A 72,089-nucleotide genomic window follows, 5' to 3' on the forward strand; every position below is an offset into this window, starting at 1 on the left:
GGTTACTGTCAGTATGGATCCCAGTACACTGTTCTAGTTTTATGCACAAGGAAAACGTGTTAGCCAGTCCAGCAGTCTGCTAACATGTTTTGCTTACACATACTGTACAGTCAGATCATTATATGAAATGGCCTTCAAAAAAATTTGTACCTATTTTAGCATACCTTTTAGATTACACAAATTCACGTATTCAAGTGTAAAATCGGCGCAATCAGGGATATCTAACAAATTAAAATAGTCCTTTTATATACTGTATACAGTATGTGTGCCTATGCCTCTGCTTCCACTTGCACTATTAATGCTGCGTACGCATGAGCAGAATGTCCGACAGAAAAAGTCAGACGGAAGCTTTTCATCGTCTATTCCGATCGTGTGTATGCCTCATCTGACTTTCTTTTTAGAAAATTCTGACGGACCTAGAAATGGAACATGTTTTAAATATTTCTGACGGAACCAATTCCTATCGGGAAAACCGCTCATCTGTATGCTGTTCCGACATACCAAAAACAACACATGCTCTGAAGCAAGTACGAGACGGAAGCTATTGGCTACTGGCTATTGCACTTCCTTTTTCTAGTCCCGTCGTACGTGTTGTATGTCACGGCATTCTGGGCGGTCGGACTTTGGTGTGACCGTGTGTAGGCAAGACCGCTTGAGCGGAGAAACCTTCAGAGTTTATTTTGACGGCAAAACCAGTCGTGTGTACAGGGCATAAGTGTTCCAGACACCCTCAATCTTATTCATAAGATCATACAATGCAGTGCTGCTTAGGATGCCATAGTGTCCACAATATCATTAAATAAATGTAATACATATCTCACGATTAAACACCACGATAATCTGAACATCAAACGGCAAAAATTAACCTGCATGCTGAATTACCTTTCCTGTTATATACACTTTTCATATTGTGAGTGGCATTTTAATCTTTAGTTAAATTGGGATCATTTTAACATTAAAACACTATGATGGTTTTAATTTTTTCTGATGGAGAACGTTGGGGCTATTGGCAGATTCATCTTACCTTTTGCATAAGCTGTGGCGTGTTTCCTATTGGGCTCAACCTAAGCCCCTTGTGGGTAGATTGACATGGGCCCCAACGCTCTCCATCAGTTGGACCTTTGATAGCATACAGCGGCAAAGCTTTTTGTGCTTTTAAATGATGCAGATGTCCAGGATATATGTTTGTGTTGTCACTTTATATGTAGCTTATTGTTAAAATGTCTAACTGTACCCCCCCTCCTCCCTTTTTTTTTCATTATAGGTATATATGTTTTGTATTATAACCACTTACCCCTTTAGAAGAAAAAAACTCTAAGTTCTCGAAGCGCATTGGGTTCAGCTCTGTCTTTATGATCCACATTGACAGAGAACTGTGATTGTCCACATATATTTATTAACAAGATTCATTAAATTGTAACCACATCAGTATTTTTATACTATTTTGAATTTTTTTACTAGGTGTTAATAAAGCTTTTTGTTAGAATCCTTTAATTTATGTTGGAGGTCATGCCCTAAAAAATCCCAATAGAGGGTCAAGTCCATATAGTCTATTCTATTAGGGATGTGGGCACCTTCTCCTATCCCCTGTAAAAGCAAATAGCATACACATATTATATGAAAAGTGTATATAATTGGAAAGATTTTTTGCACGAAGGTAATTTTTTGCTGATTGATGTTTACGGTATCATGGTGCTTAATTGTGAGATATTTATAAGACGTATTCTGATGATTTTGGAACACTATAGCATCCTAAGCAGCGCTGCATTCTATGATCTTATGTACGTTGTACGCAGATTCACTTTTTTTTTTTTTTTTTTGCTGCACCCCTCACCAACTCTCTGCTGGTAATTTTGAACCAGTCGAAAAGACACATCAACAAGGCTTGAAAAAAAAATCTTCTTTATATTTCCAGTGATAAGTGCTCTGCCTCACAATAAACTTCACATTGATTTAAAATTTTTCAGCAGATCTGTCCCGAACCCATTCAAAGTATGTACTTTGGGCTGTTTTTGTCCACAGTGCAGTCATTTATCAGCAATCAATGTTTGTTATTTACTTTAAACATAATTTGCTGTATGTAAACCAGCAGAAAAATGATGAATACGGCACCTATTGATTGCCACTGAAAGCAAATTTGTCAAATGTTGTTTAAGAATGCTGTGTAATTTCCATTTCCTAACTGTCAAACTGTGCAGAAATGATTCATTACACAAGCAGTTTTAGGGTAGAAATTCACTCTGTCCATTCATGATGATATTTTAAGTGACTGTCTGGGTATCATACAACAAGGCTATAGAAATGACAGAATGTAACTAATGTAACTCTGGAATGAAGAACTCCGATGACTAATCTAAAACTGTCACCCACTGCCAATGTTGTTATTACAAAAATATTATTTTCTTAAAAAAGAATTTCAATTTTAAAGGGAGACTTAAATATATCCCAAGTATATTATTGTAAAGTTTATCTTCAAGTTATATATACTGTATATATATATATATATATATATATATATATATATATATATATATATAAAGGCTCATGCATACAGGATGTTAACAAATGCCAGAGCTGCTGCCAGGAAAAAGTAGTGTTAAAAAGGTGCTGTTAGCCACGTTTTTGAATAGCGTTTATGGGAGTTTATAGGCGTTTTTCCACATATTTTGGCGTTAGCGTTTTTTGTTTTTTTTTTCAGTAAAAACACTCCCTATAATGTTGTCAGGGCTGGGCTCTCAGTCCTTCCTTCTCTGTGCTCAGGTCGCTCAGCTGTCGGTTAATTGCCAGAACCCATGGTTCCACAGCTCACCTGTTGATCATCTCCTGCTCGTCAGTAAAGCCCACAGCCAGCCCCTCCTGGCTATTTAAACTGCCTGGTTCATTTAATCAATTGCCTTCGCCTTGGTCAACATATCTAGAGACTCTTTGCTGTGTTCCTGCTGAAGACTTGCCTGGCTGACGTCCCTTCTGGTTCCTTATCCTGTCTGCTGCACCTCTGACTACACTGATTTCTGGCTCCCCGATTTCCTGACTTGTTCTGAGTACCCAATTTGGCTGCCGAACCCTGGCTATGCTTTGACTACGTTTACCAGTTGTACCATTTTTACCATTTTATTAAATGTGATTTTTTACTGCATTTTCTCTTTCCATCTGTTTCATGGTTCCTGACAAATGTAAAAACTCCTAAAAATGCTAAACGCTTGTTACAACGTTTCTTGGCATTTTTAGTTTTTACAGCTTAACAGCCTCTGCTCCTGGACGCACAGGCTGTTGTTTTTTTCTACTGTCCCTAAACGCCTAATGCCTCCAAACGCCTCTGACAGTTTATGTGTGCATGGACACATAGGCTAACATGGAGGGGCATTTAGAGGCAGTTAAAAAAATCATCAGACGCCCCTAACAGCAGCTGTAAAAATGTCCTGTGTCCATGAGCCTATATATATATATATATATATATATATATATATATATATATATATATTTCCCCCCTCACCTTCAAGGACAGCTACTTGAGAGATGATCGTCTCCGCCCTCTACAGGAAACACAAATCAGATAGAATTTAAAAGGCCCCTCCCTTTCCTCTGACCCTCAGTTGTTTTGTGTTTCCAGTCGCTCCAGGAGCACCGACACGTTTTTTGTTTTCCTATGGTCTGGTAACTGTGGTTGGTGCACCCCCCTTCTCTGGTTTCATCCAGTACTGGTTGTGGCTAAGTCCTGGATGATGGTCTGTACCAGAAGGGTTCCCTATTTCTAAGGGTTACTTGCCTTTGAAAATGCTGGCAACTCCCTTCCTTTCCCCAGCGCTGCTGTGTGGAACTGTGTCCTCCCAAATGCTTCATTCTGGTGTACCAAGATGGCATCAGAAGGACTTCCTGTGATGCAACAGGAACCGGAAGTCACATGACGCCGAGTTCTCATAAGGAGCATGGTGTGGAGACACTGAGGACATGCTGTAGGGGAATGGCCTGCTAAAAACGCCATTCTAGGTGCAGTTTTTGCGGTACAGCAGCAGTCTTCTCGGCAACCGTTCTCCGCTTGCTTCATGGAGCTTGAGGACAGGTGTGAGGATGGAACATCCGCTCGTATTGAACCAGCGGCAGCATCCGGATCCCATACTGCCCCCAAGGTAAGCCCTGGTCTGTGGATAGCTGCAGCAAGGGACTTCTTTTGTATGGATCCTTTTTTCATGGCCCTTGTTTCTGCTCTCTTCTAGGCCAAACCGGTGAAGAAGAAATGTGGGAACTGTAGGGCCAGGCTCTCTAATAGTTACAAAAAGCTATTTTGTGAGGATTGTATCCCACCCAGAGCTAGTTCAGAGTCTTCCTCCTTTAGGGAGTTAATGACTTCTATGAAGGAGGTAGTGGATTCTTTTCGGTCACTGAATGACAGGGTTGCTAGTATAGGCCCTTCCTCCTCTAGACCCATAGCTCAAGATCCTTCAACATCTGCCAGGTCCCTTCCCTTATTAGTATCTGAGACTATTAGTTCACGCAATGCCTCTGATCTGGAGGAAGGTGAGAGTTCAGTCTCTTCATCTGATGAAAAGTCTGCATCAGAGGAGGATGCAGGTAGCTCATCCAAGTATCTTTTTCCAGTGGAGGATATTGATGAACTATTAAAAGCAATTTATACCTCAGAGCAAATTGAGATACCTCAGCATGCTCAATCTGTGCAGGATAAAATGTATAGAGGCCTTCAAGGACGGAAATCTAGAACCTTTTCGGTGCATCAGTCTCTTAGAGACATGATTCTATCTGAATGGAAAGAACCTGGAAAAAAGGTTGTTCCAATCCAGAGGACACAAAAGAAGATTTCCTTTTCAGCCTGACTTTGAGGAGGTTTTCTTTAAGTGTCCTAGATTAGATGTCCCTATGTCACAGGTGTGCAAAAGAACAGATCTTTCTTTTGAGGATTCTGGGGTCCTTAAGCATAAGGCCTGGGATGCTTCAGCTTTTTCTTTAGGCCCAGCGGTTGCATCTACCTGTGTGGCCAGAAATTTAGATGTATGGGTACAGCGTCTAGATGAGCTTCTGGCATCTGACACCCCCAAGGATGAGATTAGAGAATCTCTCCCACTCATTGCCAAGTCAGTCGCCTTCCTAGCTGATGCAGCAGCAGATTCAGTGAAATCCGCAGCTAGGGCTTCTACTCTCATTAATTCAGCTAGGCGAGCTATCTGGCTTAAATCTTGGGAGGGTGACCTTACCTCCAAGAATAAGCTCTGTGGCATTCCTTTCAAAGGTAAACTGTTGTTTGGTTCTTCCTTAGAAGAAGTCTTATCTCGTTCCTCTGAGAAAGGTAAACGATTCCCTTCTTCCCAAAGAAATAAGGCCCAGAATAAGAGGCCTTTTCGTGGCTTCCAGAACAAGGCTAATTTTAAAGCCAACAGGCAACAGGCTAAAAAGAAATGGTCCTTTAACAAAGACAAACTCAAAGGGGGAACTCCCTTTGCTCCTTCAGCCCCTTCCAAGAGTACCTAGTGACGCCAGGTTAGGGGTAGGGGAAGATTGTGCCATTTCATCAAGGAATGGGCAGAGATTTCCACCAATTCCTTCATCCTTCAAACTCTGTTAAAGGGTTACAGATTGGAATTCAAAAATCTCCCCCCCAGAGGTTTTTTCTTAACCACCTGCCGAGAGACCAAGAGAGAGGGCAAGCCATGTTGAATTTGATCTCTGTGTGGGAAACAGAGGGAGTTATTTCTCCTGTCCCAGAAGATCAGAAATTCCAGGGATTTTATTCTCATGTCTTTCTGGTCAAGAAAGCTTCTGGCGGCTTTCGTATGGTCATAAATTTAAGCGTCCTGAACCAATACATAGTTTACAGACGTTTTCCGCATGGAGAACATTTATTCAGTAAGAAATCTGTTGTTACCAGAGGTCTTCATGGTGACCCTGGACCTTCAGGAAGCTTATCTTCATGTACCAATCTGCCAGAGCCACCAAAGGTTCCTCAGGTTTGCAGTGCTCGTGGGAAACGAGCCGTCTCATTGACAGTTCAATGCCCTTCCTTTTGGTCTCTCGGCAGCACCAAGGATTTTCACAAAAATCATAGCCGAGGTCATGGCCTTTTTTTGGATTCAAGGTGTACCAATCGTCCCATATCTAGACGATTTTTTGATTTTTTCTCAGGGCAAGGAGTCCCTTATTCAGGACCTACAGTTGGTTTTGCGGACCTTTCAAAAATTAGGGTGGAAGGTCAACCAAAAGAAATCTTGCCTAGTACCCTCACAGAGCATTCTTTTCCTGGGTTATCTAATAGACTCTGTTGCCCTAAAGATTTTTCTCCCCAAAGAGAAAATTGTGAAAATTCTTCTCTCTGTGCAGACCTTCAAACTGCTCCCTCAGACCTCCCTTCGGCGAATCATGCAATTGCTGGGACTTATGACTGCAGCCATTCCAGGGGTGCCTTGGGCTCAATTGCACTCCAGGCCCCTTTAGGCTTTCCTTTTGCTCCATTGGGACCACAGGTAAAATTCTCTGGATCAGCTGGTAAAACTACCAGAAGGGAATTTTCTAGATCTCGCCTGGTGGGAGCAGCGAGAACATCTGCTGAGGGGGAAGGATTGGGCACAGCATTGCCCAGTCAAAATTACCACAGACGCTAGTCTGTGGGGTTGGGGTGCTCACTCACAGGGCTGGCAGGCTCAAGGAGCCTGGTTGCCAGAGGAAGCAGGTCGCTCCTCGAATTTCAGAGAACTTCTGGCTGTGAGGAAAGCACTTATGTCTCTGGGAGAGAGGGTCTATTCAAAGGACCTATTAATATTTTCAGACAATGCCACAACAGTGGCGTACTTGAACAAACAAGGGGGCACTCGCTCTGAATCACTTGTGTCATTAACGCAGCAGATTCTGTCCTGGGCAGAAATCTATGTCTTTTCAGTAAGGGCAGTTCACATCAAGGGGTCAGAAAATGTGCTAGCGGACTTTCTGAGCAGGGTGAGCATCAGTTCCAGCGGTTGGGAGCTACATCAAGGCACGTTCCAGGAGGTGGTGCTAAGATGGGGTCTCCCCACAGTGGATCTTTTTGCCTCCAGTCTCAACAAGAAACTACCGGCGTTCTTCTCTCTGGAGAGAGAAACAGGGTCCTTGGGGACGGATGCACTGTCCTTCCCTTGGGACTTCAGCCTGGCCTATGCCTTCCCTCCTTTTCCCCTTTTGCCCCTAGTGGTTCGGAAGATTATTCAGGACAGAGCAGAAGTCGTTCTGATTGCCCCCTGGTGGCCTAGAAGGAGTTGGTTCTCCTCTCTGAAGGCCCTATCTGTGTATCCTCCCTGGCCCCTTCCAGTTCGGAAGGATCTACTCCATCAGGGACCAGTATTGCATCCAAACCCTCAGACCTTCCATTTGACGGCCTGGAGGCTGAGCGGCGCATCCTACAGTTAAGTGGATGTTCAGAGAGGGTTATTCATACTGTCCTGGACAGCCGTAAACTGGTCACAAGAAGAATCTATGGGAAAGTTTGGAAAACTTTTATTTCCTGGCAAAGGAAATTTGGTTTAGATTCTTTTTCCACTCCCTGCATTTTAGATTTTCTGCAGGAGGGAGTGGAAAAGGGGCTCTCTGTCAACACCCTTAGGGTTCAGGTTGCTGCCCTATCTTTATTTTCAGAGAGAAGACTAGCGGTAGATCCCTTAGTCAGGAGGTTCCTTTTAGCCAGATCTAGACACACTCCCAGGATCCTTAAACATGTCCCCCCTGGGATCTGTCGTTGGTATTAAATGCACTAACAAGGGCTCCTTTTGAGCCTTTGCATGAGGCTTCCCTGAAAATTATTTCTTTGAAGTTGTCCTTCCTTTTGGCTATTACGTCAGGACGAAGGATTTCTGATCTAGAGTCCCTTTCCTGTAAAGATCCCTTTCTGAGAATTTTAGAGGATAGGGTGGTGATTAAACCTGATCCACTCTATCTATCCAAAGTTTCTTCCAACTTTCATAGGTCCCAGGAAGTAGTCCTCCCTAGTTTTTGCACCTCTCCCAAAAATGCGGAAGAGGAAAGGTTTGGTCTTTTAGACGTAAAGAGATGTCTTCTACTTTATCTAGAAAAGACCAGTGGATTTAGGAGTTCCTCCCAACTGTTAGTTTTGTTCAGTGGCCCCAAGAAGGGATATAAGGCATATAAAGCGTCAGGTCGCACCCCTCCTGCTAGAATTAGGGCCCATTCAACGAGATCCATGGCCACATCGTGGGCAGAAAGAGCGGGAGCTTCATGGGAAAATATCTCTAAAGCTGCCGTCTGGTCCTCCTCTCATGCATTTGTCAAGCATTATAGAGTTCAGATGATTTCCAGCCAGGACCTTTCCTTTGGTAGGAAAGTGCTTCAGGCTGTCTTCCCTCCCTAAGGTATAATATCTTGCTTATCCTCTCAAGTAGCTGTCCTGGAAGGTGAGGGGGGAAAACCCCCGTTAGACTTACCGGTAACGGTATTTCCAGGAACCTTCCAGGACAGCGTCTATATTCCCACCCTATTCTATTTTTTCACTGGTCAACTATGTTTTCCTGGTGGTGGTGTGTTTTATGTTTTCTATTTTTTTTCCTCTGCCGAGTGCACCTTCGGTGGAGGTTACTTGATCTTCTAAACAACTGAGGGTCAGAGGAAAGGGAGGGGCCTTTTAAATTCTATCTGATATGTGTTTCCTGTAGAGGGCGGAGCCGATCATCTCTCAAGTAGCTGTCCTGGAAGGTTCCTGGAAATACCGTTATATATATATATATACACACTGTATATATTTAAAAAGAACATTTTTCTTAGTAGTGTTTGGAAAGATTAGAACTTCTGCCAGGTTTTCTTTTGCTGTTTATGTCTCCACTGGGGAGTTTTAACCTCACTTACTCTGTGAAAGTTGCCTATCCAACATTTTTACAAGAGATGCACCGAAATTTCGGCAGCGAAACATATCAGGGGTGTTTTCGGCATTTTGCCGATAGAGAAAAAGGTGCCAATAATGGCGCTGAAAATGCACGCAGTGATTTTACTGTGCTTATGGTGTGTTTTCATAGGTCATGTGACTCAAAAACCGTAACAAAAATTTAACATTTTTATTGATGCGTTATTGATGTATTTTCAATACATTTCAACGGGGATCTGCGTTTTGGTGCAGTTTTTTTAAGTGACCAAAAATGCAGCAAGTAAGATTTTTAACACCACAATGGAAGCGCAATGAACCAGTCTGAAGACATACATAGAGATTAAAGGGATACATTTTTCTTGAGCTTTTCTTGTGCTAAAGGTGCTGATAATGGCTGACAATAAATTCATGTTCATTTAAATTCATGATATTAATTAAAACGTTGAAAATAATAAAATGATATATATATATATATATATATATATATATATATATATATATATATATATATATATATATATATATATATATATATATATATATATATATATATATATATATATATATATATATATATATATATATATATTTTTTTTTTTTTTTTTTTTTTTTTTTTTTTAAACTGTCATTTTCGATTTCATATTGAATTTTTGGTTTTGGCACCATAATTTCAATTCATGCACCTCTAATGTTTACTTTAATTCAAAAGACTGTTGTTTCCTTAATATGTACGGTAAGTTACTGTTTAAGTAAGTAGCAAAAACAAAGGCATTTTACCTCGTTTTTTTTTAAGTGCAACCTCCCTCTCATGCTTCAGTGTGTAGGTGTGAGGTTTCTGTAAACTCTGAGAGATCTGGTGCTTTAATTAGTGAATGCCTGCATGTTCATAAGTTAAATTTTTTACCATTTGGAAAATGTGAATACTGTACTAAAACTATAGGATCCATACTTATAAGAGCAATAACATAAAGAAATATAATGCCATTATGAAGTGTTTAAGCCCCATAGTAGATAAGTGGTGTTCCGTTTTTAGTTTAAAGAATACCTCCACTTTTGTTGATAACATTTTTTTCCCATCTGGGTGATCTATGTACATTACAAGGATTTTAGCAAACTTTTGCAGATTCCTACCTTTTGTTATCCTAAAGGAATAGCTGTTTGTTTGTCTGTGTACATGGGCACAGTGAATCTGTATGAGCGTGATTTTATAATTATCAATCAGCTGCTGCACCTGCAGGGCTCTAATGAGGAAATTGGCAGAGTCTGCATTTTTTTAGACATGATTTTGCTTTGAGAGCATCTTACCAAAAATTACATTTGCAGACTTATGAGAAAATTAGTAAGCCAATCACACAAGCAGGAAATGACATTTTAAGGGGGCGTTTTGTAAACCATCTGTGTAAAGAACACCTCCAGGTAGCCATATTGCATTGCATTTTACAGCAAATTACAGCACTGTAGATTGAAAGGGAAAGGTAATTTTTAATAACATCAATATACAATATGAGTTGAGTTGCAATTGCTATTTCCACGAAAATGGAGTTAGCCTTTAAAGTGAATCTGTCACAAATCCGGACAGTTCAAATCGGTCTTCAATTTGAATAAAAGTTCCAGAGATAATGGCCGCTCAAAGGGTTAGTTCACCTTTACCACAAAACTGTCAATGCAGGTAAGGGCTAATAACCAAACAGTGCAGCGCTACCAATTATTGGTTATGTAAATATATTATATACGAGTGAGAATGCCAAGCTTAACTCAACAAGGGATGTATAAAATACAGACACTCTGTGAACAAAACACAGATATAATGACACAAACAATTTTATGCAAATTACCTTGCAAATCGAGCATCCTATTTGGCTTAAATAAATCAACTCCTTTGAGTAAGAGCCATCTATTTAGGGGCCACTCTAGACTGGAAGCCTTTTTTTGACCTGCTACTCTGGAACCATCCAGTGTCTTAGGTCTTGGCGGGGCTTCACCTACTTCAGAAACTCCTGGGGAGAATTAAGAAAATGTTGTGCATGCAAATGGTATTTGTTTTGCTGGTAAATTCTCAAGTTATACAACTGTATTGGTCCATGGTATTTTTGTTGCCAGATTCTACCCATAAGCTTTCCAGCACTGACCATAAAGGTATGCAGGCACCTTGGTACAGAGGCCATTGTTACTCTAGATGTCTCTGATCCTGAGATTTAGCCTCCATAGAAATCCCATTGCTGTTACTCTGCAGGTGAAGAGCAAGCAAGCAACTACCCCTTTCCACACTGCTTACTCCTTTATATATATATATATATATATATATATATATATATAGTGGTGTAACTACTAGCCCCTTATGGGCTACATGCTACCCCATTATTGTCAAATAATTTCCAGAGGCGCTTTACTTCTAAGATTGAAAGTCTCAGCAGTTTTGCACAATACTGTTGCACAGAACCATGGACCACCATCCATGGATATTCCCAATTATATCAGTTCTCCTTATTCAGTTGTTGCTTCAATGTATCGTTAAAGTGTATCTATACCCAAAACTTTGACTATTTTATCCAAAGCCTAAAATATTTAAGGATAGAACCCCTATCATGTTTTACTGCTTCCCAGAGCTCTGTGTGAGCTCTGTTAGAGAGATTTCTCCTCACTTTCTGTTCTGGGGACTTTTTAGTAGATTGAAAATATGGGAAAATTTGCACCAGGGAAACAGACAACAAAAAAGTGACAGGAATTCTAGCATTCTCCTACTACTCTTTTTATATCATCAATAGATTTTTACTTGAAATTCCAAATAAAGTACACAGGATAAGCATACATAGATACATAGACGCATATGTACTAAGTATTGCATGGTAAATAGAAAAAGGAACAAAGGAGTTAAAGATTACGTAACACAGACAATTCAAATCTACAAATCGCATCAATACAAAGGCAGTATATTGGTACGACTCATCACTAGATTACGTTTCGCTTTTTTGACCCGAACTCCAAACATTTTTAATTTTGTTTGTGTGGGAGATTTCTCCTCACTTCTGTACTAGGGACAATCTTAAAATAAAGGACAATAAAAAAGGAATTTTTCAACAAAGCTCATGATTATAGTAAAACGTGACAGGGGTTCTCAAATCGTTCCCCACTCTATCCAAAATAAATACATAAAAATGATATACTATAATACTAGATTTTTTCTTTTAAAATTACTAAGTAAAAATGTATTTAAACTGATCATGCTAAATTAAAATATAGCAGACACGGAGGGGTTGCCATTCAAAATTGGTCAAAATTCATAAACAGGATCTTAATGTAAATATTTCCATGTACATATTATTAAAATTTACTAATCCTAGAAAATAGGGTCAGTCTTACCTACGGATATTATGAAGTTTACTGAAGATTTATGTCTTCAATGAAGTTTTCTTTTAAAATGTCACAGGCTTTCTTTACATTTAATACACACTACATCGTTACAAAAGCTAGACCAATTAAAGATGTTATTTTTATATTAAATATTAAATATTTCAAGAGTTGGAATTCTTCTAGTGTTGACAGGTAAAGCCACTACATAATTGCTGCAAATTGACAGAACAGGTTTGCAGACGAATGGTAGATTAATATTTATCTTAGTTGAGGCTGCAGGGCCAGTTGCACAGATTTGATAAAACATGAAAATCTCATTCTCTCTCATACCCAGTGGAGCTAACATCCAGCTGTCCTTATTATATTAGCTGATATATAATAAGATGTCTGAGCGGTTTCAATGTGAAGCAGCTTGGGGCTGTAAAATAGCAATGAGCACACCGCAAATTCTGCCTAATGGATCAGGAAATGAGCACTGAGCACAAGACTTAACACTGGCCATTAAACAAACTCAAAAGTGAGGCGACCCATATGTTTTATCATGCGTGATGTCGTTCTCACCTAGGATGAGTTGTAGGGCACCAAAGCTTGTGCTTTACCTAGAAAATATGAGCAGGGACTGCTAAAAGGTTCACATAAAACCTTTTTTTAATGAGAGCCACATTGAATTAAGAAAGCAGAGAGTAGTCGAGTAAGCAGCAGCTAAATAATAACTTCATTCTGCTTCTTCCCATTGTGAAGCACAATAATATTCATAATATTGTAACTGATCTAAAAGTAGACATCTGCCTTGGATTTATGTCTAGCTAGAGATATATCAAGTGTTTTTTAGCAAGTGCTTATCAGGCTGAATGGAATCTTCTTAAAAACAAGCAGAAGTTGAGAAGATGTCATTTAAAGTGACAGGAACAAAGTGATATAAAGCTGAAAAAGTGGAACACATAAAGGTAAGATGGGTTTAAAAATAGGTCTCGGGTGACTGCTTAGCAAACTCACTTTGTCCGAAAATAACTGATATGTCTACTTTTTGTGAACTCCGGAGGTAATGGTCTTGATAACATCTGCAAAAGCTAAGCTTTATCGGTCTATATATAAAAAACAAAAACAAATCCTGGCATATTGGCTTGCCTGCATCAATGGTGGTCATTTGTTGGCATTTATAAAGCAAGCTGGGAGATGTTGTAAAAGGAGCATTCCAGTAAATGCAAATGATGGTATTATGTAAATTTCTTTAAATGGTCATTTTACCTTCTAAGAAAAAATGCACATATTTTTGCAGAAAAAAATGTGCATTTATTCATTTTCCCTGCAGGAGCCTGGAAAGTATTTCACTCATAATCAGTGGATCAGGGGTGCAATGCCAGGCTTTTCCTGACAAGCCCTGCGGCTTTCAGCCTGTACCTCAGATACCGGCTTACTGTTTACAAGCAGGTTGTGAATGGACTATGAGTGGGTAGTAAACTGTGAATGAATGACACAGCCATGTGGGTGGAGCTTGTCTGGGTGTTTTTGAATTGTGACAGCAGGAAGAAGATCCCTCGCCCATTGTCACACTGAGGCGGGGAGCAGGGGGAGAACCGGAACATGGGTGGAACATGTAACATGTTCTTAAAGGTGCACTTAGCCTTTAATGAATATGTGATGAATCTGGACCTAGGCAAAAGAGCAGCATGGGTCTCCAATGGAAATAATTTGATGCACTGGTTTTTGGGACAATAGGGAAAAAAAGAGGGATTTTAAGTGTCTTTGGAACAAATATAGGATACACTTCCAGTGTTTCAATTATTGGGTGTTTTATGTTTACCATTAGGGATGGTAATGGTACAATTGTTTTACTTCTGAACATATACTGGACTTTGATGTTAATTTTATTTTTGTAGAATGGTTGAATATGTAATAAATATATGCTGATTTGATGCAAATAAAGCTTTTAAAGTTAAAAAGAAAATCAGGATTTTGTTTCAGTGTGCCAGTTAACCAGTAGGAAAATGCATGCAAATTTTTGCATTAAAATTTTTTTTAAAATTAGTCTTTAATTTTTTCTATGCCGCAAAATTGTGTGACATGGATTTATTTTTAGACAGAGCCACTGATATGGTTTTGTTAATCAAAAAAATCCAGTAATCACACAAACACTGACATAGTTTTGTTCATTAAAAAAAACAAACATATGATCACCAAGTAAGTGCAATTTTGCTCATTCCCAGTAACAGGAGAATCTTTGTTGTTAAAGCAGCACTTCAGTCTCTCAATCAACAAATATTATTTTTTAATCCTCATGCTGCTAGCATTAGTAAATAGATAGGAAAGTATGTCATATTTACTTATTTTAAACATTTTTTTCACATTTCTTCAGTTGCTTCCTGGTTTCATGCCTAGGCAAATTATGCCATACATCCCAGGAGTCTTCAAGAGGGGAGGAGAGGAGGAGGGTTTTTCTCAGCTAAGCACACTTTCCTGCATGCATGTCTGTGCTAAGGGCAGATGTATTCCAGGAAGTGAATGCTGCATGAATCATTTGCCTTTACTCAGGGTGGCGACGGCCAGAAATGCTAGTTGGTGTTTTTAAAAGTGTTTTCTCAACAAAGTAAAGTATGGAGACATGCATGGATGGGGGAGTTTGTTTTAAATATTAAAAATGTATTATATACCGTTTTTGGTTTGTGGTGCTCAGATGCAGTAAAGAGCCGCTTTAATGTATATTTCCAAGCTTTATCAATATGAGGAACATTAGGAAAACCTAAATTACACTGGAAATCCAGAACAAATGCCTATTTTGGCAAATTGTTTTTAAAAGTGTGTTTAAAGACTGCAAATTTGCATTTTGATTCTGATAAATAATTTATTGGCAATATATATGGTTAATGTCGGGTGATATGACTTTTCATAAACATACTCCTAGAAGTAGTAATTCTAGGACAAATATAATAGATTGACCTGATAATTTGTAGGCAACTTATTGAGTCGAGCAGGAAAGTATGTGAGAATTATATGCCAATTTAATGTGGATGCTTGTCTGGGTGCAGTTTTATGAACATCCCTAACGTATGATTTATTTTTAATATTATCATAAAGATGTTATCACTAGACTAGCAGCAGATGAGGTTTTTATTAGATATTTAGTAAGCTGGAACACATGTAATAGCTCTCTGGAGTTTGTTTATGCTCTTGTAGGTCCCAGAAGGACCCATGTGTTGCCTGATATAGCTCAGTTGAGGCTGCAGGTAAGCTGTGCATTTAAGGTGTTGGGTCTATTGCTGTTGCACAATATTGTATTATTGTAGGTGCTTGCGGTGGAACAATCCATTTTAAACAAAACAAACGTTAAGAACCCTTTCACGCGGTTGTGCCAATCAGGTCCGCCTGTCAATTTTTCAGGCGAAACTGATCGGAATCTCCATGCATTTCCATGGACAGGCAGTTGTAAATGGACTTGTGTCCGTTAACACCCACCTACCACTGATTTCATCCAGGTCTGGAAAAAAAAAACAGAAAAAGACGGTATCCTTTTCCATTTTTCCAGACCTAAATGTGACGGATCGAATGTAGTCTGATGTAAACGGACACAAGTCTGTGTCAGGGCTGGCTCAGCCCTTCCTTCTCTGAGCTGGATGCTCAGCTGTCGGCTACTTGCCAGCTCTCATCTCTCTCCACAGTTAACCAGCTGTTGTGGATCTGCTCGTCAGTCCCGCCTACTTAAAGATCTCCAGCTCACTTCATTTATGCCTTCGCCTTGGTCACATCACAAGAAACCATCTCCTGCGTTCCTCGTTTTAAGACTGGCTTTGCTGCCATCCCTTCTGGCTCCTTATCCTGCTTGCTGTTGCTCTACTTGGATCCCTGACTTCTGGCCTGGCTGATTACCCGATTTGGTTACTGAACCCTGGCTTGGCTGACTACCCGATCCAGTTACTGGACTCTGGCTATGCTTTGACTACGCTTACTCTATTTACCTTTTTATTTTTATTAATACACAAGTGTGATTTTGCTGTACTTCTGCCTCAGTCTGGTTCATGGTTTCTGACAGTAGGCGAAGGCCATGAATTCAGAAGATACAGTCAATCCACTTGTTGGTAATATTTTTTTCAGATTGGATGAGCAAGATCACCACATGGATCAGTTTGCCATGGCGTTACAAACGCTCCTGAGTTGCATGGCTCACCTGGAATCCCCCACTGTGGCTGCTCCGGTACAACCTAAGTTGCAGGCCGTCCCTGCTGCTGCGCCAGTCTCTGTGCAGGCACCCATCTTGAGTATTACCTCTATAAGAGTTATGTCTGGATCTGCCCCGCTTCCCCATCGATTTGGGGGCAATCCAGTTCAATGCAGAGGGTTTCGCAACCAAGTTGAGATATACTTTGAGATGCTGCCCCAGGCATTTCCCACGGACAGAAGAAGAGTAGGGTTCGTGATATCTTTGCTTTCTGAGAGAGCCTTGGCCTGGGCTAACCCTCTATGGGAGACGCAAAAACCTGTTGTCTTGAGTTACCCTGAGTTTGTGGCCTCCTTTAAAAGGGTATTTGACATTTCTGCACGCTCCGCTTCTGCTGCTAAGTGCCTCATATCCATCAAACAGAGTACGAGAACTGTTGCCGACTACGCCATTGAGTTCCGTACTCTGGCAGCAGAGGTTGCTTGGAACAATGAGGCCCTCGTGGCTGCTTTTTCTCATGGTCTCTCGGATTCCATCAAGGATGAGATAGCAGCCCGAGATATACGCACTGAGCTGGAGAGCTTGATCTCGTTTGCCATCCTCATTGACTCCGGACTCAGACTTTCTTTTAAGGAGCACTTGCGGAAGCCTCCTGTACCTTTGCCTTCAAGCTTTGCAGTCCCACCCGTGCCTCCCTCACCTCCCATGCCTTCTGGTACCAAGTCGGTCAGTGAAGATGAACCCATGCCCTTTCGCTTCACGTGTCTCTCTGTGGATGAGAGAGCCTTTAGGAGGAGGAAGAGATTGTGCCTTTATTGTGGGCAGGCAGGTCACTTTTTGAAGTCTTGTCCTACCCATCCTGGGAACACCCGAATCTTGAGGTCCTGTCATGGACAGACCTTAGGTGGTGTTGTGTCGTCCCCAGTTATCCAGAAGGATAAGCCCCTGGTTTCAGTCACCCTTTCTTGGGCTAAGTTGTCTATCGAGATACAGGCTCTAATCGACTCTGGGGCTGCAGGCCTGTTCATTGATGCTGCCTTTGTATAAAAGCACTTGATTCCACTGCAGCTGCGTGACACTCCACTGTCCATTGAGGCTCTTGACGGGAGACCTCTACAGCCTGCCCATGTGACTCATGAGACGGTTCAGTTGTCCATGGCCGTAGGGGCTCTTCACCATGAGATAATCCAATTCCAAGTGATTTCCTCGCCTAAGTTTCCGCTGGTTATTGGTTATCCTTGGTTACAGAGGCACAACCCCTCTTTTGATTGGCTCCATGCTGAGGTCATCTCCTGGTCACCACAATGCAGTGAAACATGCTTCCGGAAGGTAGCCAAGGTCCTGTGTACCCCTTTACTCTCCTCCCTTCCAGAGGCGTGCTGTGAATTTATCAATGTCTTTGACAAAGGTGGATGGAGGAGCATGGAGGAGTATGTTGCAGACGCATTTTCTCGGAGTTTCATCCACAAATCCTCGTCTCCTGCTGGCGCTGGTTTCTTCTTTGTGAAGAAGAGGAGAACTGAGACCTTGTATTGATTATAGGGGTCTCAATCGTTTCACGATTAAGAATGCCTACCCGATCCCATTGATTACAGAGTTATTTGACCGTCTCAAGGGATCAACGGTTTTTACTAAGCTTGATCTGAGAGGGGCTTACAATCTTGTGAGGATTAAGGAGGGCGACGAGTGGAAAACTGTGTTTAATACCAGAACAGGCCATTATGAGTATCTCGTAATGCCTCTTGGCCTTTGTAACGCCCCGGCAGTTTTCCAGGAATTTATTAATGATGTCCTCCAAGATTTGTTGCAGTTATGTGTGATGGTTTATCTCGATGATATCCTCATATTTTCCAAGTCCCTGGAGAGCCACCACACAGATGTCTGTCGCGTGCTTCCGAAAATTAAGAGAGAACATTTTCTATTGTAAACTGGAGAAGTGTGAGTTCCATCGGGAACAGGTTAAATTCTTGGGCTATGTCATTTCCACTGCTGGTTTTTCGATGGACCCAAAGAAGCTTTCGGCAGTCCTACAGTGGCCTTGACCCGTGGGGTTATGTCCTCTGCAATGTTTCCTGGGTGTTGCCAACTATTATCGGAAGTTTATTCGTAACTTCTCGTCTCTGGTCAAGCCCCTGACCGATATGACCAGAAAGAAGGTAACCCACAGAGTTGGTCTCCGGAGTCCATCAAGGCCTTTGAAAGTCTCAAGGCTGCTTTTGCTTCTGCTCCTGTGTTGGCACATCCTGATACTACGTTTCCTTTTATCCTTGAGGTTGATGCTTCTGAGACTGGTGTTGGCGCCCTTCTGTCTCAACGTCCTACATCTGAGAGTGCTATGCATCCTTGTGGCTACTTTTCCAAGAAATTGTCACCTGCCGAGTGCAATTACGAGATTGTTGACAGAGAGCTGTTGGCATTCATTTTAGCCCTAAAAGAATGGAGACATCTCCTTGAAGGTACCACTGTGCCGGTTCTCATTCTTACTGACCATAAAAATCTCACATTTTTGTCTGAGGCTAAACGCCTCTCTCCCAGAAAGGCGCGATGGGCTCTTTTCTTGTCAAGATTCAATTACATTGTCTCATTCTTACCCGGTACTAAGGGCTGACACCTTGTCACGACAATTTTCCGGTTCCGGTTCCTATTATTCCTTCTGATCGTATTCTGGCTACGGTTCGCACCAGTCTTACTTCTCCTTTGGGTGTCAAAATACTTGCTGCTCAGGTCGATGCTCCTCCTGAAAAACCATGTGACCGCTGCTTTGTCCCAGAGTGTCTCCATACTGCCTTGCTCCAGACTTACCATTCTCCCAAGGCAGCTGGTCACCCTGGTAAGAATCAACTCATTTGGGCCATTTCCCAACAATTCTGGTGGCCTAGTCTACGTGCTGATGTAACTGCCTTCGTAGCTGCCTGTTCCGTGTGTGCTCAGAGTAAGACTCCACGACACCTTCCAGTGGGCCTCCTACAACCCATACCCAATGGAGAGAGGCCCTGGACCCACCTGTCTATGGGTTTCATTGTGGAGTTACCCAACTCCCAAGGCAACACAGTTATCCTTATGGTGGTTGACTGGTTCTCAAAGATGTGTCATTGTATTCCTGTTAAGAAGTTGCCCACTTCTAAGGAACTGGCTTCCGTTTTTGCTTGGGATATCTTTCGCTTACATGGGCTACCCAAGGTGATTGTCTCGGACAGGGGTAGTCAGTTTGTGTCCTGGTTCTGGTGAGCCATTTGTGTACAGCTGGGAATTCAGCTTGCTTTCTCCTTTGCGAATCACCTGCAGTCTAATGGGGCCGCAGCATGAGCCAATCAGTCCTTTGAGCAATTCCTACGTTTCTATATTTCTGACCATTACAACAACTGGTCAGACCTATTATCATTGGCAGAGTTAGCTCACAACAGTGCCTTGAATTCTGCTTCCCGATTGTCTCCGTTTATGGTGAATTATGGTTTCCAACCTTCCATGTTGCCTGACTCGTTTGTTCCGCAGAGTATTCTTGCACTAGAGGAGCATCTCCAAGGTTTTAGAAATAAAGGATAGGGTGTATAGGCGCTACCTAAAAAGATATCGTATATTAATCAATATGTTTAAATACTGGGATAGCCAGTAATATAGCACCCCCTACTTATAGTTATAAATCTGAGGGGTATGCAATATATTCAAACCCCCTTATTTACAATATGGGTAGTGCCGCCAAAAGGGTACTTTACCAATGTGTCATATATTCAATAGATTATGATAAGACCAGGTGTCGCACAGCTTATTGGATCCTACTGCATCTGGGGAAGAGACCAGAAACTGGATTCCATATAGTGCATTTACTAGGAACCATATAGCAATACGGTGATGTATATATATATACTACTATCCTAATCTGATACGTTACATGTAATCATCATAAATTACAATTACATAGACCAAAAAACTACTCAATAGCTCAGGAGACAGCAACAATTAAATTTTCAACAGATATTATGACAGTCCCATATATTGATGTTAAATGACTCATGCAGATTCCCACAGGTGACTTGGTGCTGCAATAATTTGTCAGGTGACTCTCGTGCTCCCCCTTTGGTTGCTTACTCACCAGCTCCCAGACTGACTCACCAGCTCCCAGACTGACTCATACCCTTTTGGCGGCACTACCCATATTGTAAATAAGGGGGTTTGTATATATTGCATACCCCTCAGATTTATAACTATAAGTAGGGGGTGCTATATTACTGGCTATCCCAGTATTTAAACATATTGATTAATATACGATATCTTTTTAGGTAGCGCCTATACACCCTATCCTTTATTTCTATACTTCTACATAGTACCCCACCAGGTACCTTGTGTAAGGGAGGCGGCAACCTTAATTTCTGGCCCTATACACGCATCCTAAAGCGCAGTTTTTGTTCTGTTCATCTCCAAGGTTTTCATTCCACTTGGGCACAAGTCCAGGAGGCTTTGCGTCATGCTAATGATAGGTACAGACTCCATGCTGACCACAGACACTTGCTTGCGCCTTCCTACCAGGTTGGGGACAGGGTCTGGCTGTCATCTCGCAACCTCCGACTTCACTCACTCACTGAAGTTCGCACCTCGGTTTATTGGGCCTTTCCGTATCCTTCGCAGGATTAACCCAGTTGGACCTTCCTCCTAGTATGCACATCACAAATGTATTTCATGTCTCCTTATTGAAACCGTTGGTCTGCAACCACTTTACCACCTTGGTGCCACATCCTCACCCTATACAGGTTGAGAACCATGAGGAGTATGAAGTACAATCCATTGTTAACTCCTGTAGGTTCCGTGGTTGCATACAGTACCTGGTGCATTGGAATGGGAACAGTCCGGAGGAACGCTCCAGGGTCTCATCCTCGGACGTACATGCTCCTGCCCTCATCCGTGATTTCCATAGATGTTTCCCCCTCAAGCGCGGTGGTCCACCGAAGGGTAGGGGTTGTTGAGGAGGGGGGTACTGTCAGGGCTGGCTCAGCCCTTCCTTCTCTGAGCTGGTTGCTCAGCTGTCGGCTAATTGCCAGCTCTCATCTCTCTCCACAGTTAACCAGCTGTTGTGGATCTGCTCGTCAGTCCCACCTACTTAAAGATCTCCAGCTGACTTAATTTCTGCCTTCGCCTTGGTCACATCACAAGAAACCATCTCCTGCATTCCTGTTTTAAGACTGGCTTTGTTGACATCACTTCTGGTTCCTTATCCTGCTTGCTATTCCTCCACTTGGATCCCTGACTTCTGGCCTGGCTGATTACCCGATCTGGTTACTGAACTCTGGCTGGGCTGATTACCCGATCTGGTTACTGAACTCTGGCTTGGCTGACTACCCAATCCGGTTACTGGACTCTGGTTATGCTTTGACTACGCTTACTCTGATTACGTTTTTATTTTTATTAATAAACAAGTGTGATTTTACTGTACTTCTGTCTCGGTCTGGTTCATGGTTTCTGACAGTCTATTTACATCTGACAGCCCATAGAGTCATCAGGGGTCCTCCCATGGTCACTGAACTTAAACTGAATGGGCACAGAGTAAAAAGATTGACATCCATCCCATTCATCTCCAAGTCAGCAGGGGATCTGCTCACGGATTCCCTGCTGAATGGAGCAGAGCAGCTCTGTGTGAAAGAGCTCTAAGAATACAGTAAATGTTCAGCTACACTGAAAGACAGAGACAGTCTGTCAGCCTCCACTGTAGGTGATTTGGAAAATGCATAGAGGCTCTGGTTAAAAAATGTGAGAATAGACACTACTATTTTTTGTAACAAATATTTAGACCCAATGAGGTTAATTTACTAAAGACAAGTAGACTGTTCATTTGCAGGGGGGTTTGCCCCAGAGCTTAGTGAATGAAGGGAAACTCTGCTGACTTCCACCATCCAATCATGTGGAAGAAAAATGCTGTTTTTGCGATTTTTCCCCGCACATCATTGGGTATTTGCAAAGTGGAATGTATTCACATTCTGTAAGCTCTGGGGCTAATTCCCTTTGCAAAATGCAACTTCTCTTATAAAGTGAACAGCCTATTTGCCTCCTCTGTAAGCAAATTGGCAAATGCATAGGCACACTGATCAGTAATGTGAGTCTTTTTTTTTCTCTGATTTACAGTTGGAAAATCATATAATCTTTGCTGCTATATAATAAAAATCCATACACAGCCTGTCAACTTTCTCTCTATAAAATTTGGAAAACGCACAAGCACATGCTCTCATGTAAAATTCCATGTGCACATTTCAAAATAGAAATGACAATGAGAACCCTTAGAGCAACTGATAACCCTTTAGAGCAGTACACTTTAACTGATGATAACCTACCCTCTCAAAACCTTCTCCTCAGTAGGTAACACACAAAATGCCAGTCTGCTCAAGCGTACTAAGGATCTAAATTCCAATTCCAGGCAAAACGTTTTATTTGTCCTAATAGACTTAAGGAAAGTAAATAATTCTGTCAATTTTTAATGCTGTCCGTGACCCCATTGGGGAGATTGTCCCTTGCTTTCTGTCCTTCTGACAGCCTTTAGAGCAGGACAAGAAATAAATGGACCTGTCTTCACCAGGGCAAGAAGCCACAGACACTATAATAATAATAATGATAATAATAATATTATTAAGTAGTATTAGTAATAATAATAGTAATAATTGGCTGACAAGGGCGCTGAGCCTTCCAAATTTACAAAAAAAATGTGTTTATCTGCAGTCCATGTCACCACAAGAGATTTTCTAGAATTTCTTGTTCTGACAGGAAGTTTGGGGAGACCTCCCTTTGATGACACAAACTAAAATAAATAATTGAATGGTGTTTTATGCCTTTCCTACACTGTCTAAAGCTAAAAAAAACTTGGGCTGGAGTTGGATTGTAATATGGATGGGGAAGGGTGTGGTGGGTTGCATCACCTCCTAGATAACTGGGGAGCAAACAGTAACACTAGAGACTGGAGTAGCTCTCACATTGGATGCAAAGCAACCCAATCCACCACCATCTCTTGCCCACATGGCTTGGTTTACCCATACCTGACTCCCCTCGGAACAGAAGCGTACCTTCTTTGTTAAGAGTTTACTTTCACAATGTTTTTTGAAACAGTATATTTGTACTAAGCATAGAACAAATGCATTCTCTATCATCACATGTGATGTTCTGTAACATTTGGGTTGCCTACTGTTACAATGAATGTTACATTGTGCGTTGATAAAACACAATGCATTCTTTGTGAGTGCCCATGATACGTTGGGTCAGATATCAAAGTCAGCAGCTGGATCGATGGAAGAAGCTGGAACATTGTTACCATAAAAGTTAATCTTGGCATTACAATGGCATTACATTGTTTTTGAAATACTCTCAAATATTATACAAGGGTTTGAAAGACATTTGCAGTGAAAAAATACTCAATTCATTTAGACTGTAAATGTATTACTTTTAGTTCCTTTGCGAGTGATGACTTCAGCTTGGCTTTCAAATGCAGTGTCATGTTGCCAGTAATTGTTCTGTGTCTGACTCAGACAATGTGGACATTCTCTGCAATCAACTGAAGGAGATGCATAGGATAATGGCTGACATAACACAAGAGCTAAAGCATATCAGTGCTGAAGCTTTGTGGACTAAGTGCTGCCTGTGTATGGTTGGTACTAAAAAAATCTCTTGGTTAAATGACAATTTGAGGGGTTGTATAATAAACATTTGCAACTCTCACAATTTAGTTTTTTGAGGATTTTGCAGTAAATATATATTTTTTATTATGTGTTTATTTAAAACTTATTTAAAACTTTGAACTCCACTTTTGTTGAGAAAAAAACATTCCCCCTCCTGCGTGATCTATGTACATTGCAAGGATTATAACAACCTTTGTTGCAGATTACTACCTTTTGTTAGTCTGAAGAAATCCATGTGTGTTTGTCTGTGGGAGTGGTATCATAATTATCAGTTAGCTGTGGCAGCTGCAGAGCACTAATGAGGGAAGCTGCTGGGCTTGCATCCCTTTAGACGTGTCCCTATTGGAAATATCTCACCAAAAATGACATTTTTGTTGCAGGAGATGCCTAAAATCTGACTTGTATCTAAGGCAGACTTCTGGGAAAATTGGTGAGCCAATCACACAAGCAGGAAATTATGTTTCTGGGGAGTGGTTAGTACACATTCTGTGTACCGAACAACTCCATGTAACCATATTGCTTAGTATTTATAGAATATTACAGCGGCTACAGATTGAAAAGAAGAGGTATTTTTTAATAACATTCAATTACAATATGACTTGTATCGCAATTGTACACGCTCTATTATTTTTTATTTATTTGCTATTTTTTTACCCACAAAAGTGGAGTTACCCTTTAAGTTCTTTGCAATTAAGACAAAAAGAAAATACAGCCACAACTGGCTACACAGAGCCCAATACGAACAGTGTACATAAATTAACATTTGAGAATGCAAACCAGAGAAAGATATAACCAGGTAAACCATATACAATCACCAATGCAGCACCCACAGACATACCCACACATACTCTGTGCTCTCCCACCCTCCTACAATATACTAATTATACTCAACGTAAGATACCAGAAAAAAAAAAAAAGAGAAGGGGGGTGAAATAATAAGTAGACATCTATGATGTAGAAATTTTGGCCCATTGAGATGCAGTGATGTCGTTCCAGGGCTGCCATATTTTTGTAAACTTTTCCTGCCAGGCCCTACCTAAGTAGATTATCTTGCATTTTGGCAAAGTGGAATTCACCTGATGACACACTTGCTGTACTGTAATAGAAGCAACACTTTCCTAGTGTAGCAGAATTGCTTTTCTGGCATTGAAAATAGCAGTTGAAACATATTACAACTATGAGTTTGTGGAATTAAATCATTAAAGCAGTATTAAACCTAAAAGCAAACATTTATTATATTGCAGCTTACCAGTTCTTAGATGTGATAGCTGTATTAGACTTCTTTTTCGGGCCTTCTTTCTTCTATTTTCATCTGGTGATCCGGCCAGTGAGTCAGTTGTTTTTCAAAAGCACAAGCTCTCCAGCAGAATGTATCAGTTTATATGGATGAGACAAACCACTTAACAATGGCAGGGGGTTCTTAAAATTACCAGCTTCTATTTATTTATGCAAAACCTTTATCCCAAAAGGAAAAAAACAGTTTGCTGTAACTGTTATGCCCTGTACACACGAGCGGACTTTTCGACCGGACTGGTCCGACGGACCGAATCCGGCGGACAATCCGACCGTGTGTGGGCTTCATTGGACCTTCAGCGGACTGTTTCTGTTGAAAATCTGATGGACTTTAGATTTGGAACATGTTTCAAATCTTTACGTTGGAACTCCGCCGTACCCAGTTCCTATCGAAAAATCAGCTCGTCTGTATGCTAGTCCGACGGACAAAAACCAACGCTAGGGCAGCTATTGGCTACTGGCTATGAACTTCCTTATTTTAGTCCGGTCATATGTCATCACCTACGAATCCGTCGGACTTTGGTGTGATTGTGTGTAGGCAAGTCCGTTCGTTCGGAAGTCCGTCGGAAGTGCGTCAAAAGTCAGTCAAAAGTCCGTCGGAAAGACTGTCAGGCCTTTGTTGCCAAAAAGTCCGCCCGTGTGTACAAGGCATTACACTTATAAAGTGTTAGCTGGAGTTTGGCTTCAATTTGTTGGTGTATCTAAATCTGCTAACACATTTACCACTTCTCTCCCCTCAGACTGACAATGTTGCTGTCTGCTGGGCCTCCTGTGCTCATTCCTCCAAGATTACGTCTCACTAATACAGGAAGTGTGTTACTGACCAGATCACCAGGTGAATCAACTAATGATTGGTAAGCTGCAATATAATACATTTTGACTCTGAGTTTAATATTTCTTTAGGAATGCCTAGAAAACCAACTAAATTTATAATAATAATAAAACAGAATGCTTACAGAATTTGTAAACAATGACTGGAAGGGTTAGCGTATAAATCCATGAGAGCTAGCGTTTTTGCTTTATGAAATGATGCCAATATACAGTAGTATTTGTTAGTCAAGCACAAAAACATTGCAAACATGCTAATAGTTGCATTGGCTAATTGTTAAAATAGAGGGCAAAGCCTCATTTGAACTAAAAGTTGTAATAGCAATTTTCAGTGAACCGGTGTTTTGTTTGTATAGTAAATGGAAAAAAAACATGTTCACTTTAACAGCCCCTCTTCAGTTCTTTGCTTGCTTGTCTACCATAGCTCTGTGTAAGCTTAGAATTTCTTCAGCTGGAGCTTACACAGTTCTGAAGACTTTTTCTGCCCCATTTGACAGCACTGGGCCAGTCACCAAGAAAAAAATCCTATTATGTATAGAGTAGTGAAACATGTGCAACAGGCATCGCAGCAAACTATGAAAGGAAAATATACCAATCATTTAAAATTGCCACCCTTGGAACGTTTTTTTAAAATATTTGTTAAAGATTTCAAAGATTTAATCCATTTTGGAAATTATGTTCAGCTTTCCCTCTCTTAAGCCTCGTACACACGATCGGATTGTTTGGTAACAAAACCGTGGACTTTTGTCCGAAGGGCGCTGGCCCAAACTTGTCTTGCATACAAACGGCAAGGAATTGTCGGCCAACAAATAGGAACGTAGTGACGTACTACGTTGTTTTTCAGTTCTTTAGCGCCACCCTCTGGGCTCCTTCTGCTAATTTCGTGTTAGTAGAAGTTTGGTGAGTGTTGATTCGCGCTTTTCATTTCGCGCTTTTCATTTCGCACTTTTCATTTCGCACTTTTCATTTCGTGTTTTTCAGTTAGTTTCTGAACTGTCATTCGTCAACCAGACATGTTGCGGAATTGGAGGAGATAACGTGTTATTCATTATTGGCCTTGGAGTTATTGCTTTGACATTATTTTTTTGGTTGAACAATGATTTGATTTGGTATATTTTCTATATTTTTGGATGCATGGAATGCACTTTTTGGTTAAGTTCTATTGGCAGATAGAATGTCTAATTTTATTTGTTTTCTTTTTTTAATGCACAATAAAAAAAATGTGGAGAATAATACTTGGCTTTGTGTTTTACGTCAAATAACAGTTTGAGAGTAGGCAGTTACATTTAAAAAAATACAATGTAAAATTGACAAGGGACACCAACATAGTTGTATCTTTGATCTGAAAAACTAGAGGATAATGGTGTTGTGGTAACTTGCCCAAATTAAAAAAAAAAAAAAAAAAGCATAATAATATTATTCTTGATATCACTAGAAAAAAAAAGCCTTTGAAAATTTGTTTGCAATAACTCCATCATATTTTTGGATGCATAGAATGCATGGGACACCAACATAGTTGTATCTTTGATCTTAAAAACTACGGGATAATGGTGTTGTGGTAACTTGACAAAAAAAAGCATAATAACATTATTCTTGATATCACTACAAAATCCATTTAAAAATACATTTGGCAGAACTCCATCGGTATCACCAGCAAAGCAGCTTCATTATTATCCCATTAAAGAAGAAGAGAATGTGTGCTACATTTCAAGATTTCATAATTTGCCATGTCACGAATGTTCATTCTCCATTACGAACGCTAGTTTACAAGACCGACCGCTTTTGGCTCGTCCTTGCTTCCGAGCATGTGTGTTTGTACTTTGGACTTTTGTCCGACGGACTTGTGTACACACGCTTGGAATATCCGGCAACAGACATTTGTCCACAGAAAATTTTAAAACCTGATATCCAACATTTGTCCATGGAAAATCCGACAACAATTGTCCGATGGAGCGCACACACAGTTGGATTTTCCGACAACAGCCTGTCATCACACATTTCCCATCGGAAAATCCGATTGTGTGTATAAGGCTTTAGAGTTCTACTCACCTCAAGAGATTACTACTCAGGGGTTAAGGATACAAATTCAAGAGTTCCAATCACCTCAAGTGATTAGGCAATTAGTAACTGTCTCAAATTATGTTTTGTTCCGGATTTTTGTTGTAATGCTATATAATTATACCCAGTGATTCCAGTTGTGTATGTGTATGTTGTTTTTAATATTGTGGTTTTTATAGTCATGTTGTTTGATTTATATACATATGACCTCGGTGGTATGGATGTGTCATTGCCATCATCCCATATCAAGTAGTAAAAATTGTCATAGGACCTCTAGAGGGATTTTTAAGGCAATGAATTTTAGATTAAGAATATAAAATCAATTTTCAATACTTGTCTATTTGATCATATCCTTTGTAACCATTGTATTTTTTAACTTTGACTAATATCAATAAAATTGATTTTATATTCTTAATCTAAAATTCATTGCCTTAAAAATCCCTCTAGAGGTCCTATGACAATGTTTACATGTTGTGGGATTTTGTCATACTTTGAAGTCTTAGGTATCGTGTGTATCTAAACTTCTATAAATAGGCAAATGGGAACAGGTTACCGGCATATGTTCTTTAGTTCCCCTCTCTACACTGATTCTATACATCATAACCCACTTTCATATCTCTGTAATTAACAAGTGTTCTGGTGTATGCACCAAAAGGACCCCAAGTTGCCATTTCCACACATTAGAAAATAAAGGTGTGGTTTATATGGTAAGGTGAACTAGTGAAACTGACATTACTGACTTGAATTTGGTGCAGGCTTCAGGGGTTGTCATCCTGATCCTTGTAGCCAATAAAGTTGGAAATATTGGAACTTCAAGCATGATAACCATGAGGCAGTCGGGTCAGGATCTGGATGACAAGCCCAAAGTCTCCAGCTTGTAAAATTCAAGCCACCATTGTCAGTTCCCTTCAGTATGCATTCTCAGCAATAATGTACTCCCAGGATGAATCTATTTTCCCTGCTCAGTAATACATTTTTCCACCCCTTTTTTGATACTCTTGTCTGCTTTTTTTTTAACATTCTCAAACTGGAGGAACAAAAGTAATTTTGGAAAGTAACGGTATTAGATATTTGTATGAAAATTTTCAACAATATCTTGTTGCTGTGTGTTGTAGAAGGCATACTATGATTCTGATGCATTGCTTGCTTTCCTCATCCTGTCAATTCTGATTAAAATCTTGCACATGTGCTTGGATGACCTGTAACCTTCGGTAATGGTATGTTGCAACTGATGATTAAAGAAACATTATGTGCACATAACTTGTATATGTTTACTGGAAATATAAATTCTGAGCGAAATTGCCCTTTAGGTTTTTTTTTTTTGCATTTATTTAACATATACGCATTTATTAGAGTATAAATCATTGATTATTTAAAGCATACCGTATTTTGTAAAAGAAAACCTAGCATCGCCCGCATACTTGTTGGCAGGCTTTACAGATTATTTAACAAGATCAGGTACAAATGATGCATTTCCTGCCCCCCCCCCCCCCCCATATTAATTGTGCTGTATTGTGCTACATTACTGTGAATTGCAGTGTGGTGAGCTATATATTATTGTGTAAACCCTCTGTGCTCATAGTACTTAAACTACCTTTTTTGTGTGTCAGTTTTCACAGTTGTTTATTTTCTTTCAGCTAAGTTTAAAAATAAAAGGTTGGGATTTAGTGTTTTAAATTTAGGGTTTAGTATTTTAGGGTTGGGGTTTAGTGTTTTAGGGTTTTTTTTTTTGTGGGCGATATATTTTATTTGTAGCAAAAATTTGTCAGGGTCTTTTTCATTCAATTGGCAGACCAGCAGCGTGAACTTGTTCCTGACACAGGCAAAGCCACCCTTTGTTTGTAGCACATCACTACCTACTTGTGTGGCGCAGCAAAAAAACACATTGTTAAGTGCAAAAAATAGCATTTTGTTTTAAAAATGAAAAGTCTAAATACCTTTTCTAACACCGCAGCTGTGATCCCCCTCTGCTGGTCTTCCCCGATCTATGGAGAGAAGTGGGAGGGGCCAATATTCACATGTGACATCAGCCAGCACAGGGGGATCACGTAGCCGCACAGCAAAATGTATTAAGCCTTTTCATTTTTAAAAAATCACATACAATGTTGTTGATGGCAGCCTAAACCGGAGGGAGTACATGTATTGATGTTCCATATTGCAGCTGAATAGCAGCGGGAGGGGTAGGGAGGAATACTGCTCTCATGCTGACAAGGAGGGAGGGGGAGAGGGGAGAGACTGTCAGAGCAGAGCAGCAGAAAGGCGGAGGCACATAACCTGACCATGATATCATGGATCAACAGCCATGATTACTGTGGTCAGCAAAGACAGGGGAACACAGGAACTGGCAGGATCAACCAGGTATTTTACAAGATAGGAAGGGAAAAATTACATAGCAAGAGCACTGTGCTATACAACATGCCTTAAAGGAACATGATCTTATTTCTTTTTTAGGATTACAAGCACTTTAAGAAATCTATTGTATTTATAATGTCAGGCAGACCTAAATAGAGAGGCAGAGGTTCTGCATGCACAGCTAGTAGGGGGCAAGCAGGTTGAAATGAAAAAACATGCCAAAACATATAATTCACTCTTTGAAGCAAGGACCCCATAGACTATTGGGTGTCAAGGCCTGACCACTGGCCAGAGCTTGCCAGTAGTATGCTTTATTTTTTATTTCACATCATTACCTGCTTGGTATCTTCCACGAAGATGGGTGCTTGCCTACTCCTGGGCATGATGGCTAATGTGGCTCTGTCCCCTGATGCGTCCTCTCAGGGACCTATCCACGTCAGGAGGCAGGGTCACGTCACATCATCACGCCCGCAAGTCGGCGAGCGGCTATCTTAGCTGTTCTGGTCCATGGATAGCCATGCTTAAGGGGGCAATTCCCATGCAATTTAAACAGGTGATTTGTAGTCAGTGCACTGTATTATAGCATGCCCCTCTTTTGTGAGTAATTATTTATTTTATTAATAAAATAGCAAAGTGGTTTTACATACTACGCTATGAGGATTTTTATTCTATATATCCCTGGCTGAGTTGGAAGGCAATGGTGTTGTGAAGTGTAGTGTAACCTGGTCCTCAAGCTCTTGAAGTGTCTTTTGGAGTAGGGATGAGCCGAACACCCCCCGGTTCGGTTCGCACCAGAACCTGCGAACGGACCGAAAGTTCGCACGAACGTTAGAACCCCATTGACGTCTATGGGACTCGAACGTTCGAAATCAAAAGTGCTCATTTTAAAAGCTAATTTGCATGGTATTGTCCTAAAAAGGGTTTGGGGACCCGGGTCCTACCCCAGGGGACATGTATCAATGCAAAAAAAACTTTTAAAAACGCCCATTTTTTCGGGAGCAGTGATTTTAATGATGCTTAAAGTAAAAAAAAAAAAGTGAAATATTCCTTTAAATATCGTACCTGAGGGGTGTCTATAGTATGCCTGTAAAGTGACGCGTGTTTCCCGTGTTTAGAACAGTCCCTGCACCAAATGTCATTTTTAAAGGAAAAAATCTCATTTAAAACTGCTTGCGGGTTTAATGTAATGTCGGGTCCTGGCAATATGGATGAAAATCAGTGAGACAAACGGCATGGGTACCCCCCAGTCCATTACCAGGCCCTTTGGGTCTTGTATGGATATTAAGGGGAACCCCGCACCCAAATTAAAATAAGGAAAGGTGTGGGGCCACCAGGCCCTATATACTCTGAACAGCAGTATACAGGCTGTAGGTTTGTTGTTAAGTAGAATCTCTTTGTAATTTTGAACGGGTACATTTTTAACGTGTTTAGCTCCAGCCAAAAAATCTTTTTTAAGCTTTTTGGAAAACATAGGGAAGGGTTATCACCCCTGTGACATTTGTTTTGCTGTCTTTCCTCCTCTTCAGAAGATTTCACCTCACTTTTTGTCCCAATGGATTGGAAAGCATCAGTGGAAAGGAGAAATGTTTTTCCCATATTAACTCTTACAGGAGAGAATTTCCCTTCCTAGGGGTAGATTTCACTTCCTGTTGTCTCCTTCCGTTTGCAAGTAGGAGTCGTTTGTAAGTTAGTTGTTTGAAAGTAGGGTCCTGCCCTATATACTCAGCAGAAATTTGGGCCTTAGGTGTTGCTGTGGCCACAACACTGTAAGCCCTCACAGGGCTCTGCTGTGAAATATTAGATCAAGAATTGTAATTACATGCCCCTGTTGAACAGGAGCTGAAAAATTAGGCCTTAGGCACTGGTGCTGGTGCCACAACACTGCAACCCCTCACAGACACTCTAGTTGGAATGCAGGAACGAGCCCTGCTGCAAAGTATTGCATCAAAAATTGTAATTACACGCCCCTGTTAAACAAGGGCTGAAAAATTGGGCCTTAGGCACTGGTGCTGGTGCCACAACACTGCAACCCCTCACAGACACTCTAGTTGGAATGCAGGAACGAGCCCTGCTGCAAAGTATTACATCAAATATCGTAATTACACGCCCCTGTTAAACAGGGGCTGAAAAATTGTGCCTTAGGCACTGGTGGTGGCACCCAGAACCAAAAATGTTCTTACAAGCTATCAGCGTGATGATTGAGGAGGAAGAGGATAATTACTCAGGGATAGTCACTCAGCATCAGCATAGGCAGTCTTTGAAGGGATCTGAGATTTCAAAAAAAATTATTCGGTTACATCAGCATCAGGTGCTTGGTAGCTGGTGGTGATCCAAGACTCATTCATTTTTATGAAGGTCAGTCGATCGACCGAGTCAGTGGACAGACGCACCCTGTGATCGGTTACCACGCCTCCAGCAGCACTGAATGTGCGTTCCGAAAGAACGCTGGATGCAGGACAGGCCAGTAGCTCAATTGCATACTGTGCAAGCTCTGGCCAGTGATCCATCCTCAAGACCCAGTAACCCAGAGGATTTTCGGTGGGAAAGGTGTCCAAGTCTGATCTTGCCCCTAGGTATTCCTGCACCATGTAAAACAGACGCTGGCGATGGTTGCTGGAACCGATCATACCTTGGGGCTGCGGACCAAAAAATTGTCTGAACGCATTGGTCAGACGGCCACCTTCTCCACCGCTCCTTCTTTGACTGACCGAAGCCTCAGCAACACGTTGTCCAGAAACAGGAGTTTGTAACCTCCCAGTCTCTGGGAACGCATTGCACAGACCTTTCTGCAAGGCCTCCCGAAGATGTTTCATCCTCTGCTCCCTTTGCGATGGCAAGATAAGGTCCGCAACCTTACCCTTGTAACGTGGATCAAGGAGGGTTGCCAGCCAGTATTGGTCCTTCTCCTTGATACCATGAATACGAGGATCCTTACGCAGGCTTTGCAGGATCAGGGAGGCCATGCAGCGTAGGTTTGCTGAGGCATTCGGTCCGGAGTCCTCTGGGTCACTAAGGACGACATGGTCCGCAGCCACCTCCTCCCAGCCACGTACAAGTCCATGTGTTTCTTGGGACTGATCCCTTAAAGACTGCTGCTGATGCTGAGTGCCAGGCTCCACCTCCATACTGACACAATCTTCCTCCTCCTCCTCCTCCTCTTCCTCCTCGTCCTCTTCCTGTGTGATCGGCGGGCACGCAGGAACACTGTCTGGATAAAGGGGGCCTTGAGAGCTAAGGAAGTCCTCCTCTTCCTGCCTCTGTTCTGCCTCAAGTGCCCTGTCCATTATTCCACGCAGCGTGTGCTCCAACAGGTGGACAAGGGGGACAGTGTCACTGATGCATGCACTGTCACTGCTCACCATCCTCATGGCCTCCTCAAATGGTGACAGGACAGTGTATGCATCCCTGATCATGGCCCACTGGCGTGGGGAAAAAAAACCAAGCTCCCCTGACCCTGTCCTGGTGCCATAGTCGCACAGGTACTCATTGATGGCCCTCTGCTGCGTGTGCAGCCGATGCAGCATGGCCAACGTTGAGTTCCACCTGGTGGGCATGTCACAGATTAGGCGGTTCTTGGGCAGGTTAAACTCCTTTTGGAGGTCCATCAGCCGAGCACTGGCATTATATGACCGGCGGAAATGCACACAGACTTTCCTGGCCTGCCTCAGGACATCCTGTAAGCCCGGGTACCTGCCCAAGAACCGCTGCACCACCAAGTTAAGGACGTGAGCCAAACAGGGCACATGGGTCATTTGTCCCTGTCGGAGGGCAGAGAGGAGGTTGGTGCCATTGTCGCAAACCACCATTCCTGCCTTAAGTTGGCGTGGCGTCAACCACCTCTGAACCTGCCCCTGCAGAGCTGACAGGACCTCTGCCCCAGTGTGGCTCCTGTCCCCCAAGCACACCAGCTCAAGCACCGCATGGCATCTTTTGGCCTGCGTACTTGCGTAGCCCCTTGAACGACTACGGAGCACCGCTGGTTCCGAGGAAGAGGCCATGGAGGAAGAAGAAGAGGAGGGGGTGGAGGAGAGAGGTGTGTCACAATCATTAGCATTTTGGAGGCGTGGTGGCGGAACAACCTCCAACACTACTGCACCTTGTCCTGCATCCTTCCCAGCTGCCAGCAGAGTCACCCAATGCGCCATGAAACTTAGGTAACGTCCCTGTCCATGCCTGCTGGACCATGAGTCAGCGGTAATATGCACCTTACCGCTGACCGCCCTGTCCAGCGAGGCATGGACATTGCCTTCCACATGCTGGTAGAGAGCCAGAATTGCCTTCCGTGAGAAAAAGTGGCGTTTGGGTACCTGCCACTGAGGAACCGCACATTCCACAAACTCACGGAAGGGGGCAGAGTCTACCAACTGAAAAGGCAGCAGTTGAAGTGCTAGCAATTTTGCCAAGCTAGCATTCAACCGTTGGGCATGTGGATGGCTGGGAGCAAACTTCTTTCGGCGGTGCAGCAGCTGGGGCAGGGAAATTTGCCTGGTACAATCTGACGTCGGTGTACCAAAATCAGATTGCCCACAAGTACGTGGCTGTGACACACCTAATTCTACACCTTCATTCCTCTCAGTGCAGGTCTCAGAGAGGACTGAAGGTCTAGTGGGGTTGGAAATCTCAGCTGATGAAGAGCAAGCAGAGGTCCTCTTTGTTCTTTGGTGTGGGTCTTTTAGATACGCTTGCCAACGAACTGCATGGCAGGTCAACATATGTCTGGTCAAGCATGTGGTACCCAAGCAGGAGATGTTTTGGCCACGCGAGATACGCTTGAGACATATGTTGCAAATAGCAGCGGTGCGATCTGATGCACTCGTCTCAAAAAAGGCCCACACCAAAGAACTTTTTGAATAACGCGCAGAGACTGCAGCGCCCTGCACATGTGGAGCTTTGGGGTGTGATGCAGTCAATGTGCTGCCCTTAGGCTGGCCCCTGGAGGGCATCCTGCCTCGTTGGTGATGTGCCGCCTCCTCCTCCTCCTCCTCTCTCCTATCAGGCACCCACGTTGAGTCAGTGACCTCATCATCCCCTCCCTCCTCATCACTGGAGCAAACCTGGCAGTATGCTGCAGCAGGGGGAGCATGACTGCCAGATTGCTGTCCTTCTTGGGCACCCCCTCTGTCCGTGCTCGTGTTACTGCCTTCATCGAGCTCAGTATCATCATCAGAGCCTTCCAAACGCTGGGCATCCTCCTGGAGCATGTACCCAACACTGTGGTCAAACAGTTCGAGGGACTCCTCAGGAGGACATGGTGGGGCTAGGGAAGGAGTCACTGATGACATTGAGCCAAGGGAAGAGGCCGCTGCTTTGCCAGACAAAGTACCCTGGGCATGGGTGAGAGAGGATGAGGAGGATGAGGACGGCTTGGTCATCCACTCGACCAAGTCTTCCGCATGTTGCGGCTCAACATGGCCAGCTGCCGAAAAAAAGGCCAAGCGTGTCCCATGGCCACGTGCTGATGAGGATGCACCGTCTCCACGACCAGCACTAGACACAGAGCCTGCTTGCCCTCTCTTATTGGCTAATGACTGTCTGCCTCTCCTTCTTGGCCTTCCAGACATACTAATGGCCTGTAGCTGCACTAAGCTGGGATATATATATATATATATATATATATATATATATATATATATATATATGTACTGATACTGCAGCTAGCAAAATCAACTGCCTGCCTGTAGTATGAGAACACCACCAACCTTCTACAGGTAGCTTTAGCTGAACACTGTGAGGTGGACGCACCCCACTAACTTGTAGGTTTAGCTGAACACTGTGAGCAGGGCGCACCCCACTAACTTGTAGGTTTAGCAGAACACTGTGAGCAGGACGCACTGCACTAACTGTAAGTAGTCTAGCTGCCTGACTGTGGTACTAATAGGATCAAAAGAACAGCAGCAATTTTCTTTAAAATACTGTAACAAGACAAGCCTGCCTGTCAGTAAGAAGATAACAGGAACGGATCTAGCTGAACACTGTGAGCAGGACACACCCCACTAGCTTGTAGGTTTAGCTGAACACTGTGAGGTGGACGCACCCCACTAACTTGTAGGTTTAGCTGAACACTGTGAGCAGGACGCACCCCACTAACTTGTAGGTTTAGCAGAACACTGTGAGCAGGACGCACTGCACTAACTGTAAATAGTCTAGCTGCCTGACTGTGGTACTAATAGGATCAAAAGAACACCAGCAATTTTCTTCAAGTAGCTGTATTTACTGTAACAAGACAAGCCTGCCTGTCAGTAAGAAGATAACAGGAACGGATCTAGCTGAACACTGTGAGCAGGACGCACCCCACTAGCTTGTAGGTTTAGCTGAACACTGTGAGGTGGACGCACCCCACTAACTTGTAGGTTTAGCTGAACACTGTGAGCAGGACGCACCCCACTAACTTGTAGGTTTAGCAGAACACTGTGAGCAGGACGCACTGCACTAACTGTAAATAGTCTAGCTGCCTGACTGTGGTACTAATAGGATCAAAAGAACACCAGCAATTTTCTTCAGGTAGCTGTATTTACTGTAACAAGACAAGCCTGCCTGTTAGTAAGAAGATAACAGAAACGGATCTAGCTGAACACTGTGAGCAGGACGCACCCCACTAGCTTGTAGGTTTAGCTGAACACTGTGAGGTGGATGCACCCCACTAACTTGTAGGTTTAGCTGAACACTGTGAGCAGGACGCACCCCACTTACTTGTAGGTTTAGCAGAACACTGTGGGCAGGACGCACTGCACTAACTGTAAATAGTCTAGCTGCCTGACTGTGGTACTAATAGGATCAAAAGAACACCAGTAATTTTCTTTAAAATACTGTAACAAGACAAGCCTGCCTGTCAGTAAGAAGATAACAGGAACGGATCTAGCTGAACACTGTGAGCAGGACGCACTGCACTAAATGTAAATAGTCTAGCTGCCTGACTGTGGTACTAATAGGATCAAAAGAACACCAGTAATTTTCTTCAAAATACTGTAACAAGACAAGCCTGCCTGTCAGTAGGAATATAACAGGAACGGATCTAGCTGAACACTGTGAGCAGGACGCACTGCACTAAATGTAAATAGTCTAGAAGATAACAGGAACGGATCTAGCTAAACTGAATACAGTGTATATATATATATATATATATGCAACACCTGGGATGCATATATATACACAATACACTTTAAGTGCAGCTAACTGACTGACTGTCCTGCCTAATCTAGCTAACTCAAATGAAATGACACTGTCTCTCTCTCTCTCTAAGCACACCGGAACACACTGCACAGGGCCGCCTTGCAGGCGGCCTTATATAGTGTGGGGCGTGTACTAAATCCCCTGAGCCATAATTGGCCAAAGCCTCCTTGGCTTTGGCCAATTATGGCTCTCTGTTAAGGCGGCGCTGTGATTGGCCAAGCATGCGGGTCATAGTGCATGCTTGGCCAATCATCAGCAAGCAATGCACTGCAATGCCGCAGTGAATTATGGGCCGTGACGCGCCACACGAATTTGGCGCGAACGGCCCATATCGTTCGCAATTCGGCGAACGATCGAACAGCCGATGTTCGAGTCGAACATGGGTTCGACTCGAACACGAAGCTCATCCCTATTTTGGAGTATTCCTGCAGTGTTAATACCCAAGGATCTGGGAAGGCTATGTCTGACCTTACCATTGTGGGGGTCTTTCCTTGAGGTAAGAGGCAGCTTGAACAGGTAGTGAAACACAGTGGTGGAGCAATTTTTTCTGCACATGCATTTGGATTGAAGCACGCATGTCTTTATGCACTTTCTTCATTGTGGTACAGTGCCTTGAAAAAGTATTCACACCCCTTGAAATTTTCAACATTTTATCATGTTACAACCAAAAATGTAAATGTATTTTATTGGGATTTTATGTGATAGACCAACACAAAGTGGCACATAATTGTGAAGTGGAAGGAAAATGATCAATTGTTTTCAACATTTTTGACTAATAAATAGGTGAAAAGTGTGGTGTGCATTTGTATTTAGGCCTCCTGAGTCAATACTTTGTTGAACCACCTTTGGCTGCAATTACAGCTGCAAGTCTTTTTTGGGGATGTCTCTACCAGCTTTGCCCATCTAGAGAGTGACATTTTTGCCCATTCTTCTTTGCAAAATAGCTCAAGCTCTGTCAGATTGGATGGAGAGCGTCTGTGAACAGCAATTTTCAAGTCTTGCCACAGATTCTCAATTGAATTTAGGTCTGGACTTTGAGTCATTCTAACACATGAATATGCTTTTAACAAACCATTCCACAGTAGCTCTGGCTGTATGTTCAGGGTCGCTGTCCTGCTGGAAGGTGAACCTCCGCCCCAGTATCAAGTCTTTTGCAGACTCTAATGCCGCGTACACACGATTGGAATTTTGGTCGGAAAAAGCTATGATGGTTTTTCTGACAGGATTCCGCTCAACCTTGTTTTGCGTACACACGGTCAAAGCAATTTTCGACGGTCAAGAATACAGTGAGGTACAACATGTATGACGGGACTAGAAAAAGGAAGTTCAATAGCCAGTGCGCCACCCTTTGGGCTCCTTCTGCTAAGCTCATGTTGGTAGAAGTTTGGTGAGAGACGATTCGCACTTTTCAGACTTGTGCTTTTTCAGATCGTTTTACTGCTGTTGAGTTTGTGCTTGTGGGTTTGTATCTGTTTTTCAGTGCGTGTAGTCAGTTCATATCTGTTTTTCAGTGCATTCTTGTCTGCTCGTTACTGATTTTCAGCTCGCTCTTCACAGGCCTTGCTGTTCTTCAGTGCGCTCTGTTTAGTTTGTTCTGACCAGCCGACCGGTTTGAAGCCATGTTGCGGTTACATACTCATCGCAGAGTTCGTGCTGTGCAGGGGATGACCAATCCCCCTCCAGCGTGACCAATTCTCTCATATGCCTTTGCTGTGGGAGATCCAGGAGAATAACCCTGATGATTTCAGGAATTTTCACCGTTTGTTGGCTTTGCTCACCCCTTAAATTACGAAGCAGGACACCTGCATGCGGCAAGCCATCACTCCCGAGCAGAGGCTAGTCACCAAATTGCGGTACTTGGCGACGGGGAGAAGTCTACAGGACCTCAAGTTCTCTACAGGCATCTCCCCCAGGCTCTGGGGATCATTAGTCCAGAGACCTGTTCTGCCATCATTCAGGTCCTGCAGAAGGACTATATTAGGGTAAGTTTTCTCCTTTAACATCACATTATATGTATTTAATGTTTGCTAATGTATTTCTTTCATCATTCCATAATTACCCTGATTGTAATATGCTGTGAATGTCCTCTTTATCCTCATGCATGCTGTAATCTTTGAATGCTCCTTTTTTGTCCTTCATGCATATTTGCCTTCACTAACCTCCCCAGCATGCTATCCCGGGCCCATATACACCTAGCCTAGTCACTTAACAATGTATTTTGTCAGCCCCATTGTAGTGCTTTACCCTAAACACCCCCTAAAATGTGTCCAAATGTTGTTGTTGTCCTTAAATTCAGGCAGAGTGCCAGGGGCTTTTTGTTGGCTCCCAAACTCATTTAGAACCCCCCTAAAATTTTTACAATGGGCCATCAGAGGGGGTGAGGAATCTGATAAGTGGACTGTCAGGTTAATGTACTCACCAAGGCCAAGATGCAGAGAGCGGTTCACTCTTGCGACTAAGCGCACTCCACCCCCTGGAGACGGTACAGAGGGTGAATTGCACGAAGAGGCACAAGCTACCAGCAGGATGGGTTGATCTTGCGTGAAGGTCAGCGAGGAGCTGGGTAGTTGTGCAGGTGTAGGCAGGTGATGGACCCAGCGGGTCAAACAGAGTCCAGGATAGGCTGGGAACCAGGATACGAGACTGAGAGCAAATCCAAGAGCAGGCCGAGGGTCAAATACAGGAGACAGCAGCAAAGTTCCAAACAGGCAGAGGTTCAAGGTACTGGAGACTGAAAGTAAATCCGGGTCACAGGCTGAGGGTCAAGGCAGGAGAAGGCAATCCGAGTACAGGCCAAGGGTCAAACACCAGAGGTAAGCAAAGTACATAAAACAAGCCAGGGGGTCAAATCCAGGAGAGGGTCAAAGTAGGTCAAGGCAATCCGGGTCACAACAGGTAATCGATAAGCAGGTAACAGGAACAAGATCACAGGGAAGCTGAGAGACAAACCAGCAATTTGTTAAACATCAAGGCAGGTTTTATAGGCAGGCAGAGGACTCACATTATGCGTGCGCTATTACGCATGCGTGCGCGCCATTCAGTCTGCCCGCGAACGCGCATGCGCCGAAGCACCATTCCACTGCGCATGCACGCAGGAAACGGCAAGGCTGACAGGCTTGATTTTGGTTGTTTCCCTGACAGTGCCCACCCCCCAAGAGGCGGCCTCTAGACGCCCAAACTTGCCATTAACTTTCCTGGTAGAAAGCTTTGATCAACCGTGGAGCATGTAGGTTCCTGGAGGGTTCCCAAGAGTTATCTTCGGGGGGATACCCCTTCCATTTAATTAAATATTGAAGTTGTCTACCCGTCTTTCTGCAGTTTAGTATGGCTTAGTATGTAGTTCAAACTCATTCTCCCCATCAACTTCAATAGGAGGAGGGGGAAGTTCCTCTCTTCCAGGTAATGGACTGGGGACCACTGGTTTTAGAAGGGATACATGGAATACTGGATGTATCCTATAGGAGCTAGGTAATGCTAGCTCGAAGGCTACAGGATTCACCATTCTTTTTACCTTAAATGGCCCTATGAATCTTGAGATTGGTGGTGGATAGCCAAACTTTCTCACCTATCTTGAAGTCAGGGTTTCTTCTACCTTTGTCATAATGCTTCTTGTAACTGTCTTGAGCCTCTTGCATGGTCTCCTGGATCCTTTGAAAATTTGTTTGGATGGAGGTTACTCGATCTTGGATGGCAGAGACTGAGGTTTCAGGAACGGAATCTGGAAGAAAAGAGGGGTGAAAAAATTTGCCCAAAAAGGTGTTTGGTTAGTAGCTGTATGTATGGAGTTATTATAGGCAAATTCTGCGTAGGGCAGAAGAGAGAAGCAATCATCCTGGGAGCTGGAACAAAAACAACAGAGATATTGTTCTAAGGTCTGGTTTGTTCTTTCAGTCTGTCCATTGCTCTGGGGATGGTATGTGAAAGAGAGACAAACCTTAATTTCCAGTGACTTGCAAAGATCCCTCAAAAACTTAGAAGTAAATTGGACACCTCTGTCTGAGACGATACTAACAGGGACTCCATGCAGCCTTACTATTTCTTTAATAAAGATGTTGGTTGTGTCCAGGGCAGAAGGAGTGCCTATCATGTGTAGAAAATGTGCCATCTTTGAGAGGCAGTCAACAACGACCAGAATGGTGGTAAATCCTTCTGAAGGTGGCAAATCGACAATAAAGTCCATAGAAATTTCTGCCCATGGCCGTTCTGGAATAGGTAAGGGCCTCAGCAGCCCCCAGGACTTGGCCTTAGACCCCTTACTCCGCTGGCAAGTAATGCATGAGGAGACATATTCTTTGCAGTCCTGCCTCCAACCAGGCCACCAAAAAGCACGGGAAATTAATTCCGAGGTCTTCTGTGTTCCAAAATGACCGGTCAGTTTATGATCATGAAAGGTTCTTAAAATGAGAGGTCTTACTTCCAGGGGAACGGAAACCTTATTTCGGGCCCAAAGCAAGTTGTCGTGCTTCTCCAAAGAGGGTACCTCTGGATCAGTACAGTGACTGGATGCTGCCCTGATGGCGGCTGTCAAATCAGACTGGGTAAGAAGACCAAAATTTTGAGGTGACAAAGTGGTACTGGGCTAAGTTAACTGGAGAGGTTCTGGAAACATCTGGGAGAGTGCGTCCACTTTCCCATTCTTGGAACCAGGCCTATATGAAATATGGAAATTGAACCTGGAGAAAAAGAGGGCCCATCATGCCTGTCGGGGTCTCAAGTGTTTGGCTGTCCTAAGGTACTCCAGGTTCTTGTGATCAGTAAAAATTGTGATAGGATGGGACGCACCCTCCAACAGATATCTCCATACCTCCAGAGCAAACTTGATAGCCAATAATTCCCGGTCACCAACATCATAATTCCTCTCTGGGGGACTTAGTTTCTGGGATGCAAAGGCTACTGGGTACAGGAGTGCCTTAGGACCTCGTCTTTGAGAAAGAATGGCTCCAGTGGCGTTTTCGGAGGCATCAACTTCCAACACAAATGGCAGAACTGGGTCTGGATGCTGCAGAATTGGTGCAGAGGTGAATAAAGTCTTTAATTTGGCAAAGGCTTCCTGAGCCTCTTGGGACCACCGAAAACGACTGTGTTGACGAGTTAGATGGGTGAGACAATGGAAAGGCCGCGGCTTCGGCCTAGCTCCGGAGTGGCGGCCATCTTGGTACACCTGGCGGCCGTTTACCAGGTGATCGCTCCGTCAAATGATGTAAAAAAACCGCCGTCATGTCATGATGCTGGTTCCTCTCTCCCCTCTGTGTACTGATCTGTACAGTGGAGGGGAGAGATCAGATGGCAGCAGTGCCAATACTCTGCCATACTCTGCCAATACTCTGCCAATACCCTGCCAATACCCTGCCAATACTCTGCCAATACCCTGCCAATACCCTGCCAATACTCTGCCAATACCCTGCCAATACTCTGCCATACCCGGCCAATGCTCTGCCAATACTCTGCCAATACTCTGCCATACTCTGCCATACTCTGACAATACTTTGAAAATACTCTGCAATACCCGCCAATACCCTGCCAATACTCTGCCAATACTCTGCCATACTCTGACAATACTCTGACAATACTACGCAATACCCACCAATACCCTGCCAATACTCTGCCAATACTCTGCATTACCCGCAAATACCCTGCCAATACTATGCCATACCCTGCCAATACTATGCCATACCCTGCCAATACTATGCCATACCCTGCCAATACTCTGCCAATACACTGCAATACCCGCCAATACCCTGCCCATACCCTGCAACACTCTGCCATACCCTGCTAATATATTATTACAGTGGGGGAGATTGTGGATATTACAGTGGGGGAGATTGTGGATATTACAGTGGGGGAGATGACGTGGGTATTACAGTGGGGGAGATTTTTTTTTGTTGATCCGAAAATGATCCAAACCGTGACTCCTGATCCGAGGAAGGATCCAAACCGTGAGTTTTTTGATCCGTTGCACCCCTAATAGCAACCCCTTCAGTAGAGATGACAAATCCTAGAAATTGGACGATAGTCTTCTCAAACTCGCATTTTTCAGCTTTGAGGTACAGTCTATGTCTTCTGAGGATGGTGAGAACTTTTTTCACATGGGTTCGGTGTAGCTCAATGGTGGCAGAAAAAATGAGGATGTCATCCAAGTAAACGACTACGAAGTTGTCAAGATAGTCCCGAAAAATATCGTTTACCAGATGTTGAAAAGTGGCCGGGGCGTTGCACAGCCCAAAAGGCATCACTAAGTATTCGTAGTGTCCAAATCGGGACCTAAAGGCGGTCTTCCATACATCACCAGCACGGATTCTTATAAGGTTATATGCACCCCGTAAGTCTAACTTGGAGAATATTCGGGCAGTCCGGAAATGTTGGAATAACTCTGGGATGAGTGGAAGTGGGTAACAGTTCTTAATAGTTATTTTGTTGAGTTCCCTGTAGTCGATGCAAGGTCTTAGAGAGCCATCTTTTTTCCCAACGAAGAAAATACCGGCTTCGGCCGGAGAAGAGGAAGGGCGAATGAAGCCTTTTTCCAGGTTCTCATCAATATAGCTTTTAAGGACCTTTAATTCTACTTCAGACAGGGGAAATATGCGCCCGAAAGGAATCTCAGAACCAGGTAACAGTTCAATGGGGCAATCGTAGGATCGGTGAGGTGGTAGACAGTCAGCTTTCTTCTTATCAAAGATGTCTTTGAAATCGAGGTACACTGGGGGAACGTGCTGGGATTGTCAGATGCCGGAAACACTGTCAAGCAGGAAGCTGAGGCTAGGGTAAGACAGTGCTGGGAGCAGTAGTTAGAGGAAAAGGCAATCTCTTTCTTATTCCAGTTAATTTGGGGGTCATGAGCTTGTAGCCAGGGGAGTCCCAATATAATAGGAAATAAAGGAGAACTGATGAGATCAAAGCGTAAGAACTCTCGGTGGCCCGGAGTCTGTGGTAGTAAGAATGGGTTGAGTTTCCTGTGAGACTGGTCTGGAACAAGGAAGGGATCCATCAGCCAGACGGACCAGAAGGTTTTGTTTCTTATTTTGGCATGGGACGTGTAATCTTTTGGCTAAGGAAGTGTCCAGAAAGAAACAGCATGCCCCTGAGTCAATGATGGCCGGTAGTTGAATCTCCTCTTCTGGCAACTGTAAGGAGACAGAAAGAGTGATGTAAGACTGAGTAGAACCTGTGGTTTGGTAATTCATATCGGACCATGGAAATAACTTACTGGGCCTCACAGGGCAGTTGCATAGATAATGTCCGGACCCTCCGCAGTACAGGCATAGGTTAGATTGGCGTCTCTGTTGCCTTTCATCAGGGGTGAGAGGAGATTGGACCAGTCCCAGTTGCATGGGTTCTCCTTCCGGAGCAGATGTGGCTGAAGGAACCGGGAATGGTGGATAAGCAGCGGAGGCCTTGGGGAGCATCCAGCTGGGACGGGGAGCCTGGAAACGCTCAGAGCGCCACTCCCGCATGCGCCTGTCAAGCTTGGTAGCTAATTGGATTAAGTCCTCCAGAGAAGCAGGGGTCTCAACCCGAGCTAGCTCGTCTTTAAGGCCCTCCGAGAGTCCCTGGCGGTATTGATATCTAAGAACGGCCTCATTCCACCCAGTGTCAGCTGACTATTTACGAAATTCAACGGTATAGTCTTCAACTGGTCTCCTTCCGTGAAATAAGGGATGTAAAGTGGCTTCGGCTGTGGCGGTGCGCGAACGCGCATGCGCCGAAGCGCCGTTCCGCCGCGCATGCGCACAGGGAAACGGCGAGGCTGACAGGCTTGATTTTGGTTGTTTCCCTGACATGGACCTTATACTTTTGTCTTTACATACTCCTTAAAATAAATGTTATACTGATGTTGACCAAGAATGTTTGTGTCTAATCTGCTTGCAATGTTTATGTGCAAAATTACTAAGTTTTTTTTTTGGTTTGACTCCACAGTTTCCTTCAACGCCACAGGAATGGCAGACTGTGGCCTCCCAGTTTGCTCATCATTGGGACTTTCCCAACTGCGGAGGGGCAATCGATGGGAAACACGTCCACATCGTCCCACTACCCCATTCGGTGTCATACTATTTTAACTATAAGGGGTTTCATAGTATCGTGTTGATGGCGGTGTTGCCAGTGACATATGAGTTTTTCTATGTGGCCGCGGGGAAGAATGGCCGGATGTCGGATGGTGGAGTCTTTGCCCAGACCGAGTTCTTCTGACGTCTCCAGAGCGGTGGCTTGGGATTGCCACCTGCGGAAGAGAATGTCGGAGGACTCCCATTTGTTTTTATCGCTGATGAAGCATTTGGTCTGGGTGATCACATGATTGTTGTTTTGCATGATGTTTTATCCTGCTGCATACTGCACAACTTTTTAAAGTGAAATGCACCTGGTTATGTTGCCACAGTTGGGCCTGAGGCCGGACTTCATGAGAATCCAATGACGGCCCTGGAAGCTGGCTGTCCTGGCTTGCCCCCCCAAAGCGCTGTGAAGTGCGTGAAAAATATGTGGAATATTTTACGTGTAGGGGGGCCATTGCTATGCCAGCTAATTTTTAAATATTTTCAAAATAAAAAAATTGATATGATAAAATCTTGATTTGGATTTACTGCTTGTGTTTCTTTTATCTGTCTCCTAGGTTCTCCTAGTGCACTCTTAGTGCCAAGTGGTTTTAACATTATTTAAATAACACCCATTGTCACTGTAAACACCAACTTAATACATAAAATGTTATTGAGCATTGAAAGAAGAAGCCACATATTGTTGAGTAGAAAGCCTTTTACTCCTTGCACATTCACATGTGCATTCTAAAACATTTTGTGGTAAGAAAAAAACTTTTTTTTTTAAGATTTACCCTGAAATCTTTGAAAAAGTACAGAAACAGGCATGTTTCCAAACATAACATACACAACTCTGGAACTTACAAAGTTTAACATTGCAAAAATGAAGGCAATATCAGACATTATAGTGTGAAAAATGTCTTGATCTTGCCTTCATCAGATGGGGTGAAGTCACCCCTGTAAAAGCCAAATTTAGAAGATGCACACAAATTGTGAGTTAAAATGGGAATTTCTTTTCTGATCCCATACCTAATGTCAACATGTGCTATCTCCCATCATGGGGGATCAATGGACATGTTTTGGGGGTGCAACCACTTCCTCTCACCTACTAGAGTTGGGAGGAAGGTGTTGCACCCACAAAACGCGTACATTGAAATCCCCTGATAGCAGCTAGCACATGTTGACACACTGTGTGCATCTTCCAAATTTGGCTTTTAAACTGTACTAAAGCTTTAGATAAATTTTATTTAAAAAAAAGTGTAATCTCTTTTGGATTTAGATTCTCCCTAGTACATCAACCATGTTCTTCAGTCTTTGTTCAATCTCCTTGGTTTTTTCGTTGATAAGGTCTAAATCCTGACTACACCACATTATGTCCTGGATAAGCCATTGTGCACTGTCACTGGTGAAATGAGTAGCTTGTTCTTCCACAACCTGCACATCACCTAAAATAAAAATACACACCATGTATTATAAATATGCAAGCATACATCTATTACCTGAATCTGTGGTGTCAGACACTCACCTGTTGTGGTGAAATCACTTCTTCCACCTCTCCTTCCTCTACATCCTCAGATTGTGGTGTCCTCTGTTCCCCTTCTTTCTGAGGTGGGGGGTTCCTGTTGTCCTCCGACGTCCCGAGTCTTTTCTCCTCTATGAGAATGAAACAAAACGTATACTTAGCACACAGATATTTGTGACCAGAAATATGAATGTGAAACATTGCTTGGAAGTGGGGTACAATTGTCTGTTTGGGCAGAGTTCCAGATATGATTAATTCCCTTAATCAAGCTGGAATACTTTCCTTTTTTGGACAAGTTTCACACATGTGGACACCCCACGTATCCACTGGAGTACCTGTGTGGGACACCTTAAAAAGTTTGTTCTTGTGTCAAACACTAGTGCTCCTGTGTCCAGATGTGTAAGCAGCTGCCTAAACTTCTTTTAATACAAATTAGAATGCCCAAATGTAGTCAACACTGTATCTGCCCAAAACATCGTATTTAGTTGGCAAATGAACAATGTTTCTTACGACCGATTACTGTGCCCACAAACATGAAAGTAGCCATTTTAAACTGTACAACAGTAAAAAAAAGCAGCATGCAAGTAATAATAATAATAGGAACACACGACAACTACTTACTTTTTAGAAGCACTTTCTTGATCCTTCTGTACTGATCATGCCCCCTCAATTTGAAGTCTGACCAGCGTTTCCTCAATTGCTCTTTGGATTGCTGTACCCCAAAATTCCGGCGCAGACTCTTCACAACTTTAGTCATGATCTTGGCCTTTCTCACATTTGGGTTTAGGTACGGTCCATACTACCCATCATGATCAGCCCTCTTCAATATGTCCATCTCCACCATTTCACCAAAGGACATATTGGAGGCCTTAAATCTTCTCCTCTGGTATCGAGACATTTCTTGCTCCAGGCTTTCCTCCTCTTCGTAACTATTATTATGCACCTGCTGTGTCTCCGCCATGTCGTCTCCCACTGCACCGAAAGAGAAGGGGTGGGGAATATTCTAGAAAGAACGTCAGGGGCGGGTGACGCAGGCGGAGTTTCACTCATATGCAGTGTATATAAAGCTAACACGCATGTGTCGTATCTGTGAGTGGAGGAAGCGCCGAACGTTATAACGAAGGTAACATTTTAACTTGGGACATCAGTGGCCTATACTCATTCTAGATTGAGGCCTATATTGGGATAAGATTAGTAGAGTTTAGCCTGATATTAGTGTTTTTGTCCTGTGTTTTGTCTTTCAGCAAATATGAAACAATTCAAAGACCCTGAATTCAGGGGCCAGTTCATTGACAAATACAGGGATATGCAAAATTTGTGGGAGGTTAAAAACCCCTTATGTCACAATAAACCAGCTAGGAAGGCATCGCTGGAGAAAATTCTGGAATTTGTGAAGATGCAGGTCCCCAACGCAGACATCAATTTTGTGAAGAAGAAAATTGGTAGCTTGAGAAGCACATATAGGAAGGAGCTTAATAAGGTCCAGGCTTCCATGAGATCAGGAGCAGCAGCAAAGGATGTGTATGTACCCAGTCTGTGGTACTACAACAGGATGCGGTTTCTGGAAGACCAGATCGAAGGCAGGGAATCACTTTCGACACTTCAATCCACCCTTCCCTCAACCCCAGCTGAGGCTTCCGAGGACCAACCTGGGCCTTCTATCCTGGAAGAAGTTGAGGAGCCCAGCTGGAGCCAGGTATAGTATTTTTAAAAATATTTATTGTCCGAAAATGATTGTTGTTAACTAGATGTTATTATTGCTAACAAATTAATGATTTAACAAAAAGTGTTTGACATATCAATAGACAGTAGGGGCCAAAAATGAGTGTGACAAGAATGAAAAATGCTGGGGTCAGAATGATAGTCTTTTCTATTTATTAACATTCAATTTGCAACAGTCATCAGCTGAAAATTGTGTGTGATTGACGAACCAAAAAAATAAAACTATGTCCCTTTTTCATACACAGGAAGATCTCAGCCACAACGAGGCTCTGGAATGTGGCAGACAGGAGGAGGCGGAGGTAAGTGTCAGCCAGGAGGTGGTGGGGCCCTGTAGCCTCACCCAATCCCAGGTGCCTCCCCTCCGCCTTACAACAAAAAGGGCCAGGAAGGGGAGTAACGTGGAGGAGGCAGCACTGGGCCTCATTAAGGAAGCTAATGTGACCCTGAAAAGCCCCCCCGATGTTGAAGAGGCTATGGCTGCTATGTAACTGCTAAATTGCAGCAAATGGAGGAGGGCCAACGCCAGGTGTGAGAAATTTATTTTTGAGGCCATTCAGAAGGGGTTGAGTGGCCAAATAAGTGATAACATGCACTTATGTGTGCTCGCCCATCCTCCTCCTCCTACTGCCACAAGTCCACCTCCAGAGCCACAGCCTCCAAGGAAGGCTGCAGAGAAGGCTGCAGGCAAGGTGCAGGGAAGTGTGGAGGGAAGCCTGCAGGGAAGACAAGAAAGTGATGACCTGGGTTCAGTCTGGTCTGACAGAAGACGCATGCTGTTGTAGTACCACAGCCTGGGGTTATATATGTCCTCTGCTGCTGTTCATGATCTCTGGGAGTCCTGGACCAGATTGTGCTCCCCATTATATGGACTTCTCAAGCTACCAATTTTATTTTTCAAATAGTTGATGTGTGCCCTGGGGCAGAAAGGCTTCGCAAACTCCAGCAGTTTCTCCAGTGTTGCCTTCCTCTTTATTTTGTTATCAGCCAGAATAAATAGAGATTTTTTTATCTGAAAATACTTGCCTATGTGTTTTTCTTAAAATAGGATAGTTTGTGAGTAGGCAGGTACATTTCAAAAATACAATGTCAAATTAACAAGGGACACCAACAAACCTCCTTGAGCTTTAAAAATAATGTTGTTGTGTAAACTTGACACACACAAAAAAAAATTATGGAGATGACTAGAAAATAATTTAAAAATATTCAAAAAAAAAGAAGTCCTTGATTAAAAAAAATAAATAAAATGACAATAAAAAATAATTTCAAACATTATTATGGAGATCTGGCTTTAAAAACAAAAAAAATTATTCATGAGATTACGAGAAATAATAAACAAGTTTGTGAGAACTCTGTGTGAATATGAGCAGCAAAACAATTTCATTCTTCTAGCATTATAAAGAAGAAGAGAATGTGCTGCATTAAACTATTTTAAAAATTTCAGCGTGAGGAATGTGGCAATTCCATTACGAACAGTAGTTTTACCAGACCGGTAAATCGGAATTGCATACACACAAACGCATTTTCGGATAGGAACTTTTTCCGACCAAAAAATTGAGAACCTGCTCTCAATCTTTTGCTGGCAGGAATTCCCCCAGCAAAAGTCCGATGGAGAATACACACGGTCACATTTTCCGACCAAAAGCTCTCATCGGTCTTTTGCTGGCCGAATTTCCGATCGTGTGTACGCGGCAGTACAGGTTTTCTTCTAAGATTGCCCTGTATTTGGCTCCATTCATCTTCCCATCAACTCTGACCAGGTTCCCTGTCCCTGCTGAAGAAAAGCATCCCCACAATATGATGCTGCCAACACCATGTTTCACGTTGGGGATGGTGTGTTCAGGGTGATGTGCAGTGTTAGTTTTCCGCCACACATAGTGTTTTTCTTTTAAGCCAAAAATTTCAATTTTGGTCTCTTCTGACAAGAGCACCTTCTTCCACATGTTTGCTGTGTCCCTCACATGGCTTCTCACAAACTGCAAACGGGACTTCTTATGGCTTTCTTATAACGATGGCATTCTTCTTGCCACTCTTCCATAAAGGCCAGATTTGTGGAGTGCACGTCTAATGCCCCGTACACACGGTCAGACATTGATCGGACATTCCGACAACAAAATCCTAGGATTTTTTCCGACGGATGTTGGCTCAAACTTGTCTTGCATACACACGGTCACACAAAGTTGTCGGAAAATCCGATCATTCTGAACGCGGTGACGTAAAACACGTACGTCGGGACTATAAACGGGGCAGTAGCCAATAGCTTTTATCTCTTTATTTATTCTGAGCATGCGTGGCACTTTGTGCGTCGGATTTGTGTACACACGATCGTAAATTCCGACAATGGATTTTGTTGTCGGAAAATTTTATAGCCTGCTCTCAAACTTTGTGTGTCAGAAAATCCGATGGAAAAATGTGTGATGGAGCCTACACATGGTTGGAATTTCCGACAACAAGGTCCTATCACACATTTTCCGTCGGAAAATCTGACCGCGTGTACGGGGCATAATAGTTGTTCTGTGTACAGATTCTCCCACCTGAGCTGTGGATCTCTGCAGCTCCTCCAGAGTTACCATGGGCCTCCTGGCTGCTTTCTGATGAATGCTCTCCTTGCCCAGCCTGTCAGTTTAGGTGGACGGCCATGGCTTGGTAGGTTTGCAGTTGAGCCATACTCTTTCCATTTTCGGATGATGGATTGAACAGTGCTCTGTGAGGCGTTCAAAGCGTGGGATATTTTATTATAGCCTAACCCTGCTTTAAACTTTTTCACAACTTTATCCCTGACCTGTCTGGTGTGTCCCTTGGCCTTCATGCTGTTTGTTCACTAAGGTTCTCTAACAAACCTCTAAGGGCTTCACAGAACAGCTGTATTTATACTGAGATTAAATTACATACAGGGGGGATCGTTTTAATAATTAGGTGACTTCTGAAGGCAATTGGTTCCACTAGATTTTAGTTAGGGGTATCAGAGTAAAGGGGTCTGAATACAAATGCACGCCACACTTTTCACATTTCACTTTTCATATTTATTTGTAAAAAAAAATTGAAAACCATTTATTATTTTCCTTCCACTTCACAATTATGTGCCACTTTGTTTTGGTCCCGGTTCGCATAGGGGAACATTTAAGAAGCATAAAAAACTCAGTCAAGGAAAACAACAAACAAAAAAGAGAAGACATGTCTCCACTTGCGTTACATTTTACAGACCATCATAATGGCAACACCACTGGCATAAAAATAAAAGAGATCTATACCCTAAACTTACCAACACATAGGGGCGATTTCGATACGATCCTGCTTCAAAAATAGAAGATGTGGATCTTTTGATTAAAAACACTCATGCCCCAGGGCCTAATACAGAATGTAGCCTCCAGCCCTTTCATGAGTAAGAAGCTTAATCGCATCTTTTTGATCCACACTGGATATATATCCGAAGCAGGTGTTCCGTCCATGTACTGCTAAAAGCAGCTGCTATCTGATATATAGCTATATATAGATATATATATAGATCTATATATATATATATATATATATATCTATATATAGATATATATATATATCTATATATGCATTTTTTTAGTTTCAATTAACCTATAACAGTATATGCGATTTGTGCTTCCAAATGTCATACTGCAATCAATAAATCGCATAAACTTCATCTTGTTGATTTTCTAAATTAAATCTATAGAATGCTACTTTAAGCCTGCATCCAATTTACTTTAAGCCTGCATCCAATGCAACAATTTAACTGCATCCTTTTGAACTACAGTGGATGTATATCTGAATCAGAAAACTTATCTTTGAATTATCAAATGCAGTTGCTGTATAAAACATAGATGCATACATTTTCTCAGGTCTAATTAACTTATAATGATACATGCGACTATCTGTCTCAAAATGTTGCATTGCAATTAATAATCACATAATTCTCACTTAGCTGACACATGCAATTATTTGCTTTAAAACGCTACATTGCAATAGTAGCGATTTCGATACGACCCTGCCTCAAAAAGAGAAGATGTGACTCATTCGATTAAAAATACTCATGCCCCAGGGCCTAATACAGAATGTAGCCTCCAGCCCTTTCTTTCTTAATCGCATCTTTTTGATTCAAATTGGCTATATATCCGAAGTAGGTGTTCTGTTCATGCACTACTAAAAGCAACTGCTGTCTGATATATATATATTATATATATATATATATATATATATATATATATATATATATATATATATGCATCTTTTTAGTTTTAATTAATCTATAATGGTATATGCGATTTGTGCTTCCAAATGTCACACTGCAATCAATAATTGCATAAACTTTATCTTATTTATTTATTTTATTTATTTATTTCAGGTACTTATATAGCGCCGTCAATTTACGCAGCGCTTTTACATATACATTATACATTCACATCAGTCCCTACACCCTCAAGGAGCTTACAATCTAAGGTCCCTAACTCACATTCATACATACTAGGGCCAATTTAGACAGGATCCAATTAACCTACCAGCATGTCTTTGGAGTGTGGGAGGAAACCGGAGTACCCGGAGGAAACCCATGCAGACACAGGGAGAACATGCAAACTCCAAGCAGGTAGTGTCGTGGTCGGTGTAAACAACATAGCACATATCATGAGGGACTCCATTTTAATTCTAAGACACCATCTTATGTTTTACAGGAAAATTGAGAAAACTCAAATATGAGTTTCAACTGAAACCCACATCATCTTTAAGCTGTAATCTATAGAACATGTCTAACTCAGGGTTACATATAAATTTAAATATAGCTAGAATGTGGAGTTTGTCCTAGCTCATGTTTGTTCTTGATAAGATAAATGCTTCCCTCAACATCTGTTTAAGAATACATACATACTCTTATAGTGAAAATGATGCAAGATTTTGTCTTATAACACCAGCTAATAGGTAAATATTAACTGAACCTATTTTCATTTCAATGACATGTATAAGTTTAGTAAAACTCCTCCCATCCCCATAACTGCATAAATACTGTCCCTTTGACCATTTCTAATTAGATGTCTTTAAGTGGCTAAGCAAACCTGTCTCCTGTGTCACTTTATTGATATCTCCAGGCCTGGGGGTCTACGGAGGTCTTCCTGCATTACCTGAACCTATCTGGGTGGTCTTAGAAGCAGAAATTTCCTTACAGAACTGGGGGCTCGTCCTCTGGGATAAAAGCCAAAAATCATCTGAAAGGTAAGTCTTTATTTTGTCTTTATTGACGAAATATTTCTTGCCTCAGCTCTGATTAAAGCTTTTTAGACCCGTAAATTAGTAGGGGATAAGAACCACGCCAGAGGTTAATATTGGAGGGTTTTTGGGAAACCCACAAAGATAAGCAGTACTGCATACACATATATAGAGACATTCCTTTTGGGAAGGGATATGAAGTGGTTAATGAGGAAATAGACTCCGGTGACCCCAAAATCTTTTGCTTTTTCTTATCTATCACATTAGAAGTTATAAGATAATCTGTCGTGTGTGTGTGGATCAGAAGACTGGGTGGTAAGAACAGTCGGCTCCCACTGTCAATATGGGTCAGAAACAAGGTAAAGAAGTTCCTCCCCCTCTTCCCAATCCAGGAGAAACGTGTAAGGATTTTGTAGCCAGAATTTGTGGTACTAATTATGAATTCATAGTCCCATGGGTTTCAAATTTAGCGGGATGGACCAAAGCCATACACAGTGTAGACCCTTTTCCCCGGGATGGCGCTAATGACGAATTTCACAAAGATATGATAAAAGGATTGTGTTTAGGAGATAAGAGAGCTTTCCCTTGGTACTCCGGGGATCCTCAATGGGATTTGGATTATATGGAAAAGGGAGGAGAGAACTGGTTAAAATACGCCCCATATTGGTTTCAGAGGGATAATAAGAAACAGAAAAAGCCCACCAAATGTTTAAGTAAGGAAGATTATGACCAGAAACATAGAGAAGAAGCCGATAAAAAGAGATTTGTCCCTGACCCAATAGCCCCACCCCTGCCAATAGTCAGTCATCCTCCACCCGCATATGTACATGTCTATCCGAGTTTAAGAAAGGAAGATATTGATCTTCTGGCTGGACATTATGCAACCAGACAACGGCAGGTCCCCCCCGCTCCACAACCACAACAGCAGATCCCTCCCGCTCCACAACAAGATAGACAGCACCCACAGAGGGCCCGAGTCGAGGTAGGTGAACCAGAAGAAGATCAGGGAGCTATAGGAGGGGTAGTTTCACCACCTGGCCAAGAGCAGGAGGAAGAAGACGTTAAAGGGGATAGAATATTTAGTCCCCCTAAAACAAAGAGTGGAACTGTATATAGTAACACTAACCTTCAAGCACCCTTCATGACCATTGGAAATGAATTATTAAAAAAGGTAATAGACATTGAGGACATTGATAGGATAGTAAAACATTGCCCCAAACCCACCGCCTCTGCAGGAGGCACTTTAACTTACTTAAAAAAGGCCTGTAAGGGTAGAAATTACACACAGGAAGACATGCGTCTTATCATTGATGGTATCATAGGACACACCAGTTCCTGGAGCTGGGCAAATGTTCCAAGTATAAACACTATTGACACTGGAAACGCGGGAGCATATGGGCTAAACACAGTACCAGGTAGGAACACCATGTGGACAGAATTAGAGACTGAAATGATGAGAGTATTTAAAAATAAAAGTTCCCTCCCTACTGCCATAGCATGCAAACAAAAGTCAGGAGAAACTGTAGTTGAATTCTGGAAAAGGTTTCATGAAAATTGGACAACAGAAGCTGGATTAGCTACAACTACTGATGTGGGAGCTTTGTTTATTCAAACTTTTATGAATAATCTAAGACCCCAGTTCGCTTTGGTGGTGAAACAGATGATATCTGAATGGACCACACAGACGATTGACCAATTTCAGGAAACCTTAATACAGAAAGAAGCAGCAGGGTGTTTTGATGTAATAAAAGAGAAAGCAGTGAGTAGCCTTTATCAGGGTGGAGTGCGAACTCAGCCTCCCCAAGATAATGGTGGACAATGGGGCAGTGGAAACAGAGGCAGAGGAAGAGGAAAAACAAAAGGGAGAGGGCATGGTTTTTTCCAGACCACCCCAGCAGTCACACACATGTTGTTTTAACTGTGGACAACAGGGTCACTGGAGAAATCAATGTCCTTATGAATGGAATAACCCAAATACTCAAGATCAAGATCAAATGCATACACAGGGGCCCCAATCTAGCCAACCGAATCAAGTTGCCCCAAAGCAACAGGGTCCCCGATTCCCTATACAGTGGAATCAACAGCAACTGAAATGAAGCTGCCCGGAAAGTAGTATCCCAGCATTTCCTTTAATCTCACACTCTTACAATGAACAACCAATTGTGACCCTATATATCAAAAATAGGCCTGTTCTGTTTTTAACCGATTCAGAGGCAACTCGGAGCACCCTCAGTGAGGACTACTACAGAGGTGAGACTAAAATTGCTGAACCTTCTATGGGAATTAATGGGATACTTACCAAAACATACAAAACACCACCTTTACCAGTAAGTGATGTTGAAAGGGGAGGTGCAACAGTCTTGCATCATTGTTTCAGGATTATACCAAATTGTCCTGTGAATCTCTTGGGTAGAGATTTGATGGGAAAATCGGGTATAACACTGAAAATGACTACTGAAGGAGGGGTCTTCGTACACTCCAAGGTAATACCAATATATTACACTGAGGATAGTGATCTCCCTCCACCAGATGATCCGGTATGGTCAAAAAGCTCCTTGGATGTAGGTCTTATTTCTTGTACCCCATACAAGGCAGCTTTAAAATCATGGGCACAGCCAGTTTATCACAAACAATACCCCATTTCAAAAGAAAAAGAGGAAGGAGTGGCCCCAATGGTGGAAAGGTTCCTGCAGCTAGGAATTCTTAAAGAGACACTGTCACCCTACAACACCCCCATTAACCCAGTAATGAAGCCGGACGGCTCTTACAGGTTTGTACAAGACCTCAGAGCTATAAACAACCTAGTGATACCCATTGCTCCCATAGTGCCTGATGTGCCATCACTCTTAACCTCCATACCATGCGATGCAGAGTATTTTTCGGTCATTGACCTTTGTAATGCATTTTTTTCAGTTTCTGTTGACGAAGAGACACAGCCTATCTTTGCATTCAATTTCAGAAACCGACAGATGATGTGGTGTAGATTACCTCAGGGCTATGTAGACTCCCCTGTAGTGTACACAGTAGCCCTCCAGGCAACCCTGCGGTCTTGGACACCCCGCCATGGTTCCGTCCTACTTCAATATGTTGATGATTTGTTGTTGTGTAGTCCAAGCCAGAAAGCATGTAAAAATGATGGTTTAGATCTGTTACATTGGTTAGCAGACAATGGTCACAAGGTTTCTAAGAAAAAGCTACAATGGTGTCAGGAAACTGTTGAATACCTTGGTTTTGTACTCTCCAAAGGAGAAAGGAAAATCAGTCACAAGAGAGCTGCGGCTCTCGTGGGTCTGCCCCGCCCACTTACTAAGAAGGACATGCTATCCTTTCTTGGAATGAATGGTTACTGCCGCCAATGGATACCTGATTGTTCCTACTATGATAATCTCCTGAGGCAAGCCACAGGTACTGACATGCCAGTTTGTGTGAAATGGAATGATGAAATGTACAATGCTTTTGTGTATCTTAAAACTGCAATGGTCACATCTCCTGGACTTGGACTACCTGAATATGGTAAAATGTTTCACTTGTTTGCAAGGGACAACTGTAAAACGATGGCGGGGGTCCTGGCTCAGGAGCATGGGGGGAAACTCCGCCTATTGCATTTTTTTCAAAAGTTGTGCCGATGCCAGTACAGGGCATGCCGGCGTGTCTCAGAGCTCTGGCATCCTGTGCGATGGTGGTGGAAATGGCTACATCATTCACTCTAGGACATGCCACCACACTACACACCACTCACAATGTATCCATTCTACTAAAGAATATCCATACCCAGCACATGTCAGCCCAGAGGCTGAGCGGTTATGAAGTAATTTTACTTTCTAACCCAAAACTTGAGATAAAATATGCCTCTCCCACTTCTGGCCCAGCTCCAATCCTGAATGCCTTGCTAGGCTTGAAAGGTGAAGAAGATGAGGTAGTGCCTCAACATGAATGCATGGACCTCATCCACCAAGACACATCCCCGAGACCAGACATGTCTTCAACTGCTCTCCCTGGAGCACAGAATGTCTTTGTGGATGGGTCTTGTTCAAGACCAAATGATAACACATACCATGCAGGGTATGCTGTTGTTCAGCTGCCTGATAAAATACTGGAAGCAAACCCAGTCCCATTCCAATCAGCACAAGCTGCAGAACTTATAGCCCTTATTCGAGCTTGTCAGCTTTTTGAAGGGCAGGATGTAAACATTTACACAGACTCCAAGTACACGTACGGTGTTGCGCATGATTTTGGAGTCATATGGAAAAGGCGGGGCTATATAGCAGCAGACGGTAAATCCATCTCACATTCCACGCTTGTCACAAGTCTGTTAGAAGCTATACAATTACCAAGGTCCATAGCTATACTACACTGTAGGGCACATACAGGGCAACAGGATGACATAGCCAAAGGCAACGCCTTAGCTGACAAAGCAGCAAGAGAAGCAGCATCCACACAGCCTGCAAACATACAAATGCCATTACTCTCACCAGAAATTCCTCTTTTGGATCAAACATTGCGTGATCTCCAAGCATATGCCACAGACCAAGACATCCAGCAATGGAACTCAATAGGTGTGCAGACAAACCCAGAAACTGACCTTGTCTGCCAAGAGGGGAGACCATGTATCCCTGTAGCCAGTGCATCCATTTTTATTTCACAATACCATGGGATAGGTCACAGAGGGTGGAAAGTCACATGTGAACTTTTGGATAAGGATTTTTACATTCCAGGTCTTCCCTCTCTCGTTAAGGCATATGTTTCCAGATGCATCACATGCATTCGGAATAACCCTAGCAACCCTCACAAAGCAAAACACGAACATCTGATATATCCATCTACACCATTCACTCATCTGCAGATAGATTTTACACACATGCCCAAACTAGGTAAAAGACAGGAATATTTGCTAATAATAGTGGACATGTTCTCAAGATGGATAGAATTGTTTGTAACTACAAAGGAAGATGCACAAACAGTAGTGAGGATTCTGATACAAGAAATTATCCCAAGGTGGGGTTGCCCACTACAGATCAACTCTGACAATGGTCCTGCATTTGTGGCCAAAGTTTGTCAAGACCTGGTAAAAACACTGAAAATAGAATGGAAGTTTCATATTCCTTACCACCCCCAGAGTTCAGGTATAGTGGAAAGGATGAACAGAACCATTAAAGATAAGATCAGGAAGGCCACTGGAGGTACGTATGCAAATTGGAAGAAGGTCCTACCAGCTGTACTAGCCGAGGTAAGAATGACACCCTCTAAAAAGACAGGATACTCTCCTTTTGAAGTCTTAATGGGTAGGCCATTCCCCACCCCATGGGCCAGACAGCCACTTATGTTAGAAAGAGGGGACCTAGATCTTATTCAGGAAGAATATGTAAAAAAACTTATTGAAACTTTGGATAAAGTTGAAAGGAATGTTGCTCGCACCTCTCCTTCTTCTTCACAGGAACCTACACACCCTTTCCAGGTGGGTGACACCGTGGTGGTCCAGAGATTGAACCGCACCAAGAAACAGGAGTATCCCTTCGGACCCCCAACCACAGTGATCGCAGTCACCCGCACAGCTATTTTGGTAGAAGGACAACAGGCCTGGATTCATGCAAGTCGCGTAAAGAAGGTCAACCAGGACCCTAAGAAGCAAGGCAAAGATAAAGCACAGAGAGGTGAAGCAAATGATATAAATCCTCGAACACTGAGTGAAGCAGGTGGTCAAGACTCTGAACAAGATGACGTCGCTTATTTCACCACGGACTTCTGGGAAGGCCTTGTGCCTCCTATGCTGGGCTGCCCTGATTGTGTTCCTGCCAACTTGGCTGATAACTAACTGTATTTATCATTCTGAAGATTTGGGACTCATAAAGGGCATTTGTGGGGCCTCTAACACTCTACAACAGAATAATACACATGACAGACACAAGAGAAATGAAAACTCAGAAAGTTTTACAGATAAAATGTTATTGTTGAAGTTTAAATATAGCTACGCCCAGAAATCTGGATTTGAAAAATGTTGGATATGTAGTAAACTCCATCCTAGCACTGCTAGAATCCCCTTAATGGCAGTACCTCTAAACTTCACCCCACTCCTTAATGGCACACCTCCTGTCATCCTCACAGAAGTCATAAGAACACTTTCAAATAATACCCTTACTTTCCAAATTACTGGTAGAAGTCATTCCCCAGACTGGTGTTTTAGGTTGGGAAACTCCACAAACGGAGCTGAAGTTTGCCAACAAGCTAATATTAACTTTTCAATGACTTCAATTGAAAGCCCTTTCTTTCATACTTCAGAACCTGCCCTAAACACCACTCTAATAAACTTTCTTAACTCCAGTTCCACTTCCACAGTAGGACAATTATTGTCGAGTTTAACTTTTTCCAGTTTTTCTGACGAAATGATGACAATATTCAACAAACGATCCTTAGCTCTATGAAACAGTATTTATATTTGTTGTGGAAAAATCTGTCACCCTTGGATCCCCACTGAGCCCCAAGGATGGTGTTATCTTGCATCCCTAGTCCCCATCATGGGCGTAGTAGGAGATAGCAAGGGAAGACACCTCCTTGAAGCTAGCATGCATCCTAGGTACCCCCTCAAACACCGCAATAAAAGGGAGTTATATCTTACAAAAGATATGGCATGGGCTTGGTTCCCCTCATGGACTGGGTGGGGAATAGACTTAATGAAAAGGTTGAATAATTACACTGGAATCATTGATGAAATAATGGAGAAGAATTCTGATGATATTACTAAATTAAATATAGAAACTAGGGCAATTCGAAAACAATTAGAACTACACGAGTTAGCCATAGAAAGCATGAGTGCTGCTTTAACTGGGTTATGTGAAAACACAGAAGATTATGAGTGTTGTACCTGGTTTCATAACACAAGTATTGAGGTACCAGATTATTATGATATAATTGCACAACACCGGAAAGAAGTAAACAAATTACAAGATGAAGCTAGAAACATTGCTAAGACATGGGATCCTTTTGCAAACCTAAGTTCTGGGATAGGAATTTTGGCATGGATAAAAAGTGCTGCCATAACTATAATTATGATTATTCTTTTTGTTTTGTTCCTATATGCCTGTTATAAGCTTATAATGTGCATAATTGTTAAGGCATCCCGAACCCCTGATCCTGCTGCTGCGAATAGAATTTATCTGAGTATGTATTATGATAGAAGAAAAATTACATAAGTGTGAAAGGTAGTGAGCCATATAATAATGTCTCAAAGAGGGGATTGTAAAGAACATAGCACATATCATGAGGGACTCCATTTTAATTCTAAGACACCATCTTATGTTTTACAGGAAAATTGAGAAAACTCAAATATGAGTTTCAACTGAAACCCACATCATCTTTAAGCTGTAATCTATAGAACATGTCTAACTCAGGGTTACATATAAATTTAAATATAGCTAGAATGTGGAGTTTGTCCTAGCTCATGTTTGTTCTTGATAAGATAAATGCTTCCCTCAACATCTGTTTAAGAATACATACATACTCTTATAGTGAAAATGATGCAAGATTTTGTCTTATAACACCAGCTAATAGGTAAATATTAACTGAACCTATTTTCATTTCAATGACATGTATAAGTTTAGTAAAACTCCTCCCATCCCCATAACTGCATAAATACTGTCCCTTTGACCATTTCTAATTAGATGTCTTTAAGTGGCTAAGCAAACCTGTCTCCTGTGTCACTTTATTGATATCTCCAGGCCTGGGGGTCTACGGAGGTCTTCCTGCATTACCTGAACCTATCTGGGTGGTCTTAGAAGCAGAAATTTCCTTACAGTCGGGATTCGAACCAGCGACCCTTCTTACTGCTAGGCGAGAGTGCTACCCACTACACCACTGTGCCGCCCCATCATCTTTTTGATTTCCTAAATTAAATCTATAGAATGCAAATTTAAGCCTGCTCGTAAACAATTTAACTGCATCCTTTTGAACTGCAGTGGATATATACCTGAATCAGACAACTTTTCTCTGTATTATCAAATGCAGTTGCTGTATAAAATATAGATACATGCATTCTCCCAGTTCTAATTAACTTGATACATGCGATTATCTGTCTTAAAAAGTTGCATTGCAATTAATAATCGCATAATCCTTATTTAGCTGACACATGCAATTATTTGCTCCAAAATGTTTTACTGCAATTAATAATCGCAGAACTCTCACTTACCTGACTTTCCTCTTTATAGTTCCCTTTTCTTTTCTTTTCTTTTCTTTTCTTTTCTTTTTTTTTTCCCCTCTTCTTTCTTCCCTTCCTCTTCTCTTGTTGGAGAACTCCATAACCTAAAGTGGCATGTCACAATTGGAGAGCTGATGAACTTTCTACAAACTCAAGGCAGACTGGCGTTGTGCTAAGGAGGAATACACAGAAGCATGATACGACACCAGTTAAGGGAAGAAGGTAATACGGTAGAGCTTGTAAACTGTTGTGCTGCACCACAGGCTAGCCTGCACCGCACACCCATACAGTTATTCTTGTGTTGTTCTTAGGGTATTAACAGGTAAGGTGTGGCAGTTTAGTCGTGCCCGCCAGTAGGCAAATTATTTGTCTTTCTCCTGCATCCTACGGAGGGCGCCGCGCTGTGCAGCACAAGGTCTCAGCCTTCTGGCTGCGTGTCTGTAAATTTATTGTATGTTCCCAGAATTGGCGGTTGGGTTCTTTACCACGTTTAAATAAAATTCAGTTTTGACAAGAGCTGGTGGTGGAGTTGTTTTCCTTATTCGTGACTTCGTTGTATCCTGGGGAGCCCACCCCGGTACACTTTCTAGACGTTACGTATGATGTACCACATCATGCTTGCACATGCACAGTCGATTGACTGAAGCTAATGGCAACCATTTTGGCTGAGGTGAGCGTACGGTGGCCCAGAGGACTCTACAGCAGTACAGAGCAGTACAGAGCTGAAGGAAATTACTTGCTGGAGCCCCACGGACCCTGCTCTGAAACAAAACATACAGGACAGCATATATAGCTCCCGGACCAGAGAATGACAATCCATCCATCTGGACTGTAACCATATCATTCCACACATGATCAGGTGAGCGGACCTCTGGTTCTCCAATTGCTTGGTTTACTTTGCTCCTGGTATTTTGCTATACCTCAGCCTGTGTTGGCCTGCTTCACTATAGTTTCATCTTGCTATTATTGCTGTTATCCAATGATGGAACTTTCAGTGAAAGTATCTAATTCAATCCGGGATTATTGTATACTTGTACCTCTGGATTAGCCACAAATTGTGGATCATTTCCACCTCTCTACACTGGCAGCTTTACCTAGCTACAACTTCAATCAATACTGTTTCTGTGGGACTAGCAATTTGACTCAACTAATAATCCTTTAACCTAAGCTATCCCTCTGAAGGAGATTTGCCTAATTAAACTTAGTAACAGGATGGACTTTTTCTCCTATGGTGCATGTCACTGGGATTTCTAGTCTAGTCCAACAAATACTATTCACTTTAATTAACTACTGCTTGGGTTATAGGTGTGTGCATGCATAGCGAAAGTGAGATGCAGTTGTTCTTAAACAGACAATGTTGTCTTATTAAGCAGCTTGGTCCGCCTGTGTCTCTTTTCAGTGGGATCTTTTCCCCTGCAATCCTCTTTTTACACTTTGTGTTGGTCTATCGCATAAAATCCCCATAAAATACATATATTGTACGTTTTTGGTTGTAACATGACAAAATGTGGAAAATTTCAAGGGGTAGGAATACTTTTTCAAGGCACTGTATATACACAATATTAGTTACATAATTAGTCAGGTTGAAAAAAGACACAAGTCTACGCGAAAAATGGTAAAAGAAATACATGAATTAGAGCAAAGGCATAAAAAGCAAGCGGGAGTCGAAATCCATCAGGCTTTAATTTTAAAAAAAGATCAACTAAAAAATTTGATGGAACAGGAAACAAGAAAGGTATTTAACAGAGGAGTAAAGGAGAGATACAAATGGGGAAATAAACCTGGGAAACATCTTGCAAAAATCTTAAGAAATTAGAAGACTTTAAATTACATAAAAAGGTTAAAAAAACGAGAGAGGAGAGATGGTACATAAAACAACTGTTATCGCAAAGATCTTTCAAACATACTACAGTGCATTATACTCGATTAGAAACAAAGAGACACAAAAGGAAGAAGAAATAAGAAAAATAACAACAAAAAAAATTCCAGTAGAGGGATTAAAGGAACTAGATGAACCAATCACACAAGATGAAATTAGAAAGGCAACGAAAGAAACACCTATAGGGAAAAGCCCAGGACCCGACGGGTTTACGATTAAATACTATAAAATGTCAAAATCAATTAATACCAAAAAAATGCGACTACCTGAATAAAATAGGAGAAAATGAAGAATTAAGAAGAGAGTTACTACTAGCCCATATTACAATAATACCCAATTAGGTAAAGGATAAAACTATCTGCTATAACTATAGGCCCATAGCATTGCTGAATGCTGACATAAAGTTATACGCAAAAATTCTGACATCGAGACTAAAAAGTTTGATGCCAGAATGGGTAAAGCAGACCAAACAGGGTTCGTACCTGGTAGAGAGGGGAGGGATAATAGTATAAGAACAATGTTAATGCTGCGAAAGGGAAAAAATGGGGAATCCCCAGTGTTACTCCTGTCAATTGACGTGGTGAAAGCGTTTGACAGGGTAGACTGGGAATTCATGATGGACATGCTCCAACATCTAAAATTGGGACCTAAAATTATGCATTGGATTAAAAATTTTATTTAGTTGCTCTATGGCGATGGTAAGGGTTAATGGAAGTATGTAGCCACCTTTTGAAATGTTCAATGGAACAACACAGGGGTGCCAGCTATTGTCACTTCTGTATGTATTGTCATTAGAACCATTCTTGGCAACTTTGCGGAACAATGTTGATATAGGAGAGGCGAGGGTGGGAGAGGAGGAACATAAGCTGGCGGCATACGCAGACGATATCTTACTGTTCGTAACTAAACCAAGGGTGACACTGCCAAATATAATAAGAAAAATATGGGGAGCTCTCGAATTTTATGATCAATTTTATGAGAATCCCACAAAAACAGAAATACTAAATATAGGCGTAGGAAAAAAAGAAGAACTTGCATTACAAAGGGAATTCCTATTCACGTGGGTGGGAAGAGAACTATCATATTTAGGAATTAAGCTGACACCTGTATTATAGAAGTTATACTTGGCGAATTATATCCCATTACTGAATGAGATCAAAACGGAAATCAAGAAAATATCGACGAGTCCTCTATCCTGGATCGGAAGGATAAATATGTTAAAAATGGTGATCCTTCCAAAAATAATATACAAGTTCCAAATGATACCAATAGCAATACCACAAAGTTTTTTTAGAACAATAAACAAAATGATGCTAAAATATATATGGCAAAATAAAAAGCAGAGAGTAAAATTTGCATTAATCACTAGAAAAAAACATGGAGGTTTAGCAACCCTGGATATAAATAGATATTACAAAGCAGGTATTATTTCACGAATGGTAGAATGGGGGAATGAAAAAAGTGTGAAAAAGTAGGTTAAAATAGAAAACACTTTAAGTAGGACACTATTGCACAAGAATATATGGGTACCATGGAAGCGTAGAACACTAGACTTAGAAGCACATGACCTCACTAGAAACGTATTTAAAATATGGGACTTAATTTATAAACAGGGAAAATGGAAATACAATTCACCATTAATCTCACTCACAGGAACAAATTTTTTTACTCCAGGGAAGGAAACACTTTTCGGTAGCCGAATGGGAAATGCACAGTTAAAGGATATCACTAAACAAGGGAAGATAGAACATTACAGGATTTAAAGCACATAAATGGGTGGAAGATTAGTGAATGGGAATATTTGCAAATAAAACATTTGGTAAATACACTACCTCAACCAATTAGCGACGGAAAGAACTTGAATCCACAAGAAAAACCTTGTTGTACACAAACACCATTAAAACATGGGAACAAATATACAGAATCCTAACAGACCTAGAAGGACATCTGCCGCTCCTTTATACAGGAAAATGGGAAAAAGAAATGGGTATAAAACTGGATGAACAACAGGTATAGAGAATGATTGGAGTGTTATATAATTATGCAACGGATATAAACACAATAGAAATGAACTACAGGTTTTTGCTAAGATGATACATAACGCCAGAGAAAATCCATAAATACCAACAGGATAGATCCCCACAATGTTGGAGGGAATGTAAACAAATTGGTACAATGACACATATCTGGTGGGTCTGTCCAAAAATAAAGGATTACTGGCAGGAAATTCAAGATTATATAGGAGAGATAACTGGTGAAAAGATATTAAACAATCTACAGACGTGTCTGTTTCATGATACAAAAGATACAAAAAAACACTATAGGAAAACACCGACCCCATTTCTGTTAAAGGCTGCAAAAGGGCTAATACCAAAGAAATGGTTATCTGTTGAAAAAACAGATATAAAAGGAGTGGTTTGAAAGAGTATATTACATCTGTGAAATTGAATATTTAAGCAGTAGAGATATAGGGCAGGTAGAAAGATATAATAGTATCTGGGGAAGATGGATACGTTTTAGGGCTTCGGGGACATATGTGGAAAGGATAATGAAGGAGGGCAGCAGGGCTTGAAAGAGGAGGGATGGTGCGATGGCAAACCAGATAGGGAGTAGGGAGGGGGGGGGGGGGGAGTGGGAGGAAGGAAGGAGAAATAGGTAGGGAAAGTATTGTATTTTTGTAAATCAGATACAGATGTCAACTGTATCTTTTAGTTTTTGCCTATTTGCATATGGAAAAAAAAATTAAATAAAGTTTGGAGAAATAAAAGGGATAAGAAAAGGAAAGAAGGAAGGGGAAAAAAAGGGAAAAAAGGGGGGAGGTTTCTAGCACGATGATGTGAGACCATGTTGGACACAGTGAATGAACATTAAGCTGAATAGTCTCTCGATAGAGGTATAAAAAAAGACACAAGTCCAGTTCAACCAAAAAAAAAACACAATCCCATATACACAATCCTTCATCCACAGTTGATCCAGAGGAAGGAAAAAAAAAACCCAGCAAAGCATGATCAAATTTGCTACAGCAGGGGAAAAAATTCCTTCCTGATCCCCCGAGAGGCAATTGGATTTTCTCTGGATCAACGTTACCTATAAATGTCAGTACCCAGTTATATTCTGTACGTTGAGGAAAGAATCTAGGCCTTTTTTAAAGCAATCTACTGAGCTGTCCAGAACTACCTCTGGAGGGAGTCTATTCCACATTTGCACAGTTCTTATTGTGAAGAAAACTTTCCATATTTGGAGATTAAATTTATTTTCCTCTAGTCTAGACATAAAGAGTGCCCCCTTGTCCTCTGCGATGACCTTAAAGTGAATAACTCAACACCAAGTTCACTATATGGACCACTTATGTATTTATACATGTTGATCATATCCCCCTTAATCTCCACTTCTCAAGAGAGAATAAATTCAGTTTCTCTAATCTTTCCTCATAACTGAGCTCCTCCATGTCTCTTATCGGTTTGGTTGCCCTTTTCTGCACTTTGTCCAGTTCCCCAATATAATTTTTATGAACTGGTGCCCCAAACTGAACTGCATATTCCAGATAAGGTATTACTAATGATTTGTACAGGGGCAAAATTATATCTCTCTCTCTCTGCAGTCCATACCTCTTTTAAAGCGGGGGTCCACCTACATCAACCTAAAAAAAAAATATTAAAAGCCAGCAGCTACAAATACTGCAGCTGCTGACTTTTAATACATGGCCACTTACCTGTCCCAGGGTCCAGCAATGTCGGCAGGCGACGCCGAGAACCCGCTCGGTTCTCGGCAGCTGCCCCCGCCATCCTAGGTGAGGGAATCAGGAAGTGAAGCGTTGCGGCTTCACTTCCCGGTTCCCTACTTCGCATGCGCGAGTCGCGCTGTGCATCGTAACTGGTCCCCACTATCTCCTGGGAGCTGTGTGGTTCCCAGGAGACAGCGCGAATGGACAGGAAGAGGCATAGACTCCCATGGGAGTCTATGCCGGAAGTGGGTGCAAATACCTGTCTTAGACAGGTATCTGCACCCCCTCCCCCCTGAAAGGTGCCAAATGTGACACCGGAGGGGGGGGAGGGTTCCGAAAAGCGGAAGTTCCATTTTTGTGTGGAACTCCGCTTTAATACAAGAAAGGACTTTGCTCGCTTTGCAAACTGCAGCTTGGCCTTGCATGCTATTATTAAGCTCATGATCTACCAAAACCCCCAGATCCTTCTCCACTATGAATTCCCCCAGTAGTACTCCCCCTAGTATGTATGATGCATGCATATTCTTAGCCCTCAAGTGCATAACTACACATTAAACCTCATTTGTCACACAGTTGCCCAATTAAACAGTGCATTGAGGTTGGCTTGTAAGTTGGAGACCTCCTGTAAGGACGTTATTCCACTGCATAGCTTGGTGTCACCTGCAAAGACTGAAATGGTACTTTTAATCCCAGACCCAATATATTTTTCTAAAGCTATTAAAATATTAAGATATTAGTGGATTTTTATCTGCAGTTATTATTTATTTATACATTCATTCACACAACTGAAGTGGTTTTGTATATAATTTTCAATTATATGTATATTTATATATTTAATTTGTTCATTGTATCATATTAGATATTCATGAATTTTCAATATTGATCACTTATATGAGATTTATACAGTGGGGACAGAAAGTATTCAGACCCCCTTAAATTTTTCACTCTTTGTTATATTGCAGCCATTTGCTAAAATCATTTAATATTGACAGAAAAACACAGAATTGTTAACATTTTTGCAGATTTATTAAAAAAAAGAAAAACTGAAATATCACATGGTCCTAAGTATTCAGACCCTTTGCTCAGTATTTAGTAGAAGCACCCTTTTGATCTAATACAGCCATGAGTCTTTTTGGGAAAGATGCAACAAGTTTTTCACACCTGGATTTGGGGATCCTCTGCCATTCCTCCTTGCAGATCCTCTCCAGTCCTGTCTCGTTGGATGGTAAACATTGGTGGGCAGCCATTTTTAGGTCTCTCCAGAGATGCTCAATTGGGTTTAAGTCAGGGCTCTGGCTGGGCCATTCAAGAACAGTCACGGAGTTGTTGTGAAGCCACTACTTCAATATTTTAGCTGTGTGCTTAGGGTCATTGTCTTGTTGGAAGGTAAACCTTCGGCCCAGTCTGAGGTCCTAAGCACTCTGGAGAGGGTTTTCGTCCAGGATATCCCTGTACTTGGCCGCATTCATCTTTCCCTCAATTGCAACCAGTCGTCCTGTCCCTGCAGCTGAAAAACACCCCCACAGCATAATGCTGCCAGCACCATGCTTCACTATTGGGACTGTATTGGACAGGTGATGAGCAGTGCCTGGTTTTCTCCACACATACCGCTTAGAATTAAGGCCAAAAAGTTCTATCCTGGTCTCATCAGACCAGAGAATCTTATTTCTCACCATCTTGGAGTCCTTAGGGTGTTTTTTAGCAAACTCCATACGAGCTTTCATGTGTCTTGCACTGAGGAGAGGCTTCCGTCGGGCCACTCTGCCATAAAGCCCTCGACTGGTAGAGGGCTGCAGTGATGGTTGACTTTCTACAACTTTCTCCCATCTCCCGACTGCATCTCTGGGGCTCAGCCACAGTGATCTTTGGGTTCTTCTTTACCTCTCTCACCAAGGCTCTTCTCCCCCGATAGCTCAGTTTGGCCGGATGGCCAGCTCTAGGAAGGGTTCTGGTCGTCCCAAACATCTTCCATTTAAGGATTATGGAGGCCACTGTGCTGTTAGAAACCTTAAGTGCAGCAGAAATTTTTTTGTAACCTTGGCCAGATCTGTGCCTTGCCACAATTCTGTCTCTGAGCTCTTCAGGCAGTTCCTTTGACCTCATGATTCTCATTTGCTCTGACATGCACTGTGAGCTGTAAGGTCTTATAAAGACAGGTGTGTGGCTTTCCTAATCAAGTCCAATCAGTATAATCAAACACAACTGGACTCAAATGAAGATGTAGAACCATCTCAATGATGGACAGCACCTGAGTTAAATATATGAGTGTCACAGCAAAGGGTCTGAATACTTAGGACCATGTGATATTTCAGTTTTTCTTTTTTAATAAATCTGCAAAAATGTCAACAATTCTGTGTTTTTCTGTCAATATGGGGTGCTGTGGGTACATTAATGAGGAAAAAAATGAACTTAAATGATTTTAGCAAATGGCTGCAATATAACAGAGTGAAAAATTTAAGGGGGTCTGAATACTTTCCGTCCCCACTGTATATGGTTTCGTTGCACTGCACTATTAGTTGATATTATTTTGTTGGATGTGGGAACACATGTCAATGATGAGCAGCAACTGAACACGGTTTATGCACATTAGTATTATTTGCTCATTTTCGTATTTTTATATATATGTATATCATTGTTTTAATAATTTTGGTTCTAGCGCAGTGACTTGTGGTTTTGACTAATTGCAATGAAGTCACCCTTTTTTTTATTTGCATGTTTGACTCAACAACATGTGCATGCAATGCGTTACTGACATTTTATAAGTCACCCTTAAAGTGGTTTAAAACTCAAAACCAAAAATGTAATATATTGCAGCTTCCTCTTTTTAGGCTTTTTTCCCTCTGTTTTCACCTACTGATCTGGTCAGTAACACACCTCCTGTATTATAGTGCCCCACTCTGCATGATAGAGAACCAGGAGCACCTTTGGGCAGCAGCATTGTCAGACTGGGGGGAGGGGAGTGTTAGATGTACTAGCAGATTTAAGTACACTATCAAATTGAAGCCAAGCTCCAGTTAATACTTTTGTAAGCAATTAAAGCAAACTGTTTTTTTTTTTCATTTTGGGATAATGTTTTTACATAAATAATAAAAGCTGATACTTGTAAGCACCCCTGCTAGTGTTAAATATTTGTCATATCTCTGTAACTGATAGATTCTGCTGGAGAGCTTGTTTTTTTTTTTTTTTTTTAAAAACAACAGACTTACTGGCCAGCTCACCAGATGAAATCGAAGAAGGAGATCCTAAAAAACAAAATCACTGCAGCCATCACATCTAAGAATTTGAAAGCTGCAATATAATAAATGTTTGCTTTTGGGATTAAAACTGCTTTAATATCTTTATTTATTGTTTGGAGAGTTGGTTACATTTTTAGGCCCAGAGTTTCTGCTCTCTTGAAGATGAATCTTGCTTTTGATGGTAAAATAGGTCCAAATATTATCTCCCTGCAAAATGACCCAATGTTTCCTTATTATTTGATATATTTTGTGTGCCTGTTAGCTGTAATCCAAAAGAATAGCAAACTTCCCAAATTCTTGGTGGGTACCATCTTCCTTAACTACCTTGTCTTTTTGCTTTAGCAGTTACATTTTATCCAGTGTCATTACATTTCTACCAATGAATCAACGAGACCAGCTTCTTTTTAATATTTTTTTTGTATAATTTTAATTGTGTGTGTTTATCATTTTCAGACTACTTGTCTCAGGATATTTTTTTATAAAATGTTTCTTTAGACACAATTTTCTCACATATTGTTTTATTTAAACAAAAGTATTACATTTATATTAATTAATTGAAGAGGGGGCAAATGTAAATCCTTTGTTCCGTAGCTTACTCTCAGCTCCACTCCGTATGTGCATATTCAAATTAAATATGCCTGTGGTGACTATTTTGTTTTTTTCTTTGGAGTGATGACCTACTCTCCTTTCCCTCTCTTCCTAATTTTGCATATGTGTTTTCTTTCTAAAAAAAAATATGCATTGTTTATTGCCCTTATTTACATTACTTTGGGTGTTTGTCAGTTCTTTCCCTGTTAAAGGAGAAGTCCAGCCTGAGATCGTTTGGCTGGGCCTCTCCTACAGGTCACAGGAGCGCAACTCGTTCAGCACTCCTGTGACGTCACTGA

The sequence above is a fragment of the Aquarana catesbeiana genome, linkage group LG09 (genome assembly GCF_042186555.1).
Source record: "Aquarana catesbeiana isolate 2022-GZ linkage group LG09, ASM4218655v1, whole genome shotgun sequence".
Classification (NCBI taxonomy): Eukaryota; Metazoa; Chordata; class Amphibia; order Anura; family Ranidae; genus Aquarana; species Aquarana catesbeiana.